The sequence below is a fragment of the Lissotriton helveticus genome, chromosome 4_1, assembly GCF_964261635.1.
Source record: "Lissotriton helveticus chromosome 4_1, aLisHel1.1, whole genome shotgun sequence".
NCBI lineage: Eukaryota > Metazoa > Chordata > Amphibia > Caudata > Salamandridae > Lissotriton > Lissotriton helveticus.
The window spans coordinates 1,192,086,518-1,192,158,606 of NC_136063.1; positions in this window are offsets into that span (position 1 = coordinate 1,192,086,518).

The window sequence follows — 72,089 nt, forward strand, 5'->3', positions numbered from 1 at the left end:
TCGGATTACGAATTGCCTTGTTACTTGAATAGACATCTGTTGTGAATCAGGAGCCAATGTAATTTATGTAAACGATCTGTGATGGATGTTCTTCAGCTAAGACCGAGCACCCGCTGAGCTGCAGCATTTTGGACTACTTGTAGCTTTTGAAAGATCAGTTTGGGCATGCTTACAAATAAGGAGTTGCTATGTTCCTGCCATTAGAATGATGATCCCAGAATTAGATGGAAGAAAAGATAAGAATTTGTGAATAATCTTCATTGACCACATGCATGTGCATACTAGTTTGTTGGTATTTGGATTAGAAATCATAGAGCAGCCAAACACGACCCCCATATTTCTTGCCATAGCAATGGGGTATGAAGAGGAGACTGCTTAGCTGACAATCAATGCTGTTATCAAAGAAACTGATTTTTTTAAATAATTCTTTTTATTAACAATCATCAACGTAGAACATACAGCACAGAGGATGTAGCATGTGTGTATACATGGAGGCAGACAGCAATCACAAATACAACATTACATTTCATTGGCTTTTACGGAGTAGGGGCATCATCGTACTTAATGCTACGGGGCGGGCTACATATATTCCCCCAATGAGAATTCCAGTGGTTCCAAATTTATGACCATTTTTGGGGGCAAACTCAGGCTATGTAGACTGTCTTTTCCCTGTACATGCACAAATTGAGGTCTTTTTTCCAGTCTACATTTGTGGGTGCATGTACTGCTCCCCAGAACTGTGCAAAATTCCTTTTGGCTACCATTAGCCAAAGTGTAACCCATTGCGTTTAATGATTATTTAGGTCTGTGGGCTCCCAGATGTTTAGGAGACATCTACGAGCCTCTGGATGGAGAGTGACTGTTAGTACTTCGCTGATTACATCATGTACCTTTCGCCAGTAGGATTGGATATGTTTGCAGTCCCAAATAATATGGATAAATGTGCCTAGCTGAGTGCACCCCCTTCTACAGTCCCCCCCGGATACTCCCATATGAAGTAGTTGAGGCCCTGTGACATAGACTCTGTGGAGGATTTTGAGCTGTATCAATCTAAGGCGTGCTGGGATGGCAACTATTCTCGGGGCGAACACTGCTTCCTGCAACTCCTCATTGTCCATTTCGATGCCGTACCTCACCCATTTTTCCCGTAGTGCGTGGAGGGGGTTTTCCATGTTGTTTATCAGTTTTTTATATATTAAAGATATGTTTTTTTTTGGTAAATACCCGTCAAGTATCCTGTCCTCCAGGGGGTAGGCTCCAGGAGGGGAGGATCCCTTTGGAAGAAGCGATTGAAGTGCATGATGGGCCTGTGCGTAGCAAAAACGTTCCAAATTTGCTACCTCGTGTTGTTGTTGAAGTGTGGTAAAGGGCTTCACCTCGCCCTTGTCCCAGAGGTCCCTGATACACGAGATCCCAATAAGTTCCCATTTGTCAAATCCCTTTGATCTCCATAAGTCACCCAGCATTTGGGAGTCCCACAACGGAGTTGCTGGTGTGGGTTTCTGCCACCATCCAAATGATCAGCTGGCTGCATGGCAGACGTCGGCCAAATGTTTAGTAGGGCCAGTAAGTGGATATCTACCTGGTTTTGAGTAGAGCACCCGATTGTAAGTCCCCCCGGGGAGGAGCCACCTATCCATGTTATATTCGGGGTCATCAGGTCGGCCATATATGCCGTGGTTAATAGCTACAAGATGTGCTGCCCAATAATATTTCTTGATGTCTGGTAGGCTGATGCCCCCATCATACCAATTGAGTGAGAGTTTGTGTAGTGCGATGCGTTATATTCCTTCCCACAATCGATCTTGCTGGAGCCTTTCAATTTCTCTAAAGTACAAGTTTGGGACAGGATCAGATGAGTTCTGCAACACATATAAAAATTGGGGTAGCAACATCATTTTAAAAAGAGCTGCTTTGCCCAACACCGAGAGAGGAAGTGTTTTCTAGATAGTTATATCTCGTTTGAACCTCTGCAGTGGTGGGACAAGGTTACGGTTATAACGGAGTGTCTGATCTAGGGAGATGAATATTCCCAAATATTTAAATTCTTCTGTAGTTATTTGTATTGGGCAATTTCGCGGTGGCGGGAGTGGGTCCCACCTGAGGAAATAAAGGAGGGATTTCTGCCAGTTGACACTGAACCCGGAGTACCTGCCAAAAATAGCCAGGATGTCAAGGACCGCAATCAGGGATTTCTTGGGGGAGGCAAGGTACAGCAGTATGTCATCTGCGTAAAGGGAAATACGATCTTCCCAATCAGGGGACTAGCGCAGTCCACGTACAACTGGATCTCTCCGGATCCATGCCACAAGGTGTTCCAGGGCCAATGCAAATAGTAGGGGAGAGAGAGGGCACTCCGGGCGGGTCCCACATCTGAGCTGAAATGTGTCCAATTTTTTGTTGTTGACTACAACTTGAGCCATAAGTTTGTGGTATATGAGGCTTATCCACTGTATAAGACCTGGACCAAATCCCATCTTCGCGAGTACTGCAAAGAGATATGACCACTCAATCATATTGAATGCCATGGTGGCATCCAGGGAGACAATTATAGCCTGTTCTTGGATAGTGGGCGATCTGCCCAAAACAACATGGACCCTGCTGTATTTTTGTGTGGCATGAAGCCAGATTCATCCAGGTGTATTAGGCCCCTGATTACTTTTACTAAACGATTAGCCAGTAGTTTGGCTAGAATTTTAGGTTCTGCATTGAGGAGCGAGATAGGGCGGTATGATGCACAGTCAGTTTTGGATTTACCTTCTTTGTGGATGGTAACAATAGTGCCTACCCTCTTATCCACTTGCAATAGTCCCCGCTCCCGGCTCCCCTTGTACATGGCCTTTAAATATGGAACTAGTTTATCTGGTCTAAGTTTGTAAAGTTCAATAGGAATGCCATTGGGACCCAATGCCTTACCGGAGTTTAATGATCGTATCACAAGTGCTATTTCATCTGTAGTCAGGGTGCTGTCAAGAAAGTTACAGTCATCAACCGGAAGTGTGGGGAGAGAAATGTCCCTCAGGAGTTTGGTAGAATCGTCTTCATTGTATGGGGCTATGGACGTATATACTGTGTGAAAGTGGCTGGCAAATTGGTTGACAATGGCCTGGGGGTCCGTTATGGGAGTCATCTCTGTATCTCTAAGCTCAGGGAACAGTCTGCTAGCCCACTCTTTTTTGTCAAGCCAGAATATTAGTTTCCCTGCCTTGTCGCCCAGATCATAGATTCTCCCCATATTGTCCCTCCCCAATGTTTTGGCTGTATTGGTCACTAGCTCCCTATAGTTATCTTGTTTAAGGCGGTGTGAGTGGAGTGCCTCAGGTGTAATGTCTGTTCCTAGTTTTTGTTCTAGTTGGTAAATCTCAGCCTCCGCATCTGAAATATATTTGTGTCTATCCTTCTTCATCCCAGATATTAATGAAAGGGCGTTACCCTGTATCACTAATCTAAAGGCATCCCATTATGTTTGAGGAGAATCCACCGTCCCTTCATTCTCTCGGGAATAGTCATCTATGGATTTGATCAGGTCTTTACGAATTTTTGGGTCCCGTGATGCCACGGGTTGATGGGGCAATTCTCCCCACCTGTGTTTGGTTGAGGACTACATGCACCCATAATGGGGAATGGTGGGAGATGCCCCTAGCTAAGTGTCTGATTTCTTGAATATACATGATTTGTGGTGCGGGGACTATAATGTAGTTGAGGCAGGAGAGACTATGGTGCACGCTGGAATGGAACGTATGTTGCACATTATCTGGGTTGTATGTTTTCCACCCATCAAACAAGTCCCAAGGCCTCCAGAAAATCCGGCAACCAGCGTGACAACAGTCATAGTACACGGGGAGGCGATCTAATGTGCCTGAAACTACGAAGTTGAAGTCACCCCCAAGCACTAGCAACCCATTCGGTAGTGCTAGTAAAATAGCGCTAAGGTCTTTAAATGTGGTGGACTGTAGACTCGGTGGTACATAGATTGACATAAGCGTAATGGTCTGTCCCTCCCATGAACCTGTGACTCCAATATACCTGCCCCGATCATCAGCCCAAGTGGAGTTTACTGTGAAAGGAAATTATTTTTTCATCATAATACCTACACCTCGCGAATTAGATGTGAAGCCAGCTTGTGTAATCATCGTGTAGCCCCATCTGTGCATCGCCTTACATGAGTTACCAACCAAGTGTGTTCCTGGAGCATGACAATATCGGGTGCATGTCTTCTAACATGTTGGAGAACAACACTACAATTAATCTTGTCCTCAAGTCCGTTAACATTCCAAGATCCAGACCAACATGACCAACACCAAGGATCTGTTCAACATCATATAGCAGTTCGCAAAACCCACCTGCGAAGCCACAGACATCACTCCTTCCCAGGAACTCTACGACAACCTCAGCTCCTACTTCCACCTCAAGATCAAGGCGCTCTACGACAACTTCAGTGAACCTATGTCAAGCACCAACCCCCTACCCACCACCGACGATAAGCCAACCATCACGGCCTGGAATCCCACTAGCATTGAAATCATCACAACGACCAAGAGGAAAACCCGAACAGGAGCTCCAACCGACCCCCCTGCACATCTTCCACAGAGCTGCCACCGTCATCGCAACCGAACTAGAACGGACAGTCAATGCCTCCTTCAGTTCAGGCATCTGCCCAGACAACTGGAAATGGGCAGAGGTAAAACCCCTCCTTAGGAAACCATGGGCCGACCCAACGGACCTGAAAAACTATCAGCCCATCTCTCTCCTCCCCTTTGTAGCCAAAGTCACAGAGCGACTCGTGAACACCCAGCTGACTGCCTTCGTAGAAGATAACTCCATCCTCGACCCCTCCCAATCCAGATTCTGCAGCAACCACAGCACAGAGACCACGCTCCTTGCCGCCAATGATGACATCCACACTCTACTCGACCAGGGACACACCGCGGCTCTCATCCTTCTAGACCTCTCCGCAGCTTTCGACACCATGTCTCATCGCACTCTCGCGGCCAGACTGCACGATGCAGGAATACAGGGAGCAGCCCTAGCCTGTATCCGGTTCTTCCTCTCCGGCAGAACACAGAGGATCCGACTCCCTCCCTTCATCTCCAAACTCATCAAAATCAACTGCGGAGTTCCACAGGGATCATCACTCAGCCCCACGCTCTTCAACATCTACATGGCCCCCCTCACCGCCATATTCAGACAACATGGGCTCAGCATCGTATCCTACTCAGACGATACCCAGCTCATACTCTCGCTCATGAAGAATCCCGATGACACCAGACTTTTTTCCAGGATGGTATGAAAGACATGGCAGCCTGGATGAAACACAGCTGCCTGAAGCTAAACTCAGAAAAGACTCAGGTCTTCATCCTCAGGCCCGCACCTCTGCCTGGAACAACACCTGGTGGACCTCCGCTCTCGGAAACCCACCCATCCCCACAGACCACGCTCGGACCCTCTACATCATTCTTGACTCCTCACTCTCCATGAACCGCCAGATCAATGCCATCGCCTACACTAGCTTTAACTGCCTTTGCGTCCTCCGAAAGACTTTCAAATGGATCCCCCCGACTGCATGAAGACCATCACCCACGCACCCTTCACGAGCAGGCTAGACTATGGCTACACCCTCTATGCTGAAATCAACATAACTATTCTACACAGGCTCCAGACCATCCAGAATGCCGCAGTCAGACTCGTCCTCGGGACACAGCGACATGAGCACATGACCCAAGAGCGTCGCCTTCAAACTCCTCACACATGCCTACAAATCCCTCCACAGCATCAGACCCAAGTACCTCACTGAGCGATTATACTTCCAAATACCCATTAAAAACCTCTGCTCCGCCGACCTCGCCCTGACACAGGTCTCCTGCATCCCCAGACACAGGACCGGCAGAAGAGCTTTTGCCTACATCGCAGCCAAGCCTGGAACAAGCTCCGGTGTAAATCAGATGCACCCCGACCCTGCACGTGTTTAGGCAGAAACTCAAGACCTGGCACTTCGACTGATCAGGAACCGCCTCCCCCTCAGCGCCTTGAGACCCTCACGGGTGAGTAGCGCGTTTTACAAACCCTGATTGTTTGATTGATTGAACTTAATATTTTAGCACTCTTGTCCCACTGCGCACACATTAGTTCTAAAATAGGTTCCTATGTTCTCTACAACGAGGTCAATATATACTTTTGATTCAAAAACCACAACATTAAACAAACAGTAACCCCCAACACATCAACCGCCCTCTCTGCTTCCCTGCACTTGGGCGTAGAACTGCCCAGTGACAACTTGCAGAGTGTCTGTCACCCTTGTGAGTAACTAAAGGTAGATGGATGTGGGGCGTATTGTCCCGTTCCCCTGCTTTCCCCTTCCAAATTGTTGTACTATTGTCCCCAAAAAAGAGTCATTCTCAAAGGTATCAGGTGACTGGCCCTAGAAGAGGTCTCCCGATGATCAGCAACCATGTGACGTCTTTGAGAGTCAATTTTGAACTTTCACCTGTTGGGTCGCTCATTGATTTACTCCTGGTGTGGGGCTCCTGTGGCGAGTCTCTGGGGAGGGTGTAACGGTCAAGTTTGTTGGTCTGGTTGGTCTTGGAACCCTTTGACTCTGTAGTTTTGGTCCTGTCCATGGCGGTGTCTGCCCGTGCCCAGGATAGCGCAATTCAGTTTCTATTCACCTCCGGGTTGCGGGAGCCGGTGTTTATGTAGCAGTTTCTGGATGCTGGAAGCCGGAAGCCAGTGGGCCCGCCGGGCAAAGGAGTTCTCAGGACGGTGGAGCGCTCTCCTTCACTCTGCACACGAGTAACTTCTGGGATTAGAGGGCAATACAGGCCTGCCCGCTCGGTGCACTGATGAGAAAGCGTGGCGCGCAGTCTTCGTGGCCCAGGGAGTCTTTTGAGTCTCGTCCCATTCCAGCTGATTACTGTGAGGTTCCTCAGGGCTGGTGCAGGGCTACTTCAGGCAAGGCGGGTCACCTCAACTTCATTTCATTACCCGGGTGATAGCGACCGGGAGGAGTGACCGGGGGAAGAAACGACAATCTCTGGTGGGTCCGCCCACAGTTATGTCCTATTCTCTTCACCGTCTCTTCAGGTGTGCTATGGTAGTGCCAGCGCCGCCTCGATGCTGTATAGGCCCCTTCATCCTGCCCTTCATCTCTGTTGATATTGGGCCCCTCCGCCTGCTGTTGCATCATCTGGGAGGGCCGCTGGTGGTCACTCCGTCTTGCGATGGATCTGTTGTGGGCCGCAAAGTCGACCCCGGGTCCGGCCGCGGCGGCGATCCGTCCTCCTCGGCCTCTTCGTTGGCCACACACAGTTACTTTAGGCCCCGGCTCCAATGTTGCTGCAGGCCCAATATGAACGGGGCTCGCAGCGACGGCAAACATGGATATTAGATCCCGGTAGCCCTCGATTGCAGTTCCACACACCTTCCTCTGCGGTTTGCTACTTTTGGGACTCGGATTTTGTTAGTGGATAGGCGTAGAGGAGATATGGGTTACGGAGCAAACGAGTTAGGCGGTAATCACGGTCCGCTGCTTGGCCACGCCCCGAAGAAACTAATTATTGAATGTTATTTCCACACTTTTTTCTCCATTAGGAGTGAGGGCAATATATTTTATCCAAGCAGACACTTCACCACAATATGTTGAAAAACTATTAGTAGGTAACCAATTTAAATCCATGTGTCACGATCAAATTTGCCAAGGAGGTGAAATACAAATTGAGCAAAGTCGGGCTCAGCACGGAGCCCTGCAGGACCTCTACCATATAATTTCTTTTGGCAAACTGAGGTTCTCCAAGCATATGAGTTTTGTGCAGTCAGACAAAAAGGAGGAGAACCATTCAAAATGCTGTTCCACCTATACCTAGACCTGCCAGCCATTTCAGCAAAATCAAGTGGGAAATGTTGTAAAAATGCGGCTGACAGGTCAAGCAAAGTGAGTGCTGCTACTCCCCCCATGTCTGAAATAGAACAGATATCAGCAGTGGCCCTAGCTAAAACAGTTTCTGTACTGGGGCCCTTCCTGGCTCCAGACTGAACAGGGTGAAGCAGACATTCACTCTCAAAATAAGTGCTCAGTTATGTGTTCACAATTGCCTCTACAATTTTTCCCATCATCTGGAGAAAATATATTGACCCCCATTATTTGAGGAGCTAATGAAGGCTTCTTGAAGAAGGGAGTAACAGAAGAAACCTACCATCTCTTTGGAACAATACTCGACCGTAGGGATGCACGACAAATCTACCAAATAACTGGCATGATAATTTTGAAGACATTTATTTAAATGAGCAATTGGACAGGAGTCAGTAGGAGATCAGCTTCTGAGCTTCACCTGGATATTATAAATATCTGTTTCATATTCTGTCCACAAAGCTGACCAAACTGGTTCAGGCTCATCAGTAATCTCTATTTGTAAGTTATCTTCTTCCTGGCCTAGCTTGTCTAGGGGTTTTGCAATGTTTTCTTGAAAATAGTCTGCTAGACTGTTACACATTTTCAGAAAGGGAGGGATCTGACGCAGTCGCTTCAGGTTTAGCCATACTGTTATAAATTTGAAACATATCTTTGGTGGAATTTTTAGCATTTGATATCTTTTCACTGTAATTTTCTGCTTTGTAAATTTACTAGCTTTTTACAATCCTTGAGATGGTGTTTATAGTCTTGTCTATTTATATCCGTACAAGACTTACACCCGATTCTTTCAGATTTCTTACATTGCTTCTAGGCTGCTCTGTATTTTTCATTATAGCAAGGGGCAGAAGGTCTACTCTTCACTTTGTATGAACCTTAATGGTTTAAAATGATCTAGTGATTACATAATCCAGTCATTCAAATCTGAGGAGCCTTGCATGGGTCTGCACAATTTACTACTGGTTTAGTTTTGTACAGATAGGAACTCCATTTGTCATCATCAAGCTTATGCAATGATCTAGCTCTTGGCAGTTTATTTTCATCTCCGTTAGCTTTCTTTGGAATTATCAGGTTCAATATACTGAGAATTGTATGGGCAGACCATACCAACAGAGTGAACTTTGCATTTTTGAGTGTGTTAGGGGTGACAAACATTTGTCTATTGGATATCCCGCAACATATATACTCTTGTGGTCTTCATTAAACTGCAGGAAGCTAAAAGGAAGTTGCTACGCCCACCAAAGGACTGTTGTTTTAGCAGTCCACCAGCCCTGTATATCAGAATACATTTAATTGCAGCATGCTCAGAAATTGTGATAGTTAATGTCATGTGTTCAGAATTTAGCAAGGCAAGACCTGATTAATCAATTTTTGAAATGGAATCTTTAGAAGTGCATGCTTCTCCTCCCCCTTTCTAAGAAAGCGGTCAGTAGGAGAAATACAATACCCTGTAGGAGTCGCCTGCCAAAGTGCAGCATCGAACAGTCATGGATTCATGTCTCTGTAAGAAACAGAGACATGGATCCATGGATCGAAGATCAAGTCATGTATTTTGATGATTATTGAACTGTCCTCTCTTTAGACCTGAAGTCATGGTCCAATCTTCAGGAGTATAGGCTAAGCAAAGTGTAATGCCAACTCACTGTAAATCTTTCTGAGAAGAAGATGTGCTGAAAAGGAGGCTTAAAGCACAATATACGACTGTGCATGTTTTATTCTTAAGGAGCTGTTTGATTGAACATTTTTATTTTTGCAGAGTTTTATATAGCGCGAACTTGATCCGCAACCGAATTGGGTATCAGAGCGCTTTACATAGCACCAGTTACGTTACATGAGGACACACATTCATTTTTGTTAGGCACAGGGAGATAAAGTGATTTGCCCAGAATCACAGGATGTTCAGCTTTGTTACCGAGACTCAAACCCAGTTCCCAAGGTCCGAGGTCAAACACCCTAGCGTTCCCTCAAACTGGAAATGAAGACTGCAGTTTTACAATTCATTCATTGATGGTTTTACTGATAAGGTCAACAGTGCTCAGTACATAGAGCTCAGTATATATCGGGCTACCCAATCAGCGCCATAGAGCTTGGATACATGAATATATACATATTAACGAGGAGGTCTCACCGAAAGTTTTTGGAAGTAACTAGAAAGTTACTTAAAAATACATGTGATTCAAAAAGAGTGTGATTTAACATTTGAGATCACTTGAACAATAGATAGGAATTGAAAGAAATTATACACATGCAAACACGTCAACAGCTCCAATTCAGGTGTGAGACTTCCGATTATTAAAGCTACAAATAGCTTCATTTTAGCTGTCTCCCACCTAAATTTGACTCTGTTTTAATGTTAGTCAATGTGGAAAATAAATTCTCCCAATATTTCTTTCTCTTTCTCTCTGTTGTGTATAGTACCTCTGGTTGTTCCTTCCTGGACACCATACTGGCTACTCCCTTTTGCCATTGTCATCAGCTGAGAATTCTGGAAAGTTGACAGATGCGCAGCTGATGACTGACCACAGAGGACGCATCATACTGCTGTTCTGCTTCACCACTTACCCATGTGTGCTGGAAGTTTAATAAAGACATTACTTCAACTTTGGTGTACGGAATTGTCTTTACAAAAGTGGTGACCAGTTCCAACACACCAAACCCATCAGCGTGCCCCCTTGGCCTTTGTACACAATGCCTTCCTCCTTCTGTCATAGGAAGCGGCCTACATTCTCCCAAACTTTAGAAGGATTGTCGGTGAAGTGCAAGTTAGTATTCAGCAAAACCTTTATTACTTTATGGGAATGATGGTTACTATTCTGAGGGCTCTGCATGACCGTTCTACTGCCCCAACCGCCCCTAAGCAACTGTCAAACTGCGTGTTTCCACATAGTGGAGCCATTTAGGAAGTATTACCATAAGCATAGAGCGTGGATCTCCCCTACAGATGCATGACGCAACTTGCAGCCTTCTTTGCTCGTTTATGCCTATCAAGTCATTCAGTGCACTGTCATGACACAGAGTGTGCTGTTTTCTTCAGTGCTGTGCACTCTTTAAGAGTGCTACACATATCAAATATTGTTGGCTCTCCTCTTTCATTACCTCTCGAGATGATCAGTTCTCCTCGTCATGCTGATAGGCACAGGTGTACCTCAATAGGAGCCTGTCACATGATTGTGCGCCCTGACAGACATAGCTTCTTAAATTCACCCAGCCCTTCATTAATACATCTTGTGTCAAGTGGCCCATAGGGTCATTGTCATTTTTCACCAACTTGGCATGAACATGTTGCAGCTTGCCTGCTGCTTTTGCACAGGTTCCAGTACGTCTTCATTTTTGCCATGATTTCAATGATTGCTTTCACATGAGAAATCAACACTTTATTTACTCTCTGCATGTTCCTGGGATTTTTGACTGAACATTATGTGCAAGGTCGAACAATAGTGCCCCTTGTTATCTTGTTCTGGCCAGGCTTTAGCCCTTAGACAAAACATACCTATGCAGCTGTTGTTTGAACAACCTACTTTGGTTTTTTAGTGGGGTACATGAATAGGTGGCACACACTTGGAGAGGGACCTTTCCAGGGAGAAGAGCAAGACAGCACCAATGATGTAGATTTACCACCTATAGGCTAAGGTATGGGGTCTGCTGATAAAGCCCAGAGATCTTCTATTATATAATGATACTTCTTCTTAGCATGGGGAGGGAGGTTAGGTACTATAATCTTTTCTCCATGTCTTTCTATGATGACATCCCCCTTCATGATATATGGACTAGCTGTTATGCTGACTATATTTGTTCTATACATTTTCTGGCTTCTTGTGGCACGTATAGTGCATATTAGGGCAAGTAAGTTAAAACAAATATTTTTAACTGTTTTGTGTCTCTGTCAGATCTTATTGTGGACAAGTGAAATAGTGCGAGTGAAAGGGGGTGTCTTTTTACCGCAATTTCAGAGAGATCAGGGAGTGTTGTGTTCTGGGGTGTCTAATCATTTGTTTCTGTTTGAGTGAGTAGGAGAACAAGTGAGACACTATAGCTAGTCGGTCCTGGGCTTGTGGGTACTAATGTGGTAGGAAGACAGTCCCTATACCCCAAGGTACCATATTCTTGTGCATAGTTCTGTATTTGTGCAGAATCCCTGCAACACTTGTCAAGTCTCGATCTATTGTCCATGAGGTGAGCTTGCTGTTCCCAGTTCTTGCTGGAATGTTCCACTGCTTTTGCAGGTAAAGAAGTCAAATTTGTCCAGGAAATTTAATAAAATATTGTGCCATACATATTGTATTTATATTATGTTCTTGTACAAGTACATTAGGGTGAGGCTGTTTATTACACTATTTTATGTGTTCCCTAATTAGAAGTGACTGTATCTTCATCAGAGTACTGTTTCCCTCTGTGCGCTTGCAAGCTTCTCCCTCCCTACATATTCTCGTCCAGCTGACAAAGTTGTGTGTGAGTTGTGAGAGATATTGTATACATGGCATTAAGAAATGTGTGGCATCCCTCACCATCACAGGCGTTTCTACCCGCTTCTGGTGACCCAGCACTTAAACGGGAGGAATGGAGACAATATTTCACCAACTATATCTATACATTTGATGACGAGGAAGATACCACTGCAGAAAAGAAACAAAATTATTTCACATTGATTAGGCCCAGGGGGGGTTGAAAGTATTAACTGAATAAACGAGAATCCAAGAGCAATGGACCAAAGTGATGTCTACACTAATGTTCTTGAGGATTTAAATACTTATAACAAGCCCACTGTTTGTGTCACTGTGGCTACAATCTTAATGCATAAAGCAGGGTAAAGAGGAACCTATAGAGTATTACGTACCTTCTCTGAAATATCTGGCTCCCACATGTCATTCTGGTAACCTACGCGACGATCTTATTAGAGATCAAAGAGTGATACAACCCTCTATTTTACCGATTTAGGACAATCTGTTGGCTAAAGGGGAAAGTCTATTGCATTGTCATTGACATTGTCAAAAGTGCTGAACTAAGGGGCAGGTGCGCTAAAGCTGTCCTATTGGAAAACAAAGAAAGTAAAGAAGAAATGGTGGTGGCAAAAAAAGGCGGAATCACAATGTCAGCAAAGCACAAAAGAAATATCTGGAGCATGCTGACATGAATAGCCAAAGCTTCAAAGGGTTCAACAGAAGACGATGTAACATATGTGGCAGCGCCAACCGTTTTTCAAATGATAAGAATGCCCAGCACGGAAAGAGAAACAGGACAATGATGGTTTCCCCAGTACATGGGAAGATGGAGAGTTGAATATGTGTGCGCTCAGTGTAGAGGATGTGCAAGTGTTGCAAATTGACAGTGGAGAAAAAGGGAAGATAAAATAATCTATAAGCAAAATGTCAATTGGAGGGGTTGGTATCCATTGGTGCAGATTTAAGTTCTCTGTAAACTATCGCTCACAAAAATGTGTGAGAAGAGAAATTTGTACAAGTTTTAGGATGTGAGCTAGAACAGTCAGACATCTGCATCAACACATTTAGAGGGGGACCCATAAATATAGTAGGGTTTAGATCCCAAATGTCCTGAACCTGTACTCATGGCACAAACTGAGGAAAAATTCAGTAAGTCAGTGTTAAAGAAGTTTCCCAATGTATTTTTATGATGCATAGGGAAGTTGAAAGGTTTCAGACATAACATTTGTGTGAAATGAGATGCTTAAACCCATGTACATAAGGTGAGAAACATTTTGTCTATACTCTCCCTCTTTCCTCTTTTGAAATGTTGGTATATATGCATGAAAAAAGTATAAACATTGAATTCTGACTTAATCAGGAAATATATTGTTCGAAATTGCATTAAAAATTCAAGTAAGGTTGGCCTTCTGATTTTTGGTACATACAGCTAGCACTGAGAAAAACGCAAGAAAGCAGTGCATTGAGGACTTGTGAGTTTCAATCGAAAGTTGACAAAATCTACTGGCAAACGTTTGTGGGCAAGAGATATGTGAGAATTGATGAGGTCTGAATTTGTCCATAGGCTTGACTAACACCTGGCTGTTTTTCTATCTGCACCACCAGCATTTTGATGTCTCACTGGTGCAAAATTGGGCAAAACCACTGAAAACTGGTATTTTTAACCTATATCTGTACCTACTTTAGACAACAAATTCAAATAAATAGCACTTTTTTTAATGTGTTCTAGAGCTGCCATAACGATCTGTGACTATTAATCAATGTAAACAAAACCAGTCATGATACCTACATACGATATAATTTAAAGTCCTATTTAATATCACTATGGCTCTTTTGTCGACTCTTAAAAACAATAACAAATGGCTGGTATTTTTCTCTTTGAAAGGTGGCAACTCTAGTTGCCTGGGTAGCTCCAGTGTAGTCACATCATGGTAATGTTGACAGCACTGCTGGACTTGCAGGGTGAGGGTTCAGCGCTGTTAGGTGGAAGCAATTAAAGCCTGGTAACTCTGGTACACCTCTCTGTTGTCGGCAGAATTCACTATCCGGCTTTCCAATCCAAGGTAAATAACGATAGCCATCTTTGAGTGGGATGATAACCAATAATACAAATAAATGTTGTGTTAATGGGCAGAGGCCTACAGCAGAGTGCAACTAAAGGAGGGTGCTGTTTGTGGAGGATAATGTGTTTCTGTTCTCAAGAGTGGTCCCAAGAGACTAGCAGAATCACTTGCTCTATTACGTGGCATCTAGATTTATTCTGGCTGTGCTCCGAGATAGACAGGAATGCACGTATCCATCAATTGGTCATGTAGCAAAGAAGAACACACGTTTTAACTTCCAGGATGAGGAAAAGGGGTGTCTAATGTCTGAACTGGGGAAGAAAGTTGGCAAGAATTCAAAGAAAATCTGACCTTTATCAAGATGCAGCAATAATATTTTCCCACAACAAGTGTTATTTTCTGGTGCACAAGTGAACCCAAGAGGAGTTGTAGCCCCAAGAAAAACAAGAGTTTCATGAAAACGATAGAGACGTGTACTTTTCTTGGTGTCGTCTTTCACTCCTAATATAGGTGAGAATATTTCTTGGCGGGCTCTATATATGTTAGATACCAAGCTGACATCAGCCTTAATGTGAATGATATTTTGATTAGTCTTGTTGGGGAAACAGGCTGAAAGTATTCAGGCAGACAACACAACGATTTAGCATCTGTGATCCACATTTAAGATGAAATCATTTTTTTGTGATTTGGTAAAGCTGTGATGTCCGATTTTCTCTGTTAAATTATAACAAAGTACATTGCCAGAGTGTGTTCGAAGTTTCAATGATTCTAATACTTTCTTTGGCCTTCAAATAGTACATTTTGTCAAATGTAATAAAAAATGTTTGAATAGAAAAAAGGAAAACCTTTGAAACTGCTCCTTGCTGTTAAGCTTCAACTCTCCACCAGGCCTCACAGTGAGACACTTTAGGGTCTTTATCTGTAATGTAAGCACAGTACAGAACTAATACATATATGTATGTGCTGCTCACTGAGTTGGCACATCACAAAAAATTCAACATCACTGTTACTGACATCCAAATTACCTGCAAAAGCCATTCATATAGAACTGCACTGCCACGAGGTAACATCTTCGTTCTGTGGCCACAATCTACATGTTCAAAATCTGGAAGAGAAATAAAAATGAATCTATAAAGCCAGAGCAGGCACATTTCGATTTGCATTTTCTTCTGGTCCGATCTCTCTCATGTATTTTAAAACTATATTGTTGAGTACTACATTTGCACCCAAGCCCATGTTTCACCATATTTACTTAAGGGGAATGCCCCAGGACGCAATCAATCGGAGGCCCAGATATTCATTTGTCGACATGATAGGGATAAAACATAAACGTGGGTCACATTGTCCCATAAGGCTATTAAATGTAGGCTGCAAAATATTGTGGAATACGGTCCAGGAAACGGAAAATAATAAAAATGTATTTTTGACTCCAAGGTGCACAGAGACACCTCTCTGTGACAGTTTCAGGGCTTCAAAATAATTGCTAATGTTTAGTAAGTTATTAAAACCCCACCTGTTCTTAGGTGAAATATTTAGATTGAACTAAAAGCGCTTACATCCCTAGGGGTGAAATACTGATATATAATTGTTTTGTTTGTAAATTGGTTGATTGATTGGTAAATTGATAAATTAATTGCAGACATGGACTCCTGCAAAGAGCAGCAGAACTCCATTCCTGCATTCACATTAGCAAAGTGTTACTATGGCAAGCTCAGCTCTTCAAAAGCAGAAGAAGTGTAACATCAAGACATATAGCCCGATGCAATTGAAACAGTGGGCGTGGTGCAGAGACAGGTCGCTGCTACCTCCAAAGCCAGCAGTTGCAAGTTACAAAGGGGACGCTGTCCTTTAATGACTGCCTGCCATTGGTTGTCTGTAATCTTTCAGTGCTTTGAAAAAGCAGGAATGTACGCAAATAATTGATACTTTTCTTGTAAGTCACAAGACAGCATGCTCCTTTATCAACCAATTTAAGTGTGACTTGCAGGGAGCAGCAACACTGGCAATGCAATTCACAATAAAATTAGAAATTCCAGTGCTGCATATGTGAATTGTAGTTTTGCAAACCGAATTCCTTCCATTGTATGCAGCACATGAGTCTTTATATGTCTAGCTAATATTACAAGTCTTTGTAAAAATAATGAAGATCCTTCATTTTAATGTTTTGAAACACAGCATTTTTTATACACCATCATCTTAGTTAGTTTTAAATATTCTTCAAGCTGAGGGGCATTTTTATCAATTCAATTGAATTGAATTGAATTGCCATTTTTATCAAATAAGGCGTTTTCCTCTTTCTATGTGTGCTGTAGAATTTAACTCACAAAGAGGAAGAAAGAGGAGAATACGCATAATTCTCCTTGTTACGCCCCCTCTGGGAAGGCCATTCATTTTGACACATACACTGGCCTACTACTAATATTAAATCTAGGAATGCGCCAAAATCCATGCCACTTTTGGTGCCTTGCATTACCCTACATTTACAATACATTGCAGGGTCATTTAAGGTGTCCTTGAGTGGCTTAAGAAAATGTAATTTTAGGTTTTGTGTCACCCTTGCATAGCACAAGGGCGGCGCAAAACCACGATAAATATGCCCCTAAGTTACCCAAAAAATCCCTACTGATATAGTCCTACATACATCTACAAAAATGTGTGACACAATGTGTTCTCAAAGGCAGATTTTACCAGAATATCATTTACAAAAGTGATTGCAAACTTTTTTATTTATAAATCATGTAGTAACTATTTGACCCTCTTCTCAAGTCAAATGGTTTACATAGATGGACAGGCACCATACTCAACTCAAGAGCCAGTATAAAAACATGCACTTCCTGTTCTATGCATTGTTAGGCCATTCCTGCATTTCACATCCTAGTGAGCATCTAAGAGCATTGTTTGTTCTGCAGTAAACCCTTTCGGATTCTTTCAAAACATAGGGCATGCTTTTTCAGTGTCAACATATTTTAATTTTATAGGATGATGGGGAGGTATAGTGACTGTGGCAGGATGGAGACACCATTGGGGCATATTTATTAAATATTCAGGCAACATAATGCTGCACTGCATGAAGGCGAGAGGGCCAGAATGCGCAGTATTTAACATTATACTGCGCATTCCTGCTTTCTGCCTGAGTTGGTGCACATACTATTGCCTAGCTGCAATGCAGGCACCCTTGCATCATGGTGCAAGGGTCTCTGCATTGTAGGCAGGCTTGTTTTTGTACAGGAAGGGACACCTTAAGTCCTAACTCTACCGCTAATGGTACATCTGGGAATGCGCAAAATGCATGGGTGGATGTGGGGGAACATCCATGGTCCAACCATTGAACGACTCCCTGGGCTGAGTAAAGCAGGGCGGTGACCTGCAGCTCCACCATTGTCTACAGATAGAAAAAAGCTATACAAATGCAGTGCATCTCTGCATCACAACTAATAGCTACTCAATGGAGTTTGAGTAATTCTGCCTATTTCTCAAAACGTATTGAGAATTATTAAACAAATTTATTAGCTGCTTTATTGTGCACATTGTACATAAACTTTTAATTTCGTCCAGCTTTCATAGAGAGGTCTCATTACATTCACCAGTCCAGAGTTGCAATATATAGTACAAACATGTCACACTACTCCCAATTTCACCTGCTCATTTCTCGATTCTAAAGCAATAACAACAAATCAAATACGTAGCACCATCTAGCATTTGGTGAACTGGTTTGCAGCAATTTATTACCAAATGACTGACTGTTGACTGTCCTGAAATGTTATGGTCTGGACTCTTCTCTTTTTCAGAAACATAACCCCAAAGTGGTGGCAACAAATTATTCCTTAGGTGGGCTGTGAGTATTCTCCAAACATGTGAGGTATATTTTTGTTTTTTGCTTAACCCTGGCCCATCACTTTTATTGACTACAAAGGGCCATTATGCTGAATTAGACAGATCTGCTCCTGATACGTTAGCATTATTTCCAAGAAGAGTAGTTGACCTGCCTTCTTTCTCTTACCAATAAATACCACATATTAAATATAATGCCTTCCTTTATTTAGCTAGTATCCTTTACCAGAGTCATGTATGTGCTAGATTTAAAATCTTTGGAAAAACACCTTGCGTATAAGTTCAGTTGAAGAATAGGCACGCAGTGTCACATATTGTGTAATTCTATAATAAGGCCTGTGGTTAGAAAGAAGTGCCGAGCACCGGAAAACACCTGCACAAATTAAGCACTGATTAACATGCAAAACCTCCTGCACCCCTGATACTCCAAGTGCCATAATCCAGCAGCACTACAGTACCATCCAGACCAGATCTAATCAAGTAGAACTAACTGTACAACTAAACATAACATGTTGAATTAAGGAAATAAAACTAAACTAATGTAGGAAACAGGGGATAGCCACATGACTGCATTACAATTTCTACAAGATAGACAAAACAAGTTGTCTGTTTCACCAAAAGATGAAAACAGACAGCTGCTGAGAAGCTAAGTAATTGGCGGATTAATTGATCTCATCTGCCTTCTTGATGTACTAACAGGTACAGTAAATATCAAATATTAACTCCCTTACTAACATTGGACAATTTCATATTGCCTATATTGCCTATACTGTAAAAAGTATGGGGCAGATTTCAAAGCACAGGGATGCAGCATATTTACAACAATATGTTGCATCGCTGTGTTTTCCCCTGCTCAAACTGCTGCCATGCGCAGGCACAGGCACCCTTGCACCATGGTGCAAAGATCCCTGCATCGTGGGGACATTGCTTATGTGCTAGAAGGATTCCCTTCATGCACATCAACAATCAAAAATGGCGTTTTTCAAATTCTATATGTGCTGCATTAACACATAGAACTTGCGAAACGTCATTGTTTTACTGATTGTTTACGTGCAGGAAGGGACAACTTTGTGTACATAAACAATCGCCAGACATGATTTCCTCTTTCTCTGTGTTCTGCAGAATGCAGCATGCATAGAAAGAGGAAAAATATACGAGGAGAAATGAAAACATTTCTCCTTGTTGCGCCTCCCAACGCCTCCCCTGGGGAAGCGTAGCATTCAGAAGCATTTCCAGATGTACAATTTCTCGTTAATCTGGATATGTGTCTGGTTCCATGGGTGTTGCATGGGAACACCCACAGCAATAGCCATCGAACACCCTTTTCACAGAAAGTGCTGCGTGTAAAGAGGCCATATTAACAAGAACAGGAAAAGTCACGCAGAGTGGCTCTTCCTGTCCTTGAAAATACGGGGCACTAAAATTCGTCACCGGTGCATCACAAAAAGTGATACAACGGTGGCGGATGGTGCTTGTACATCTATCCCCTGTGACCTCATTTATGAGGTTATGCCATAGGGCAGTACAGCCGGCATTTCTGCTGCGCTGCCGTACTGCAAAAGAAAATGGCAAGAATGCACCGTATCTGTCAGATACAGAACATTCCTGTCCTTTTCCCCAGCGCTGGGGCACAATGGGCTGCTGTGCGCCAACATGGTGCAAGGGTGCCTACGTTGCGGGATGATTATTTTGCACAGGAAGGAAAACCTTCCTGTACAAAAATAATCACAAGAGGATTTTTCCTCTTTCTATGTGTGCTGCAGAGAAAAAATGAGGAGAAATAAAGCTATTTCTCCTAGTGGTGCCTCCCTTACGCCTCTTCAGGGGAGGCGTACGTTTTTGGTGCTGCCTCAGATTTACAATTTTTCATATATCTGGGGCAGTATCAAAAAGCCATGAATGTTGCTGCGAACACCACAAGCAACACCCATTGTACGCCCCTTTACGCAGAAAACTACGCTAAGGAGACCGATATTTGTCAGGCAGCAATAAGCCAAAAAAAGTGATCCGGCGGCGCCAGGATCCTCATAAATGAGGCCCTAGGATTCTCTCGAGAAGTGACAACAAGATCGAATCCAACCTGCTCCAACACTCAAAACAAAAACGTTCTTGCTTCATTTCTTAGAAAAAAACAAAATGGTCTGTGATCCATGCTCTAAGTGACCTCAGCTCACACACACAACTTTCGCCCTGATTTGGATTGCGCGTGCCATTCCTTTTGCCTCATGGCTATGTTTGTTGCAGCATCCTTTTAGTTTATCTAGTGACAGATTCGTTTTGCTTTTAAACAAATCATCCTAATTTTGTTTGTTTTCAAAGCACTACTGAAAACAGATCACATTCACCCTCCGTTCCAGTTATCCAACTGCAGTTCTTGATAAAGCCAAAACATGTTGCCATGAAAGGTGCCTTAAAGAAATAACTCAAGTATTGAAAGCAAACACTATCAGAAAATATTACAAATCCTATATTAAAGCACACTCATAAACTATTAAAATAAGGTACAGATCTTTCTACGTATTTTTTTTAAAGTATAGCTGAACCACACTGAGCTGTATGTTCGCAAATATACATGTGCTATTTATGAAACTGTTAATACAAATGTGGTTTTAATTGTCACTTAAAATCACAACACTTCTCCTGGAAACTGCTAATGCTGTAAAAGAATGTAAAAATAAAACAAAACATGTTGAAATATATCAACACATGGACATCTCTTGGCGGATTATTGTGCCGAAAAGCTGCCTACTGTTTATAAAATAGCTAATGATTAACAATAATTATCTTTCCAGTACTGTTACTGAAACATGCTCCCCTGGTACAATTTTTAAATTAATTATTCATGTATTAAAATATGTAGAACAAATGTGCATCTTTTTCTTCACTTGTAAATGGTACTTTTCTCCTGAGAAGTGTTTTCTAAACCTGTGATAGTCTAACAGTGGAGCATAACACTTTCTCCGTGTTTAACTTTTATTAGGTGGATCCTAAGGCATTTCCGGGTTTTCGAATTCTGTCTTCAGATAAAAATTGGTGTTTTTTTTAGAAGTGTTTTTTAGTTATAGTGTTAGTGCGGGGATGGAAAAGTCCTGTACATGGTAATGGATGTGCATCTTGGCTTGGCGGTCCCCAGCTGCATGTAGCTCTGGAACCTTGGTTACAAAATTGGTCATGCAACATGCATGGATCATGCATATGTGCAGTGAACTAGCCCTCCCTTAATGGACTGTGGTCTACCATAGACCGGGACAGGTGCCCAAAGTGCTTCCCTCAGAATGGGTTAGGCTACTGCCCTCACCCAGAGTTGCAGAATATGAGTGCAGTGGTTGCAGCAGACCCGATTGGTGGACAGTAGAATGGATAAGCTGCTTCCTGTGTCATATGAGTGGAGCTTACTGGCCCTCTCCGTTAAAGTGCTGTGGCGCTATTCACAACTCGGTTGAACTACATGAGAGAAATGTAGAACTGTGGGGTGTTTGCGTGTACTAAAGACTGCCAGAGCACAGTGTTTTTGGCAGATGGTGGGACTGATAAGGTGCATACTGCAGGAACACAGAATCATAAAGGATGAAGGGCTTAATCGTTTGAACCTTTGTAAGGCATTTGTTGCTGGAGGTTGACACACAGTTGTATCATCTTTACTGAGTCCATGACCTGGGTTGCGGGTGTATCAGACATGGTGCCATCAAGCTCAAGGGGCCCGGGAGCGCCTTACATGCCGTTGACCTCCAGATCTGCACACTGAGAAGGATTCAACAGGATTGGGAGACATCGCCTTCCCGTCAGACCACTGGCTCCTGCTAAAGGGGTCCTCAACTGCCAGAGAAGGTTCCCACATTGCCAAAAGTACTCTGCTAGACTTCAGGTCCAAGTACTTCCGTTACAGTGCTGAAGTCTCCGGAACTTGTTCCAGAACATAGAAGGTAACTGTTACATTGCGGAAACGGCCTGGGTAAGAGACATCAAGCAGAGGCTTGTTAAGACTTGAGGACTAAGGCATGGTGCCCCACATGTGAGAACTGTGCAAGAGATTTGAGGGCACTTGTCACAAATAGAAACATAGGGCAGATGGGGCTGCACCTATGGTAGAGTCACCTTATATACAACCTAGACATTTCAGAACAGGGGAGTGGGACTAGCTGGGCGGGACTCGGGTGAACTCTTCTGAAGCACTAGACATGGCTCTGCAAAGGATTGTTTTGCTTATTTCACTGTGATACATTTGGACTTTTGTGTGTAATACATATTTTTTTCCATAAAAATCTGTATTGTACTGGACCTGATTTACTGTGATTGCTCGTTGGTGCATTTATATCTATAATTGTACTCTGCCTTTCCCCTGAAAAGCCTTAAACTGCTTGACCTGCGTTTCCACGGATAATCAATTGCTTACTGGGTAGTACTTAGCCCAGGGGCTCAGAGCTCATAGTATGGTGAGCCCCAGGACACCTCAAAACCAAAGGCGATGATGGACGGAGTGTTGAACACTACAAGCCCTCCCCCCAGTCAACTGATCTGGGTTTCATCCATCATCAATCTTTAGCTCACTCCGCCAGCCCAGTTCAGACATGGCCATATACAAATCAGACTGACCCGGTGCCTCATGGGAACAGTCCAGCCAGAACTGCCAAGCCATGTCTTCCCTGGACCAGAAACAAGCATCCTGGACCGGTTTCTCGCTAATCAGCCGTCAACAGCCAGGCTAGCTTGAATCCAGTGGTAAAGTGAGCAAGGGACCACCCCCAGTCAAATGATGAGGGTTTAATCCATCATCATTATTTAGCTCACTCCGCCACCCCAGTTTAGACATGGCCATATGCAAATCAGTCTGACCCTGTGCCTCATGGGAACAGTCCAGCCCGAATTGCCAAGCCATGTCTTCCCTGAACCGGAAACTAGCTTCCAGGGACTGGTTTCTGGCTAATCAGCTGTCATCAACCAGGCTAACTTAAATCCAATGGGAAAGTGAGCAAGGGACCCACGTCTGGGCATACCCTGCCAACTTAGGGCGAACAAAGCAAAATCAAAGGGGATAATGGACGGAGTGTTGAACATTGCAAGCACTCACCCCCAGTCAACTGATCTGGGTTTAATCCATCATCATTCTTTAGCTCACTTCGCCAGCCCAGTTCAGACATGGCCATATGCAAATCAGTCTGACCCTGTGCCTCACGGGAACAGTCCAGCCCGAACTGCCAAGCCATGTCTTCCCTGGACCAGAAACAAGCTTCCTGGGACCGGTTTCTGGCTAATCAACCATCAACAGCCAGGCTAGCTTGAATCCAGTGGTAAAGTGAACAAGGAACCCACTTCTGGCCATACCCTGCCAACTTGGGGTGAACAAAGCAAAACCAAAGGGGATGATGGATGGAGTGGTGAACATTGCAAGCACTCACCCCCAGTCAACTGATCAGGGTTTAATCCATCATCATTCTTTAGCTCACTCCGCCACCCCAGTTGAGACATGGCTGTATGCAAATCAGTCAGACCCTGTGCCTCATGGGAACAGTCCAGCCCGAACTGCCAAGCCATGTCTTCCCTCGACCGGAAACAAGCTTCCTGGGACTGGTTTCTGGTTAATTAGCCGTCATCAGCCAGGCTAGGTTAAATCCAATGGGAAAGTGAGCAAGGGACCCACGTCTGGGCATACCCTGCCAACTTAGGGTGAACAAAGCAAAACCAAAGGGGATGATGGATGGAGTGTTGAACATCGCAAGCAATCACCCCCAGTCAACTGATCTGGGTTTAATCCATCATCAGTCTTTAGCTCACTCCGCAAACCCAGTTCAGACATGGCCGTATGCAAATCAGTCAGACCCTGTGCCTCATGGGAACAGTCCAGCCCGAACTGCCAAGCCATGTCTTCCCTGGACTGGAAACAAGCATCCTGAGACCGGTTTCTGGCTAATCAGGCATCATCATCCAGGCTAGCTTGAATCCAGTGGCAAAGTGAGCAAGGGACCCACGTCTGGGCATACCCTGCCAACTTAGGACGAACACAGCAAAACAAAAGGGGATGATGGACGGAGTGTTGAAGATTGCAAGCACTCACCCCCAGTTTAACTGATCTGGGTTTAATCCATCGTCATTCTTTAGCTCACTCTGACACCCCAGTTCAGACATGGCCATATGCAAATCAGTCTGACCCTGTGCCTCATGGGAACAGTCCAGCCCAAACTGCCAAGCCATGTCTTCCCTGGACCAGAAACAAGCATCCTGGGACCGGCTTCTGGCTAATTAGCCGTCATCAGCCAGGCTAGCTTGAATCCAGTGGCAAAGTGAGCAAGGGACCCACGTCAGGGCATACCCTGCCAACGTAGGGCGAACAAAGCAAAACCAAAGGGGATGATGGATGGAGTGTTGAACATTGCAGGCACTCACCCCCAGTCAACTGATCTGGGTTTATTCCATCATCATTCTTTAGCTCACTCTGCCACCCCAGTTCAGACATGACCATATGCATGGCCTTCCGCAGAGGCACTTTACACTTTGCTGAGACCACTTTTTTATGATGGGTGGATAAATTGTTCCTTAGTTAATTTCTGTTACTTTTATGGGTGTAGGTCTGGCCAGTGTGTAACCTGTTTGACATACTCATGCGCAGAGAAGCACAGGCATATGGGGCCATATGTAGGTAATACCTGTTTTGCGATTCTCAAATTGCGATTTTTCGGGAATCGCAATTAGAGAATCGCAAAACTCAATGTAGGTAGGATTAGCAAAATATTTTGTGAATCCCACCTATTCCTTATTTGCGAATCGCAAATTGAGATTCGCAAATAAGGAATACCTTCCCATTCATTCCTATGGGCTAGAAGGCCCATAGGAATGAATGGGCAGACATTCTTAATTTGCGATTCTCAATTAGAGAATCGCAAATTGAGAATGCAATTTCAAGGTTGCAAGGGTGTCAATAGGACACCCTTTTGCACCCCTGAAATAAACATGTGTGCACACGTGACACACCTACATGCGTTAAGTGCATGTATGTGCGCCACATGGCACTTTGAAAAATGCAAAAAAGTGCATTTTTCAAACAAATCGCAAATTCCCACCGACCTGAAGTTGGTGGTAATTTGCGATTCCGTAAGCCAAAATCGCACAACTTGGGTGCTTCCTACATTGCATTTAAGGAATCGCAATTTGGGATTCCTTAAATGCATTTGCAAAATAAGGAATCGCAAATTTTGGGATTCCTTATTTTGCATGTGGGTTTTGATGTGTGCTACATAGCACACTGCCCAAATTGCGATCGCAAATGCTGAATTTTTGGGAATTTCTATATTTGCGATTGCAATTGGGCTACCTACATATGGCCCATTGTCTTCCTTCAGTTTTGAGAATGCTCCGGGACGTTTCTTCCAATTTTCTTTGGTCAATAAACCTTTTTAGGTGCCTGAGAGGAAAAGGGTTTAACAGCAATTTAAATCTTAAGGTACACTTTGACTATTAGGACCCCACAGTAAAAGTTAATGGGCCATATGTAGGTAGCCCAATTGCAATCGCAAATGCAGAAATGTGCAGAATTTCAGCGTTTGCAATCGCAATTTGGGCAGTGTGCTATGTAGCACACATCAAAACCCACCCGCAAAATAAGGAATCGCAAAATTTGCGATTCCTTATTTTGTGAATGCATTTAAGGCATCCCAAATAGCGAATCCTTATTTGCAATATAATAAGCACCAAAGTTGTGCGATTTTGGCTTAAGGGAAGTTCATGGTAATTTGCGATTTCTTTAATAAGTGCACTTTTATGCATTTTTCAAAGAGCCATGTGGCCCACATACATGCCCTTAGCGCATGCATATGTGCCACATGTGCACACATGTTTATTTCAGGGGTGCAAAAGGGTGTCCTACTGACACACTTGCAACCTTGAAATTGCATTCTCAATTTGCGATTCTCTATTTGAGAATCGCAAATTGAGAATGTCTTCCCATTCATTCCTTTGGGCCTTCTAGCCAATAGGAATGAATGGGAAGGTATTGCTTATTTGCGAATCTCAATTTGTGATTTGCAAATAAGGAATAGGTGGGATTCGCAAAATATTTTGCTAATCCAACCTACATTGCGTTTTGCGATTCTCTAATTGCGATTCCCTAAAAATCGCAATTTTAGAATCGTAAAACACGTATTACCTACATCTGGCCCCATGTCAGTAACTTGAAGTGAAAAGGTTTATTATAACCTCAAGAAAGGAAAGATATTAATGTGCACACACATATATGTCTCCTAAACACAATAAATACACTTTCTATACCTTTACGGCATTGTATCTCATTAGTATTATTGCATCACACGAGTACATAAGTCAAAAAGTAAATATAAATGTGGCCTAGTCAAATGTAACAGGATGGAGCCAAAATTATGCTACTCCAGTTCTAGAGGTTCTGTTGGTGACTTTCATTGGTCCAGGGCCGCCAACAGAGGGCACTTTTAGAAAAGTGGTGTGAAATTACACTGAACAGACAGGCTTTCTTAGAGTATCGTAGTCTGTATGAAAGAGGTGATTGAGTCAAGCAAAAAGAGCCCCCAAGGAGAAAAACGCAGGCAGGAGCGCACAACCAAGCAGGCCCCCAACCAAGTGGACAGAGCCCAGACCCCAAAACCAGCAGGGGACGACCAGAGAAAAAACACAGGAACCCCCCCCCCCAGGCAAGCAAGAAGGGGGCTACGCATGCAAGGCCAAGCCTCAAGTGAGCAGCCATAGAGGCCAAAATCAGGCCCTCTGCCCCATACGACCAAAGGAAGTCCAGGAGAAGCGGGCACGCCCGAATGGAGAAATAGAGCCACAAAGGGCAACCAACCAGGTAGAAACCCCCAAGGGTGAAGCCCACGGACCCAGCCACCACCAGGCAGCCACCCAACCAGGGGCCAAACATGCCAACCCAGCCCAACGGCCAAGAGCAGAGGAGAACAGACCACACAGGGTGGCAGGGTCGAAGGCCCAGGAAGGAATAAAGCAGAGGCAAGACGCAATCAACCACAGGCCCACCCCAACACACCAGGGGAAGCCACCAGCAGAGGTGCAAAGACAAAAGAGGGCAAAACCGGCCAAGCAAACAGGCACCCACCCAGAGGAATAGCCAGAAAGAGAAGGGGGAAGGGAACCCAAGCAAGTCCCCCCCCATAGCCAACACCAGCAGCAAAAGGGAACACGGAGGCCAGAAACCCACAGAAGGACCAGGCCACAGGGCAGGCCCGACCAACGGTCAACCCCAACCAAGACACCGAAGAGCCACAGGAACCAAAAGGCCACCCCACCGAGAGAAGAACCCGGGGCACAAGAAACGGCCAGGCCCGAGGCACACCCCAAAGCAGGAGTGTCAATGCCAAGACTAGAACCAGAGGAGTCGATGATGGACCCAATGCCCCTCCACCAGAACACCACCCGAAAAAACTAAGCTTGTCAGGACAGCGCACCAATAGGGGGGAAAGAGGAAGTGGATAACAAGAGAGACAGCCTGATGTTGATTGCAATAGTTGAGCACGCTGTTAGAACAGCTAAGTCGGTACAATTCAATGTGTAGCACCTGCAGTGAATGAAAGCATCATAAACATTCTACACATAACAGTTACATAGCTTATTATTTGTATTTTGAATTCTAATTACCAATTGATCACAGACTATTGCTTCTCTCTATTTATGTAGTTGTAGATGGAAGATGTCACTACACCTAAAATTAGTAAGGAGACATACATAAGCTAATTCTTTATCTACTATCTTTAGCTAATATTTTGTTTATATTGTGAGAAATTACCCTCAGTGCATCTGTAGATTATTTTAAAAGTAAACTCCACTATATGGCATCAACTTATATGACAAATAACAACTGACTAATAAGTCTTAGCCTTCTTTTTAACCTGACAATCTAAACTTCTCTCACAAGACGTGTAGAGAAATACTCCGAATTGAGAAAACTGTTGGCAGCCTTGAAATTGGTGTCTGACACCTCCTACCACCGCTACCATCGGAACCTATGAACAATTCTATTAATCTTGGTTGCATAATTTTCTTTTCAGCTGAGGAGACAATTTGCTTCGGTTCCCACGTTGCGCATGCAAGCTTGTTTTCACCCTTGAAGTCTTTAGTTGATTACAGGAACAACTGCCTAGTTTCATTTATCAAATATGCGGAAAAAATACTAGCCCAAAAAAACCACTGAGTGCCGACAAACAAAGCTACTTGCTCCGTCAAGCAGTCTGTTGAAGTGCGCAGTTCGTTTTTCGAACTCGCGCCTTACGCACCTGGGTAGTTGCGAGCCCTGAAAGTCTAGAGCGCTGACCTTTCACTCTGGAGGTGACAGCGTTCTCCATATTGGAAGTTTGCAAAACTAAAAGGCAACGTTTCAGGAATGAACAACAAAGAGTAACTGTGGGTCTAGACAACATAATCCATGACACAATGTCTGTGGTGTAGCTCTATTCTAAATTAAATTATACATTTTAACAAAACGTGACTTAAGTACAATCGGATACTCCCATGTTTTGAAAAGTACCCATCAGTTAACGTCCGGTAACGCCCTTGTCATCATCTAGGCCCCTCACACCAAGGAGAGTATTCTTCCAGCCACTTATGATGTATAAAGTGGGTGCCCCAGTGTGTGGATTGTTTTCAGGAAGGTAACCATGGACTGATAACTGCAAAGCAGTGCGTAAAAAAGCGTGAATGAAAATAATAGTGTGTGACTAAGTGCAAATTCTAAAATCGGAGAACCGGGAGGGAAGGTTATTTATTAGGTACCTCACGTGTTTCCAATGCTTAAAAAACAGTGCGGAAGAAAATAGTAGGTTTAACAAATAGCTACTATGTATATTCATATAAGGTCAACATGTTTCTGCAGTAAGTGGACCCATAATGGTGTCCGCTGCTTTCTTTTTATTTTTATTTTTTTTATACTTTACGTATTTACAGGTGTCACCTGGACGTCCTTGAGTAAATATGAGTCCTCCTAGTTATAACTGGAGATCCAGGTAATGAGAATTACACCAACAGGCAAAGACATAGACCACCCAAAAGTCAAATCAAGATAAATGTCAATATCGGTAACCACATTATAGTTTACCGCAAACAATGTCAAATGAGTACATTTTAGGCTCTCAATATCAGCCCTGATCCGCTTACCTTATAGGTAGGAGGCGAATGCTACGCCTCACCTGGCTGCGGCTCAGGTAGGTAGAGCACCGCTCTAATAAAAAGTGAAAAGCACAAACATAGGGAAAGTCATATACCTTCTAAAAAGCACATTCAGTGTTGTTTATATTGTCACCGATGTAGCTGGTGACCATTCGTTTCATAAATAGTTATTGGTTTCTATCAACTGGGTTTATTTCTCAATTGGACATTTGAAAACGGATCTCTCTGGGCCAGGATAGACCCTGATACAGTGAGACCTCGAGTATGACGTGCCTTATTCAAAACTCGCCCTGTGTCAAGTACGGGATATAAGCACTGACCAAGACAAATAGATAGGCTGTTTTGATATGTACAGGCACTCGTTAGTTCCATTTCTCATTCCATTCAAACAGACTTCATCTAGTGGTGTGACCATAGGTCGGGTCTTTATTCTGATTTCAATGACCAAGGGATACCATGAAATAAGTCGGATCTATTATGTTTTTGAGTATTCAAATTCAAGCGATCCCATGAACACAAGCTTCCCGGTCCCTCGCTGAACAGCCCCCGACTAGTCGAGTCACTGCCCACTAGCGCTAAAACGAGCCCAAAACAAATGGCCCAGTTCAAAGAAACTCTCAATCAAGCCCAATATCTCTTCGCATAAGCACTCACCTAAGCATCGGTACTCCAGGCGTCCCTCTGTGCCGACTTGGGGAGGGACCTGCTCGGTTTGTGGCGCCATCTTTTTAGCCAAACGTCAATGCTGTCATCAAGTCACGTCGCGTACCGGCTGGTTGGACGTGATACAGCTACGAGTCTTGGGAAATGTAGTCCTCGCGTAAGGAACCAAATACAGCGAGTATTTCCAGACCAATCCCAACAATAAAGCCCTTTGCATTTCTTAACTCATTAGCTTCAATCAATTTCCTTATTTCAGTTAAGAAACCTTTTAGAAGAAAAAAATGCTATAAAGCAATTCCGTACCAATAAAGTCTACGTGTTTGGTAAATAATTATTTCTCTCAAGGAACAATTATCTGGACATATAATCAGAGAGGAAGCAGTTAGCCAGTTGTATGCGTAGTTTCTCTGGTCGATTGCTGCTCCCGACATGAGCGCAACACGCCAGGAACTGTGGCCATGTAGGAGCACACCACACTGCCCTCTTCTGGACACCCATATCAGCAAACAAGATGTTACAGATGGTGCCATGTAATTAGTGCTGTAGGGGACACTAGCCCGTATATTCTGTTCTCATCAAAGTGACATAGGGTAATATCACGAGATCCACAATTATCGCTACAGATAGCGGATATATAGCAATATTGTTGTAGCTTATTTTCGGTATTACCATGCTTCTTTCATGCCATCACAATTGGTTGTATATATACACAGATGGACCATTGCGAGAGTTGTTCTGTAGAGAGGAATGTATATAGCTCCTAAGGCTCATGATGGTTATGGAGCCATATCAAGGGATACAAAGATGTGTATGTTGTTAGTATTTATTACTGCTCTCATCAAACCAATCTTAGTGTGCGCACTAGGACAAAAAAGAACCCTCAAGGAGCATGTTGTGTAGAGGGAAATGTCTCTGACTCATAAGGCTTATGATGGTTATGAGGCCATACACGAAGATATTGGTTGTTTGGAATATTGATATTCGCATGTGTAGGATACCTATGACAGCTATCTTCCCAAGAAAGACATATACACATGCGAATAGTCAGACTTGTCCTTAATTCATCCTTTTCACAAATCCAGCTGAGCATCAAATAGGACATTTGCTAGAGCCCCACTGTCGCCAGCAAGAACTGTTGTTCAGAACCATACTGTATAGGATAAGACCTCGGGAAAATCACAGAGACATCCATGGAATGTCTTCATTTAGACCTGAATTGAGTTTATATACCCATTTTTGTTCCTTGCTAAACAAGTATTTCCCTACATCGATGATGTGGTCAGGTATCAGGGGCTGCTCAATAACTGTCCACCTGAAGTCAGTAGGGCTGTGGCCAACCTCTAGGAAATGGTTTGTTAACCGGGTAGCTTGTTTTTTAACACCGTATGGTGCTTTTGTGTTCTGATATTCTTACTTTTACTCTCCTAGAGGTCATTCCCACGTATCTCAACCCACATGGGCAGGTGATCATGTAGATCAAGTTATGGCTATTACAATTGGTAAAGCGTCTCTGTTGCCATGGCCTACTACTACCAATGTCTATGCTGAGTGATTTAGACGTCTGTGGACATGCAACACTACTGCCACAGGGATGGTGTCCTTCGACAGCCGGCATGTCCCATAGTGTTCCAACTGGACGGGCAATTTTGGTCTTGGGTCTAGTATGCACCAGCTTATCCCTCAGATTAGGCCCTCGTTTGAAGGCAAAGAGTGGTAAGGGTAGTTTGTCTGACCCTGTATTTAGAATTGTCCAGTGTTTCTTGATTATTTTCTGTAAATTGTTAGATTTAGTATTGAAAGTGTTTACACATGTGATTCTTTCCTCTTTCACTTTTGGAAGAGGGGGTTCAAGTAAAGACTCTCTGTTGTTAACCGCTCTCTTCATGGATTGACGCACTAGCTTTTTGGGATATTTCTTTATGCACAGATGTTGCTCCAATACCTTAGCATGTTCATAAAAGTTCTCTTTAGTTGAGCAATTGCTATGAATCCGCAAAAACTGTCCATAAGGCAGATTTTGTCTCAAGGCCTTAGGATGGCAGCTGTCAAAACGCAAAACAGAGTTGCGTGCCATAGGTTTTTTATATAGCTCAGACCTCAAACCCATTGGTGTAACCTTTATCAGGAGATCTAAGAACGCCAGCTGTTCTTTGCTGTGTTCAATAGTAAAACGCAGGAAATTATTCCTAGTGTTCAACCATAAATGGAACTCCAGAAGTTCTTCACTTGTTCCACGCCACACTATCAGGATATCATCTATATATCTTTTCCATACTCGCAAAGATGCGAAGTATGGATTGGTAGGGATAAGAATGTGGTCTTGTTCAAATTTATGAACATAAAGGTTTGCCAGGCTAGGGGCAAAAACGCTGCCCATGCTGGTCCCGGAGATTTGCAAGATCATGCTGTCTTCAAAGCGAAAGAAATTCTCTTTCATAGCTAGGCCTGCCAAATTCATTATTAGGGACACCGGGGTAATAGAATCGAAATCCCTTTCCATCAATAAATTCTCAATCACTTCCAAGGTCTCCTCTTGGGGAATGGACGTGTATAGAGATTCAACGTCAAAGGACACAAGTAGGTCAGTCATGGCGTTGAATTCTATATCTGGTAAAATGTGAAGTACATCCTTAGTATCTTGCAAAAAAGTCGGCATCTCCCTGACAAAAGGTCGCAGAAAAATATCCACAAAGGTGGACAAAGTTTCCATCAAGGAACCAATACCTGAGATTATCGGGCGGCTGGAGGAGGTCTTTGCTGTTTATGTACTTTTTGAAGCACATGGAAGTAGGGCATGGTGGGATTCGTGGTACATAAATAGTGTGATTCGTTGGCAGTCACCCACCCTTCCGAGAGAGCCTCCTTCACTATGTGTCCTATTGTGTTCTTAAGTCTCTCCGTTGGGTCTTCTTTTAGGAGCCGATATGATCTAGTGTCCTGGAGTTGTCTTAAGTACTCGTCCCGATATGTGATGGTATCCAGCAAGACAATAGCACCACCCTTGTCCGCTGGTTTGATAGTAAGGGAGCTATCAGTCATGAGATTTTTGAGTGCTTTCTGTTCTTTTTTAGGCAAGTTAACAAAGGGACGGTGTTCTCGTTGGTACAGTTTCTTCAAGTCACTTTCCACAGCTTGTTCAAAAGTTAAAAACTTGGCGGGCAAACCCGCTATTGAAGGGTTGAAAGTTGATGGTTTTTTAAGACCAGTGTTCTTGTCAGGGATAATAGTAATTTCCTCATTGCATTTAGCAAAAAAGAAGTGAAGACAAATTTTTCTAAAGAATTTCGCCATTTCTATTTGTGTCAGAAATGGATCACCGGTATTCGTAGCCACGAACCCGAGTCCTCTATTCAAAACATTTTCTTCATCTTGTGTAATATGTCTAGAACTCAGATTGATTACGAGGCTGTCCTCCTGCTCGACCCCGCCTGTTCTTGTTGGATTTTTCTCCCGCTCCGCAGATTCATCGATGGTGGCGGCAGGTTCCAATGAACCTGTCCCTGTTGGGTCCGTCTTCTCCCCCTCGATCTGCCCCGGCCAAACCCTAAAAAAGGTTGCATATTGAAGTCAGGGTGGAAGGGAGGTGGACCATATGCCCCCATTTGTTGCGGAAATTGTGGTCCTCCTTGCATCCAAAGATTAGGTTGCCACCATTGCATGTACTGATTCTGTTGATAGTTTTGTCCTCTCCACCCTCGACGATTGCCTCTGCCCCGATTTTTGTTATTAGTTGTGTTTCCAGGATTAGATGAATCTGAATCACTGGAAACATCATCAGAGCTGGATAAGCCATAAGTTGAGCCACCTCTTTGCCCATTCCTGTTGAATGCCGCAGGGACATAGGTATCGCTCGTATAGGGATATATCTTTTTGGTGGAAAATCTGGCTAAATCCTTTTTAAATTTTTCTAGTTTGGTAAAGAGCACATAATCCTTAGATTCCTTATTATTTTTATTGCTTTCATCTTGGTTCTTAGTGAAGAGCTTGCCAGAGATCATAGTTTTGATTTGGCCTTCCAAGATTTGTATCTCAATTAAGATCTTATCTGCCCCTTTTTTGGCTGTCTTGATGATCAAGACAAGCCAATCTCGGGTGCACCTCCAAGCAATAAGAGACCAATCTTTCAGGAATTCCTTATCGTCTAAAAATAATCTGGGTGCATTGGTGACAATTAATCCGGTCGGGCACAATTGCCTCGTAAGTATTCCGCCATGGTAATGCCATGTATGCAAGTACGTGAATGACTCTTTTTCAAGACTAGAATTTTGGCCCAACTGTCTTCACTAGTACTAGTAGCTACAGGCTACAAGTATGCTAGGATTCTCTAACAGAATAGATTGAATATCTGTTTCGTCAAAAGCTAATCCCCAATTGGTAGCCATTCTAGAATGGATCAGAGGCTAATGAACAACAATAGAACCAAACACTAGATGACTGTAATGTGTAAAAAAAGTCGTGTGACCAAAAAACCATACGCTGATGCAGTGTACACTAATAGAGGAATAGAGGAATAACTTGGTGACTTTGAATTTCTTTTTTGCATGGAAGCATTTATCAATCGAAGACTTATCTTGTTTTTTACCTTGGCGGAACAGTTGTCAGACAGATCTTGACAAGGAGACACCGGGACCAGAAGCCCAGCAACCCGCCTAATGGATGCCAAGGAGAGCAAAGAAGACCAATCGAAGCAGACCGGGCAAAAACCAGGGCACAACCTAAGAAATATAAAAACAGAGGTCCAACACGGAACCAGGAAAACCAAACCCCAGAAACGGAAAGGAGGAAACAACACCAACCAAGAGCCGGCCAACTGCCAAGAGGAGAAAGGAGGACACCAAGGAACCATCTAAATCGAACCCCAAGAGGTAGAAGGGTAAACAGGAAAGACCAACAAAGAGGCCAACTACCCAAACCCGTGGGAGACCCACAAACACCCAAGAAGCCAGCCGGAGAACCGGCAGGCCAGCCAGTCAGCCAGGAGGCACACAAAACAGCGCCACCAGAACATGGAAGGAGAGACAAAAAGAACCCCCAACCAAGAAGGGGCACAGGGTAACGCCCACCAGCAAACCACAGGCAGGCCACCCCAAGAGCAGAGAAGCAGAGGGAGGAAGCCCATCAGCCCACACAACAGATCCTGTGCCACAGCCAAAAAGGAGCGGCACAGGAAAGGACAGAAGACCAGTCCAGGACTGCGGCAAGGCCCAAGAGAACAAGCGGCCAGGAAAGGACCAAAGCAGGTACCAAAAGAGGACCCCAAGCAAACAAGGGCACCACAGCACAAAGCCCGACATAACCAAGCTGAGAGGCGCACCAGCGACCCAAACACACAAGCAAAAAGGAGGCCAAACACAGGGACCGTAAGGGCAAACCCAACAGAGGCAGAGCCCAGGCCCTAAGAGCACACCGGGACAAATCAGGCACCAGAAACCAAAGGAGAGGAGCCTGGAGAAGCCAAAGACGCACCACCCAACAGGGGAGCGGAAACCGACTCAAACAAGGAGATAAGGAACACCCCAGAGCCAACAAGAGAGCAAGGGCCACAAACACCAGAGGCGCAAAACAGCCCACGCGGGAGAACAGGCCCAAAGATAGGCCCCAAAGGGAAAAAAGCAAGCCCCAGACATGAGGCAAAGCCAACCGCAACCCAAAAGCAGAAAGAGAGGAGCGGGAAGCAACAAAGTGGCCCACGCACCAGGGAAGGCCGACACCCAACACCCACAAGAAGGAAAACGGCACAGCAGACAGGGCAGGGAACAGGGGCCAGGCACCCTAAGAACAAGGGGCCACCCAAAGCAGAGGCCAAGGAAGACCAACGACACCCAGCCACCACAGAAAGCAAAAGGAGCGGCAGGTGAAAAGGCAAGCCCAAGAAGCCAACACCCAACACCAGCCAGAACCCACCAGGGCCCCAACCAGCACCGCCCTGGAGCCAACAGCCCAACAAGGCCAAGGGTCCACCATATTTATTTATTTATTTATTTTGTGCATTTATATGGCGCAACAGCTACCCAGAGGGTTTCCCGGCGCCTTGGATTTAATTGAAGGAACTGAAACTTAATAGAAGGAAGAGCTACTGATCAAAAAGCCAAGATTTCACTCCCCTACGAAATTTGAGGTAGTTCGATTCCAACCGCAAATTAAGGGGAAGGGCATTCCACAGGACAGGAGCCAGATAGGAAAATGAGGGTCCACCCATGCAAACAAATTTAGCTTGTGTCATGGATCGGAGAGCGCGTGATGGTGTATATTTCAAAGCCAATCTACAGAAATAGGAGGGGGCCTCATTCATACTGATCCTGAACATAAAACAGAGTGCTTTAAAATTCACTCTGTTGGTGAGTTTCAGCCAATGCAATTTCTTCAAATGCTCAGATATACTAGTATGCCCTGGAAGATGAAGAAGCACCCTCGCTGCGGTATTCTGTACAATCTGCAGACGGTTGATAGTGCCTTTATTGGCTCCTAGGAGGAGGATGTTTCCATAGTCCAATCGAGACCCTATTAAGGCCTGCATTACAGTCCGTTGTGCCCCATCAGGCAGTTGCCATAGGATTTTCCTTAACCATTTAAGGATGGCAAAGCAAGTAGCGGCCGTTTTTGTAACATGGGCACACATTGATAATTTGTTGTCAATAATTATGCCTAAATTACGGGCAGATTGGACCGCGACCGGAGACGGGTCCATTTCAACTGGCCAATGAATAGGGCCCCATAGATTCTTCTGATTGCCAAAGATAAGAAGTTCTGTTTTTTCAGCATTCAGTTTTAATTTATTATCATGGAGCCAATTAGCCATTTTCAAAAGTCCAGATCGAAGGGGAGAGGAATCAGATTTGTCTGTGGATGCTAGGGAGAACACTAATTGCGTGTCATCCGCATAGGAATAAATAGTAAGGCCCATTTCTTCCGCAACCTTAGCTAATGGGGTGACGTAAATATTAAATAAAAGTGGGCTCAGTATGGAACCCTGAGGTACCCCATACAGAGATTTATGAATGGCAGAGGAATTATTTTTAGAGAAGGCTTGGAAAGTACGGTGGAGCAAAAATTGTTCCAGCCATCTCAGGGCATTCCCTTGTATTCCTATATCCTCCAACGCGCGGATCAAGGTCTGGTGGGAGATGGTGTCAAAGGCGGCACTCAAATCTAGGAGAATGAGTGCCACCGTGCCCCCTCCATCTAGTTCATTTCGGATGGCCTCAGTGACCCCCAGTAAGGTTGACTCCGTAGAGTGTCCTTTCCTAAAGCCAGACTGTGAGAAATGCAGCCGATTATTGTCATTGACAAATTTAGATAGCTGGTTGTTGACATGCTTTTCCAAAACCTTCGAACAAATAGGTAGTAATGATATTGGTCGAAAGTTTGAGAGAATGAAGCATTTAGTAAAGATCTGATTACGTCCAGAATGAGAGGATCCAACTGCTTTAGAATGGACGCAGGAAAAGGGTCCTGCGGAGAGCCAGATCTAATGCTCTTAAGGATATTTACAAAAGTCACCATGTCCATGGATTGCCACTCTGTTAGTACGTTCTCCTTTGTGATTACCTTGTTAGTTTTCTCGCCATGGAGGGAGGTGTTATTTAGGAGCGCTGTGTCCTTTTCATTGTTACTACTAAACTGAGAATAAATATTGGTAATTTTCTCATTGAAATAGTTGGCTATATTATTGCATCGCAGAGTAGATAAAATCGGTGGGTCTGGTTGGGAGGCTGCTCCAGCCAAGTTTTTTAAAACTTTAAAAAGAGTACCAGAGTTACTCTGTGCCGCTAAAATGGTGGTTTTAATATGATTCCCCTTAGCTGTTTTACAAGATGAATGGTAGGCATTGAGCGCTTGCTTGTAAATCTCCTTGTTAGTGGAATTATAATCTTTCCTCCACAGCCTCTCTAATTTTTTGCAGTTACTCTTTTCATCACATAATTTTTGAGAGAACCATGGGGCTGGAGGATGACAAGAAGTGCGTTTGCTTAATGAAAGAGGAGCTACAGTCTGTGCAGCAGTCGCAAGCCAGGTATTGATGATTTTATAGTCACTAATTCTAAGATCACTTAAAGCAATGTTAGGGCTAGAATGAGTAAGCTGAGTATTCAGATCACCTATACTAACTCTTTGCCAATTCCAAAACCTTTCTTCCGATCTGACCAAATTTTTGGTACTGTGAGCCCAGATAGTGAAATGGGTGAGAAAATGGTCTGACCATAAGGTCGGAATGGCGGGTCTACAAATTATTCGATAAAAATCGGTGAAGATCGGATCTAATAAATGGCCCGCAGAATGCGTTGGACCATTATTCCTCAAATGGACATTAAGTGCTTCTAAGTCTGCGAGGAAGTTAAGAATCGTGGGGCAACTACTATCCTCCAGATGCAAATTCAAATCTCCAAGAATGGAGAACATAGCGGCCTCCATAGAGAGTGGGGCAAGCAGGTCAGGCAAGGCTGCCATCCAATCACCAGCCGCCCCAGGTGGTCGATAAACCAAAACACCCAAAAAAGTCATTTGGGGAGTTAAGGAGAGTTTAAAAAGGCCGGCTTCGCAGTTGGGCCAATCAAGATTTGACCATTTGCATTGATAGTATTTTTTAAATATTATCCCTATGCCACCTCCGACTTGATTTACTCTATCTCTCCTTACTATAGCATAATTAGGGGGAAGGGCTGAAGCAATATCTGGCCCTGAACTAGCATTCAGCCAAGTTTCAGTTAAGAAAAGTGCATCCGGCTGTACATCAGTTAAGAGATTAAAAAGATCCTCTTTGTGCTTAGGCAATAACCTACAATTAGTGGTAAGAAAATTGAACTGTTTGTCACAGACAGTGTCCACGACGGCAGTCATGTTCTGTGCTTTACCATTTTCCCCGGTAATGCCTAAGTGCATATGTGAGGGGGAATACATACACGTCGAGCAACAGGCTGTAATATTGTCTAGAAGGAATGGCTCATGGTTCAGACAGTGTTGAGGTCTGAATCTAAGTAGCTCCTCACTGGAATAACCATGAGCAATGTGGAGACGGGCAGGGGGCTAGCCCCTGGCCCCGTCCTGGCGCGGACCGGCGCAGACGGGCTTGCCTTTGGCGCGCCCGCTGCGCTCGTCCGCTGCGCGACCGACCTCTGCCCCGTGACTCGAGCCTAGTCCCGCCTACGCTCCCTCCACGTCAAGCGGGAGAACCCGTGGTGGAACGGGGAGCCGGCGGACTGGACGGTGGGCGTTAGAGAGGTGAGGTTGGACACATTACAAAATCAGTGACAATTTAAAAAGCATAAGCAGCGTTTTGTGATTTTAAAAGAAAGCAGTTTAAAAAGTAATTGTGCCTCCTTAAAGGTTTCAGTGCAATTCAGGTGTGCAAATAAGCAGATTATAGTAAATCATACCCGCCGCCTCGCACCCTTAACATACATTAAATCCGGAGAGTGCCTCCGAGATCCACTCCTAAGTAGTGTTTCTGCAGGGTAGTTCCCGCCCCCGACCTCTGCCCCGTGACTCGAGCCTAGTCCCGCCTACGCTCCCTCCACGTCAAGCGGGAGAACCCCGTGGTGGAACGGGGAGCCGGCGGACTGGACGGTGGGCGTTAGAGAGGTGAGGTTGGACACATTACAAAATCAATGACAATTTAAAAAGCATAATCAGCGTTTTGTGATTTTAAAAGAAAGCAGTTTAAAAAGTAATCGTGCCTCCTTAAAGGTTTCAGTGCAATTCAGGTGTGCAAATAAGCAGATTATAGTAAATCATACCCGCCGCCTCGCACCCTTAACATACATTAAATCCGGTGAGTGCCTCCGAGATCCACTCCTAAATAGTGTTTCTGCAGGGTAGTTCCCGCCCCCGACCTCTGCCCCGTGACTTGAGCCTAGTCCCGCCTACGCTCCCTCCACGTCAAGCGGGAGAACCCGTGGTGGAACGGGGAGCCGGCGGACTGGACGGTGGGCGTTAGAGAGGTGAGGTTGGACACATTACAAAATCAATGACAATTTAAAAAGCATAAGCAGCGTTTTGTGATTTTAAAAGAAAGCAGTTTAAAAAGTAATCGTGCCTCCTTAAAGGTTTCAGTGCAATTCAGGTGTGCAAATAAGCAGATTATAGTAAATCATACCCGCCGCCTCGCACCCTTAACATACATTAAATCCCATACCATAACCGAGGAAGGACACAACAGCCCCACCCCCCCCCCCATAGAAAACAAGGGGACGGACCCAACGAACCTGAGGAAGGAAGACACCCCAAGCATGGGGCAAGCAAAAGCACCTGGAAGGATGCAAGAAGTGCCCAAAAATGAAACTCATAGGCAGGCAGGCACCTAGACAGGCACGCACCAGGCCTGAACCCACAGAAGGGCAGGAACCAATGGGCAGAAGGGCCTCAGGCAGCCAAAGGAAGCCCAAGAACAGCAAGGCACCAGGACCCATAATAGGGCCAAACGCCTGACAAGCAGCCAGGGGCGACCAGAACAGGCCACAGCAACAGGCAAACACAGGTGCACCCCAAACGAGGCACCAACCAGGGCCAACCAGGGACAACAGGAGGATCTAGGACCGACCCGGCCAACCCACAGGGCGGGCAGCAGGTGCAACGGAATCAAGGCCGCAGTCCAGCACAAGCAAGCAAGAAACTGCCAGGGGGCATGCACCAAGGGGACAGGCCAACAGCAGACCCTTATGGAACGACCCCCAGTCCAGACGCCAACCAGTAAAAAGCACCGGGCAAGCGAAAAGCCAGAATGCCAAGGAACACACAACTCACAGAGGAAGTCCCGAAGGATCCCGCCCTACAGGCAGAACCCCTCCAAAAAAAGGGCAGCAACCAGGGGAAACCATGGCCCAAGGCAGGACAGCAAAGGCAGGGGAGCCAACGCCGCAGGCAGCCGAAGATGCCTAGGGACCACTAGGATCCCCGGAGCAGGTGGCAGCGGAGGCAGAGAACCAGGCTGGAGGCACCAAGGGCCCTGGACCAAGACAGCAAACTGACCCATATCTCATGCAACCAGCAAAGCACAGCGGGCCTGCACGCAGGAACAGGAGCCCACAAAGAGAAGCCCCAGCAGGAATCCACCAGCACCAGAAGAGACCTGAGGACGACGGGAACCAACAGCACTGGAAGAAAGCAAGGAACCCACCAAGCAAGGCAGCAGGGAGATCAGCCGAACTCAGCTCCATAGGACAGTGTAAGCAGTGCCAGCAGAAGGGCCCCGGGAACAAACCCCGACCACCCCCAGAGGTCCAGGCGCACAGGGTGGCAGCAACCAGAAGCAAGGGGGAAGACACACCATCCGAGGCAGCAAGCGAACCCCACAGAAAGCTCCACAGCCCAACAAACCAGGAACACCCAGGCAAACTCCCATCCAGGAAAGAACCAGACCTGAACCCCGCCCAAAAGGACACAAGACCAGGGGCACACAGGGAGGTAAGGCCAGAAGCCAAGACAGCCCGACAACGATGGAAGCACCCAGACACCCACAACATCAGGAACCCCAATGAGGTCAGGCAACACCCAGGCTGAAGCTCCACAACTTTAGAGACCAGACGAGACCACGTGCTGTCAGGCGAGGAAGGCTGTAGGCCGAACATGGAACCTGCAGAGGAAGAGGCAGAAACAGCAACCAGCAGGTCTCATCAAAATGGAGTTGCGTGCATGCGTGGGGGTAGGGGGATGTGCGGATCCAGGCAGCCCCCTAGAACTGGAAAACCACTGTTGAATTGAATTGAATTAAAATAACATTTGTATAGCGCATGGCTACCCGGAAGCATCCCAGGGCTAATAGTAGCAGCAATGAGGGGTTCACCTATTTAGGGAAAAGGCAATGTTTTTAGGGATCTGTGAAAGGAAAGGTGGTCGGGTTCTGCTCGCAAATGAGGGCAGAAGGAATTCCACAGTCTGGCATTGAAAGAGAATTGCCGGCCCCTACTTCTGACCTTCCTGATCCTAGGGATAATGGCCAGGATCATGAGCGAAGGCTTCTGTTGTGCTGATAAGACTGGATAATACTATGAAGAATGGGGGGGCTTATACTGAATAAAGATTTATGAATAATGCATAAGGACTTGAACTTAGTTCTCTCTTGGACTGGCAGCCAATGGAGGAACACCTAGCACAACTGGAGCACCACACAACACAAAATACAAAGGAAAAAATCACACATGAGAGAAGGGGATGCCACACATAACCCCAACAGGTTGTGGGATACCGGAGGAAAAAAAGAAAACCGCTACGAGGTACCCACCAAGGAGGCAGGAAGAGCGCACCACAAGCTCACTGCCCCCCCCCCCCAACAACCATGCCAGGCGCGCACCACGAAAACCAGCACCGGGTGGAGAAGCCACCCAGAAATTGGCCTCCGAGGCCACAGCAAGGTCAGCCCCATGACTGACCCAACCTAGCATCAGGGGTGCCAGGATGAAGAGGAGGCCGGCAGGACCTCTAGTCTGGAGAATCTCCGTCCCACAATGCATGCCTGGAGCATTCCACATGCAGGAGAAAGCCATACAGAACGCACGCTAAGGCCAGCAATGCAAGGAGCAAGAAAGAACAAACGCTGTGCGGTACTCACGCCCTGGCTGGCAACCAGCCATTGCACCGACACCAGCCACCTTGCAACCGAATGCCAGACATCCAACACCAAATCCCAGGAAGGTAGGCAACGAACAGGAACCAAACTCCAGGCAGGAGGACCAGGAGCAGCACCCAGCAGAGCCCCAGGACCCGCCAAACAGCCGCAGCAGCGTTTCCCCCAGACCGGCCAAGCCACAGGGAGACACGCACTGCAAAGAGACCGGGAGGAAATGCTCCCCAGCCGTAAAGGACCGGGGCGGCAACAACACGGCTCCTGGCAAGCCCGGCAGGCAAGGAGAATGCGGAAAGTGGACGGCGAGGACAGCCCAGCAGCCCTGAGGAGAAGTCCAGTGAAGAAACCATCAGGTAAGTCTAAACATGTCCCATTCTGTCGGAAGACTGAAAAAAGAACAGGCTGCATGCTGGCCTGGTACTGCCTATGTACTCCCAGTGGGAGGGATTGGGTTGGGTATCCGAGCATGCTCCTGTTCTTTTTTTTTCTGTTGCAGAGATGGTCATCACTACTTAGTTAAGGAATGGGACGAGGACATACTGTAGAAAAGCTGGCTTTACTAAATCTGAAGTTTTCGCTCAGCTTTGACAATTTAAAAACAAAGATGTGCTTTCTTGAACACCTAAATTAAATGTGCAGTATACAACACTGAAATACAAAATGGCCGTACATTTAAATTGTGGGTCAATCTGCAGTACTGCCAAGGATTTAGTGGTGCTTTATGCAATATAAAAAACAAATTCACACGTGTTATTAGTAGCAGATCTATCTATCTATCTATCTATCTATCTATCTATCTATCTATCTATCTATCTATCTATCTATCTATCTATCTATCTATCTATCTATCTATCTATCTATCTATTATTCAGGTACAGTTGCCACTGTAGTGTAAGAGTTAGGTCAGGCTCTCTATTTTCATTTGAAGAATTTTTTTGGTCTGCTAATAACTTTCGCATTGTTCGACAATTCTTCACAAAAGGTTCCAAAAAAAGATTATCCACCTCAGCTGCTTCCTGGAAAGCTTTGGGACCAAGAAAATGGAAGGATTCCAAAATGCATTTTCACCATAAAATCTCCATAAGGAAAATTAGATGGTGATACATAAAAACCGCTAAAGAACATTACATCAAATTTGGTAGAAATCTAGATTTTCACTCAGAATGCATGCTTTTTGTATTGTGGTGTAAGTGTAATTCTGTTCAGATATTTTAGAGAATAAAGGTTCACAATTTATAGATATGTGTTGCAGATAGACGCTCACAGGACTCCTGTAGGACACCCATAAGGAAAAAAAGAAAACAACAAAATTGAATTCTGGTTGGTCAAGCGCTCAGGTGTCTCATAAGACTGAAAAATCCGGTTGGCAGGCCGCAACATTAAATAAAGTGTTGCGACTTCCCTTTTAGGACTTTGGGACTCGGTCTGCGTGGTCTGAAAATTGAAATGAATGAATAGGTGTCTTATAATGCGCAGAACTTAACCCAGAAGGGCATCAAGGCGCAGGCAACAGACAGACATAGAACAACATAAGGGGGATACCATATAGCTTAATAAGCCAGGGAGAAGAGCCAGGTCTTCAAAAGTTTACGGAAAATCCCTAATGAGGGTTGGCTGGAAAGTTCAGATGGAAGCGAGTTCCATAATTTGGGAGCCAAGATGGAAAATGCTCTTCCTCCCCATCTCACCTTATTAAATCTGGGAACGATAAGCAGATTTCTGGAGGCAGAGCGAAGTGATCTGCTGGGGATATAAGGGCTAACAAGGGATCTGATCCCTTTGGATCCTGATCCAAAGATCTAGGGGTAATGCCTATGGAAGTAAAACACACACATTCGACTTTCAGCAGTGCTAGGACTAAAAACTAAAACAAGCACTGCATCACAATATGTTTCTATGTGAGAAGAGCACACGTCAGGAATGTGTGAGCGCCCAGACTTCAAAACAACTTTCACTGATGGCACACACGCACTGCAATTTGAGGTAATTTAACTACTTTTGTTTTGTGCCTCCTCCGTGCCCAGCTTCTCCATTACAGATGCATTTGTTCATGTGCACGTGATTCTGTACAATGATCAACATTATTCTTAGCCAAATGAATGGTTTTAGAGTTTAGACTATTTAGCAATAACTTAGCAAGGTGTGACCAGCTTTCTTCTGAGTTGAGTTACTTGGTTAAAAGAAACAATTCTTCGAATCCCACCTCAATGTTCTAGGACAGAATGGGAACTAGGAGGGAATTGTGTTTGAGAATTACTGTCACCATGCAAGTCAAAACACTCAAAATCAGATATGGTTTTCATATTACTGTCATAAAAAACACACCCAGAAGTACATATTTTCCTTTGAGTAAAATAGTAACAATCCTTTCCAATGTATGAGTGAACAGAATGAAATATGTGTGTTTTTAGCACTTTGAGGTGGCCAGGGGTAAAACCTGCTGGTACTGGCTAGTGAGAATGTGACCACTCCAAGATATAGTCATATCAATGGCACTTCAGCAGTGGTTATTGCGAGTAGCAGTGAAATACAACAGAGCCCAGGGAAAGCTCATAGAAGCCTAACACATGTTTAATGCAAAAATAACTTGCAAACATCCATGATATTGTAAGCGGCGGGTTTCTCAACACTATTGGACCAGCACTTCACAGTCTGAATCATTACAGAATATAGTGCTAAATTCTATACAATTCAATTCAATTCAAAGTGCTTTATTTCGAGTATTACTCATAAAAGCAGACAAACATACATGTATTAAAAAACAATTAAATTTACATCGTCATATTAGACTTAAGCACACAGTTAGTATTTAGAACACAGTACATAATTAAAAAATGTCAAAAGCAGGTTTAGTATAAAAAAGTGCCAGAATGATAATCACGAATAAACAATTTGTGAGAATATATCATAAAATTTCAAACCGATGATACATTAAAATTAAATATATTACAATGAAAAATAAAATAGATACGAGTCTAGCAGTCACTGACCAATTAATCAATTTTTCCAGAGAATAGACTATAGCCTAGCAGTCTCTGGATTTATCGTAAATTATTACAGAGAATAGACATGTATCTAGCAGTTCCTATAAACGACACAATAGATTGTTATCCTCTAATCGTTCTCTGTCTTATAATCCAAGCCCACCCCAGGTACTTTGCAGTAGCAATTATAATCCAATTAGCAGATGTAGTTCTTAAGATCCGCAATGCTACCATGCTGTTTTTTGTACCTAGGTTCCTGCACATGGGAGCCAACCAAACTCGCCTAGGAGCGGAATACATTGAACAAGAGAACAAAAAATGACCAAGAGTCTCATTACCTACCCCACAGACAGGACAAATTGACGCACCCCCTGCTTTCCATTTAGATGTTAAATTAGATAGAGGAAGAGAGCCTACCCTCAGTTGGAAAAGCAGTTTCCTGTCCATGGGCTTTAATATGTAATCCCAATACATTTCATAAATTGGGTACAACTTGGTCTCTAAGTAGCTAGTGGTCATAGACCCACTATTTAAACTAAGCATACTCTTTTTAACAACGTATTCCCAGTAAATGCTTTTTATGGTGGACTTGGAAGGGAATGAGGCCCCAGCTGGGTCGACCCATAGAGCATTAAGTCCTATATCAAACAAGGCAATCTTCAATGATTTAAACCATTTGATTTTGTTGTAGCAGTCACTTGTGACAACATCTTTAAACCCATTCGCATAGTGAGAGAGCTCTGGCGTGGTCCAAAGCCTACGCCAGTATAAAATCGGGCGTAGTTTGGCCTTATCAGAGATCGCTCTCCTATCTAATTCATATCTTAGGGGCAGTTGCGGGCTGCTCTGGGGGACGCCTATCAAATTCCTATAGAATTTGTTTTCAGAGGTTTGGAGCTCCTGAAGGTTTTCGTACCCCCATATCTCCGCACCATACAGGGCAGACCCTATTGCTTTTGCCTCATAGATTATCAGTGGTGGTTTAATGGGCTTAGTGAGCGATTTCCTTTGCTCCTTGATAATTGTGCCAGCTAGTTGCTTGTGCCTTAATGTAGCAATATTAAGGTGTGACTGCCACCTATTATCGTTAGAAATGTGGATCCCTAGGTAGGTGAAGGATTTTACAACCTCCAAGGTGCGACCACTCAACGAAATGTTAGATTTAAAATTTCTGTGGGGATTGAAGGCCATGAGTTTTGTCTTGGACCCATTTACCTCCAATCCGTGGGCTACGCAGAAATCATCGAATATTGCCAATGCTTTTTGCAACCCAGATGGTGTTTTTGATAAAATTAGGGTATCATCGGCGAACATTAAAATTGGAACTTTTTCACCTGCAAGAAAGGGAGCATCCACTGCCTGAGATTGCATAGAAGAAACCACACCATTAATAAAAAGGGTAAACAAAGTAGGCGCCATTGAACAACCCTGCCTAACCCCACGCTCAACTGGGAATTCAGCGGTGTCATTACCATACCCGCCCCAGCGAATTTTAGCATAATTGCCCTCATGCAAACGCATGATTAAGGACAACAATTCCCCGGGGACCCCAAGTGTCACAAGAACTTCCCACAGTTTTGACCTTGGTACCAGGTCGAAGGCAGCCCGCAAGTCAACAAATGCTGCATACAGGCTGCCTCCACCTAGCACCACGGTCCTCCACTGAATCAGCTGAAAACGGAAGACTTGGTCCACAGTGCTGGTTGCCCTGCGAAGAAAGCCGGCCTGAAAGGGGGATAAGATGTTATTATCCTCAGCCCAATCAAGCAGCCTATTGATGATTACTCGCCCCACTATTTTTTGAACAGTGTTGATCAAACTAATTGGGCGGTAATTACTAGGCAGAGCGCGGTCACCTTTCTTGTATATCGGGATGATAACAGCACCCCTCCATGTTACAGGAATATCTGCACCTCTGGCAATATGATTAATTAACAGATGAATGTATTTAGACCACCTTGCAGTATCGTTTAAAAAAACGTCTGCTGGTACACCATCAATGCCAGGGGCACGACCATGATGGACAGTTTTAAGTGCCATCGATATTTCGTGCTGCGTAAAGGTATCAGCTTCTGTCATGGAAAAGGGTTGACATACGCTATCTGTAGACAGGTCACTTGAAGCATATTGTTCGCTAAAAAATTTAACCCAGGCACCCTGGGGGACATTGTTTGTGGTGGCGTCTTCAATCCTGTCATGACCCCATTTGACTATGTGCCAAAATAACCTGGAATGATTTTGGTCACTGGCACTCTGTAACAAATTCCAGTGGGCTTCGTCCCAATCTTTTTTGCTTTAACTATGGAAGATTTATATTGTGTCCTAGCTGTCCTGATAGCCTCCTTGTTTTTATTCTTAATTGCTGCACATAAGCGAGCCCTGGCCCCCTTGCAATCTTGGTTATACCATTTGGCTGGCCTAGGATTCCCAGGCTTTTTATTATTAGCCGGTTTTAAGAAATGACATTTTATTTCTTTGAAAAGGTCATTGTGGACCTGAGTAACCATATTTTGGGTAGGAGATAGCCCAACCTCACCCTCAAGGGCCACTATGGCCTTATCAGTTGCCGTATTTATCCTTTCCAAAACCAGCGGGTCAGTTCTAACACTGCTCCACCTCAGCCTGCGCATATCATTTGTGGGTATAGTCAGTGGCGGAAGAGGTTCAGCACAGGTACTTGAAACGGCATCAGACATCCACCAATTATGAAGGACACATAAAGGGTTATGATCGCTCTCTAACTTTTCCAACACAACCATATCAATGACCTTTGGCCATAAGGGCATACTACATATAACGTAGTCAATACGGCTCTTATTTCTTCCATTGTTAAATGTCATGGCTGGTACTCTGTCAGACTTTGTCCGACCGTTCAAGGCCCTTAACTCATGTTCAAGACACATAGCGTTTAGGCCAAGAATATCCTCAGTCCAGCGAGTTATTGGAACTGTAATGAGAGCGGGAATATCCCATAGCGTGTCTTCCTCCATGCCCAGTTGTGCATCACCAATGTCTAGAGGTTCAAAAGTGCGATTTAGGTCGCCAGCTATTAGTATGTTATTCCCTGATGAGTGAGTTTCTAATAGTTTGTACAAAGACAAAAGGGCATCAGATTTTCTTACATTTCCCCCTCTGGCATATATGTTATAAATATCTATGGAGGTAGATGAGTTACCCTTTAATCGAATGAGCTGGATATCTTTTTGGTAAAGCTCAATGTTTCTCACATCAATCATAAGAGCCTGGCGCACCCATATAGTAAGTCCCCCCATCGGTCGCCCTTTTGGACCCTTGGTGGCCGGGAGATGAAAATTCAAGTAACCAAGTGCAAATACAGGGTCAACAGCCCAGGTTTCTTGGAAAATGCAGACATCGTATTGGCTGACAAAACCAAACCATTCACCACAATCCATTTTGGAACAAAGCCCCGCAATGTTCCAAGACAATAAATTCCCGGTGGCATTTGCTATTGTAGAGCGAGTGCAATGAGCTGACCCTGTTGGCAGTAGATCAACATTACCAGTTTCATTAGTATTTACAATAGCTAAACCAGCTCTAGGTACAATAGTATCTGTCACTTTTTGTAAAAGTATAGGACAACTCGACACCACTGTAAGGCTTGCAGCCATGGGAACTTGCAACAAGGTGGTAGAAATGGATGGTAGTCAATCACAAGCGTCTAGGTTGGAAAGTGCAGCAAATCTATTTTCCACTCCTAGGCCCCACTCGGCAAGATCAGAGTTCTTGCTGCCCCTCTTGGTTACAACGTTCCATTTTGTTCTAAGAGTGCTGCAATTAGGACCTCTACCTTTCCTGGGATAAAAGAAATCTAAAGTCAAAGGGACAATAGGGGTAAATCTTTTCTGAGGCGGGTGGAGATTGGGCAAGATATTTGGCAGGACCTCGGGGTCAGAGAAGTTAAGTACAACACAGTCCCCCTTGAATTTTTTTGCCCTGTTCCCAATCCACTCGACCCTTCTTGCATTCACCAGTTCTTCCGCTAGTTGCTCCTTGCCCCAGGGTGTTATGGCCATGTTATTAGTTAGCCATGATAACGATTTGTTTAATAATGACGCAGTTGACTCAGCATCACCGGGGGCTAGTTTAGGTACATTTGCAAGAACAAGAACTAATGGTGAGGCTTCCACGACGAGCTCTGATGATCCCTTCATGGTATTTGGTTCCCCGTGAGGTAAGGCAGATGGTACGTCTCCGGGAGGCCTATCAAATAAATTTGCCATTAAGGGCGACGGGGGATTTGGTGCAACAACAGGAGTCAGTCCATTGGAGTGGTTAGATTGAATTTCACTCATCAAAGGCTGGACACATGTTGTAATGACTTCTGGTAGTTTTCTCACTTCCCCCAGAGTTTTTCCCAATAGACCTTCCAGTTTGCTTACCTCAGCAGTTAATTTATCGATTTTACTAATCAGGGGTTTTACCATCCCTTTGATTTTTGTATCCATCAGACAGCAAAGTTTTTGTAATAGATCGTCGGAAAGAGTCACATAAGTTTCCCCAGTCAAATCCTCCTCCTCCTCATCGGTAGATTTTCTTGGTGGCGACGCAGCTTTATTTTTAGATGACCTTAAGCCTCCTCGCTTTTGAATGGCTTTCCTTTTGCCCCCGGAAACCCTAGGTGCGGGGATGGGGGGAGCGGTAGAAATGGTAGACTCGCTGTTTGCGGAAAGCACAGTCGGTGCGTCAGTGTCACTATTTTCTTCAATATTAGCTACAATGCCACTGGGCTGAATGCAATTTGAATCCTGGAGGGAGGCGTGTGCCCCGCCCAGGAGGCTGCTATTTAGCAAGGCGAATGAATCCTCATTCTCAATTTCTACCAATGGTGATTGTAAAGGTGATTCTAATCCCAGTGAGGTCCTTCTGTCGCTATTGATTTTTGTCACAACTTGAACAAGATAGTTCTCCATTGTATTAGAGACTGTGGGTAACTTTTTTACAGGCATTTGGCTGCAAGAATGCACTTGAGGCAAAAATATGTGTACACACAAGTAAAGGAGTTTATGATTACCTGGAGCTTGGTAGGCCTAGTATGCCTTGTGCGATAAAGAGGAATAGAAACAAAAGGCAAAATCCCTGGCCCAACCCAACCGTGGCCAACCTCGGACGGCCTCAGACGGCCCGCCCTTTGTCCGGGCTTCGTCCGGGCGTCCCGCGAAGCGGGTGTCTGCGGCGCTTTTGTGCGCCTCCTGGCGCCCTCGCGTCGTTAGAAAGCGCGCCGCCGCGTAGGCTGCCGGGAATTGAAGTCCCGGAGCGGCGGCGCGTGTGGTATGTTTGCAGATGACTCTCGGCGGTGGCGGCTTGTCTCCAGGTGCCCCCGCGACCCCAAAGAAATGCTCCTGGCAGTGGCGGCGTTGCGGCGTCAGCAGGTAGGTTTAGCAGAGTCTCCCCTGCTCCGCCGGTGTCTGCGGCGCTTTTGTGCGCCTCCTGGCGCCCTCGCGTCGTTAAAAAGCGCGCCGCCGCGTAGGCTGCCGGGAATTGAAGTCCCGGAGCGGCGGCGCGTGTGGTATGTTTGCAGATGACTCTCGGCGGTGGCGGCTTGTCTCCAGGTGCCCCCGCGACCCCAAAGAAATGCTCCTGGCAGTGGCGGCGTTGCGGCGTCAGCAGGTAGGTTTAGCAGAGTCTCCCCCGCTCCGCCGGTGTCTGCGGCGCTTTTGTGCGCCTCCTGGCGCCCTCGCGTCGTTAGAAAGCGCGCCGCCGCGTAGGCTGCCGGGAATTGAAGTCCCGGAGCGGCGGCGCGTGTGGTATGTTTGCAGATGACTCTCGGCGGTGGCGGCTTGTCTCCAGGTGCCCCCGCGACCCCAAAGAAATGCTCCTGGCAGTGGCGGCGTTGCGGCGTCAGCAGGTAGGTTTAGCAGAGTCTCCCCACTATTTTTATATTTTTCTTAATGAAGGGAAGAACGTGAGAAGACCTTGAGACATAGATGCAGTGGGATACTGTAGAAAAGCTGGCTTTACTAAATCTGAAGTTTTCGCTCAGCTTTGACAATTTAAAAACAAAGATGTGCTTTCTTGAACACCTAAATTAAATGTGCAGTATACAACACTGAAATACAAAATGGCAGCACATTTAAATTGTGGGTCAATCTGCAGTACTGCCAAGGATTTAGTGGTGCTTTATGCAATATAAAAAACAAATTCACACGTGTTATTAGTAGCAGATCTATCTATCTATCTATCTATCTATCTATCTATCTATCTATCTATCTATCTATCTATCTATCTATCTATCTATCTATCTATCTATCTATCTATCTATCTATCTATCTATCTATCTATCTATCTATCTATCTATTATACAGGTACAGTTGCCACTGTAGTGTAAGAGTTAGGTCAGGCTCTCCATTTTCATTTGAAGAATGTTTTTTTGATCTGCTAATAACTTTCGCATTGTTCGACAATTCTTCACAAAAGGTTCCAAAAAAAAGATTATCCACCTCAGCTCATTCCTGGAAAGCTTTGGGACCAAGAAAAAGGAAGGATTCCAAAATGCATTTTCACCATAAAATCTCCATAAGGAAAATTAGATGGTGATACATAAAAAACTGCTAAAGAACATTACATCAAATTTGGTTGAAATCTAGATTTTCACTCAGAATGCATGCTTTTTGTATTGTGGTGTAAGTCTGTAATACTGTTCAGACATTTTAGAGAATAAAGGTTCACAATTTATAGATATGTGTTGCAGATAGACGTTCACAGGACTCCTGTAGGACTCCCATAAGGAAAAAAAGAAAACAACAAAATTGAATTCTGGTTGGTCAAGCGCTCAGGTGTCTCATAAGACTGAAAAATCCGGTTGGCAGGCCGCAACATTAAATAAAGTGTTGCGACTTCCCTTTTAGGACTTTGGGACTCGGTCTGCGTGGTCTGAAAATTGAAATGAATGAATAGGTGTCTTATAATGCGCAGAACTTAACCCAGAAGGGCATCAAGGCGCAGGCAACAGACAGACATAGAACAACATAAGGGGAATACCATATAGCTTAATAAGCCAGGGAGAAGAGCCAGGTCTTCAAAAGTTTACGGAAAATCCCTAATGAGGGTTGGCTGGAAAGTTCAGATGGAAGCGAGTTCCATAATTTGGGAGCCAAGATGGAAAATGCTCTTCCTCCCCATCTCACCTTATTAAATCTGGGAACGATGAGCAGATTTCTGGAGGCAGAGCGAAGGGATCTGCTGGGGATATAAGGGCTAACAAGGGATCTGATCCCTTCGGATCCTGATCCAAAGATCGCCCTATGGGCCAGGCAGAGAATTTTAAAAGAGATCCTGGCCTGAATTGGTAGCCAATGGAGATCTTTCCTAGCCCTGGTAGCAGATGTACGCCTAGGCAGGTCAAGAACCATTCTGGCAGCGACATTCTGGACTACCAGGAGGCGCTGAAGAGATTTCTTGTTAATGCCTCCATATAGCGCATTACAGTAATCGAGCCTGGAGGAGACCAGGGCGACCGTTGCCTTTTTGCGCGCATCAGGTGACAGATATGGGGCAATCTTTTTTAGTGTCCGAATGATAGTGCAGCAAGTGGCCACTGTTCTGTTGACCTGGCGGTCAAATGAGAGGGCAGGATCTATAAGTATGCCCAGATTCCTGGCCGAATGAGTAGGCTGGGGACAGACCCCTAGGGAGGCCGGCCACCAGTCCCCCATCCACAGCTCTTGGCTCCCTCCAAAGACCAAGACGTCCGTCTTTTCTCCATTCAGATTAAGATGGTTACGTATCATCCAGTGCGATACTGCCTCCATGCAAGCTCTAAATTTGAGGGCAGAGTCATTTATCGGCAGGGTGATGGAGACGATAATTTGAGTATCATCAGCATACGACAGCACCTGGTACCCAAAAGATCTTACAATCTTAACAAGTGGGTTCACGTAGATGTTGAACAGTACAGGGCTCAAAGCAGAGCCCTGTGGGACCCCACATTGCACCGCCTGGGAGGGGGACAAAAATGTGCCCAATTTTACTCTCTGCCGTCTCTGATGAAGAAAAGAGGAGAGGAGATTCAAGGCACTGCCCTCCACCCCTATCCCCTTTAGCCTGTCGACTAGGATTGAAGGGGACAGGGTGTCAAACGCTGCTGTCAAGTCCAACAGAACCAACAACGTGGTCTGTCCTCTATCAAATACAACAACATGTGAGGGGGCAAGGAAGATATACCCTTACCCCTAGCATTTTTTTCAGGGTCCCAGAGGGCCAGCAGGGGACAACGTTTACAAAAGATTATGGGTTTGTCACAGTCACGTACAACCCAGCACAACCCCCTGTGTGGTCTCTGGGCATTCCCTCAGGATTTCTTTGGGAGTTCCACAGAACTTAAAAAATTAACTTTAAAATTTGGGTTGGGGCAGAAGTCCATACACGGTGGGATGTGGGGGGGGTGGCTGCCTGCATGGGGTTAGCTGCAGGGCCTAGCTTTAAGCAAGGGCTATTAGGTGACTCACCCCTACTATGCACAGTCAGTGTGTAGAACCCACTCCCTCCAAAGACCTAAGCCGCATTAGGTGGGCAAGTCCCTACTATAAACTGTCTGTGCTCAGTGAGCAGAGTGTGCATAGATCCCACTCCCCTTCACACATGCAAGCTCTATTAGGTGGGAAAGACCCTACTATGCAAGGTCAGAGCTCAGTACACATACTGTGCATAGAGCCCACTCCCTCATAGATGGCAGGCCGCAACATTAAATAAAGTGTTGCGGCTTCCCTTTTAGGACTTTGGGGCTCGGTCTGCCTGGTCTGAAAATTGAAATACAACAAAATGTGAGGGGGCAGGGAAGATATACCCTTACCCCCTAGCAATTTTTTCAGGGTAGCAGAGGGTCAGCAGGGGACAACCTTTACAAAAGATTATGGGTTTGTCACAGTCACGTACAACCCAGGACAACCCCCTGTGTGGTCTCTGGGCATTCCCTCAGGATTTCTTTAGGAGTTCCACAGAACCTTAAAAAATAATTTAAAAATTTGGGTTGGGGCAGAAGGCCATGCACGGTGGGATGTGGAGGGGGGGTGGTGGCTGCCTGCATGGGGTTAGCTGCAGGGCCTAGCTTTAAGCAAGGACTAATAGGTCACTCACCCCTACTATGCACAGTCAGTGTGTAGAACCCACTCCCTCCAAAGACCTAAGCCGCATTAGGTGGGCAAGTCCCTACTATAAACTGTGTGTGCTCAGTGCGCAGAGTGTGCATAGATCCCACTCCCCTTCAGACATGCAAGCTCTATTAGGTGGGCACGACCCTACTATGCAAGGTCAGAGCTCAGAACACAGACTGTGCATAGAGCCCACTCCCTCAGAGATTCAAGCCCTTTTGGGTGGGTACATCCCTATTATGCTCTCTGTGCAGCTCTTCATGGTGAACTCCCTTCCTCCACATATTTAAGTCTCCTCACTTAGTCGAAGGCCTACTATGTACAGTTGGGTATGGTAATACTATTTTACTTTATGTTAAAAAAAAAGTAGTACTTATTGGAAGAACCAAAGATTAAAGTGGGGTTAGAGTTAGAGTTAGTAAATATTTGTTGGTTTACATAAAAAACACCAACACATTCACTGAAAAAAACCAACAGTAAAATTGACATTATAGTTAGATCTAATTTTATATTTACATTGAAAAACAAAACCTTTCAATTCACTAAAAATCAAAGGTTGAAGTGAGGTTAAAATGAAGTGAAACTGTCAGTTAAAAAATGTAATTTTAAATTAAAAAACACTGACATTCATCCGTTATAGTTTACTGAGCTAACAATAACTTTCACCCCACCATACATTGATTTTGATCACACATTTTATATCACTCATGACATGTTCAATAGTCTCATTGATGAGATCACTAATGACATCTCATATGACATCGTTCATGACATCACTGATGACATTATCTAATAAGTGTGACGATTTAGTATGCGCAGCTGACACTGAAAGGTTTTAGTGAGGTAGAGGACAGTTTCCATAGCTTCTATACTGCTAATGAGTGGAAACATGTGTCAGGTCCATGCCAGGTTCCTTCAGGAGGCCCCCATTAGTCCCCATTGTCAAAGTAAGAGTTAACGCATTGCAGCAGTTTACCATCTGGGGCTCCATTCAGAAACTAGTTCATGTCCGCAGTCAGAGGGAGGGTTAGTTTACGCTTCCTGATTGTGCCACTGAGGTGTAGGGTTAGCGTTCTAGTCTTTTCCAGTTCAGCCGCCATTTCCTTATCCTGCGCGTTCTATGTGGCGCACTTCAACTGTTCCATTCCGGCAGTTTGACGTCCCGATTTTGGCTCCCGTCAAGTCACGTAGTAATTCCTAGTTTTCAGCCCGTTTTCTGTCAGAAACTTAAAGACATCATTTGCTGGCTTCGAGAGCAAGTTTCTTCTCAGTCCTTATCCGTTTTCTGCATTCTGTATCCAGCCTTTAGCTCCGCTTCTTCGAAGGTTCCGTGGAGTAGGTTGGAATCTTGAGAGCAGCATTTATCAGCGAACATTCAGATTGGCAAGTAATTCTTCCGCTTCATCTCAATTTTCAAGCGGTAAGAATATTCTTTCCTCATATAAGACTTCTTGTTGCGCTTATTCAGTCCAGCGCTATTCACAAATATTTCCTGAGGCTGTGACATCATTGTCAGGGAGTGTAAGTTAAGCTTATCGGACACTGCTGGCTATGACAAGTTCGAGCAAAATAGTTTAAAGACATTTGGTAAAGGAGAAACCAGTAAAGACTCTCCAGTGATCCAGTCCTTCTAGAGTACTGTGAGTCTTGTGTAATTATTCAACTAGACCAGCATCTACATACTTCAACTAGTAGATGAGAGTATTCATTATATGCATATGGTAATACTGTTGTCTACCACCTCTACTTCTCTGCAATCAAAAAGACACTAACATCAACAAGAGTCCAACTACTCTACAAATTTAGAACCTTTGTTCTGGACTCTATAGAGAGAGGCTCATTCCACACTGTAACATGTATTGAGAGGTGAAATGAGAGAGAGAGAGTAGAATTCCCAAATGTTGTTTGAATGTTAGTAATGATCTGTTAACTGTTTCAGGTGTTCCCAGCTACTCGAATTCAAGAAGTAGTGACGAAGACACCGGTGTGGAAGTCTCTCTTTGTTGTTTGTTATCCACTTCCCGTTTCCCCTTCATTTCTGGGCTTTGGAGAAATCCGGGTGCAGGGGTGATTGGGAATTGGGAAATATTCATCATAGAAGCCTTGGTTCCTCGCTCCCACGGAAATCAGGATAATTCAGGTACTGCTTCTGACAGATTGAAGTGCCTTAAATTACCTTCCGTCTGGGCGAGATGGCAGAAGGGTTGGATGTCAAAGCCTTGGCTTCGGTGTTAGAAGGATTACAGAAACAGTTGAGTGAAACCAGGGAGGAGGTTAGGAAATCTAATCAGGAGGCTAGCTATTTGCGTCAGAGAATTGAAGAGCTTTCTGTGAGTCCTCGTCCAAATTTTGGGAGTATTAAGTCACCAGCTTTTGGTTCCACTACCTCCTCCTCATCTTCTACAGAGTTAACTACACAGGTTGTGCACGCAATGTCCCCTACCATTCCATTGGCCCCCCCTGAGAGATTTCAGGGAGATCCCCATAAGGCCCAAATTTTTCTTACCCAGTGTTCGTTGCATTTCCTTTGCAAGCCCATTTTGTTTAAGGAGGATCAGTCTAAAGTGGCGTTTGTGCTGTCCTACCTGAGTGGCGATGCAGCAGCGTGGTCATTGCCCCTGGTGGCCTGTAATGATCCAGTGTTGTATAAATTTGAAGAATTCAAGGCTGAATTTTTGCGAATCTTTGATCGAAGAAATGTTTCACAAACTACTGACAATGAATTATTGGAATTGAAGCAAGGAAATCGAGACCTGGTGGCATATTTAGCACAATTTAATAAATTAATTGTTGAAACTAGTTGGCCTGAATCCAAGAGGGCGGCAATTTTTTACAGAGGGCTAAAGGATGAACTGAAGGATGGTTTGGCTCAGATTCCAAAGAGACCCACCGATGTATCTGAACTTATTGATTTAGTTCTGCAGATTGATCAACGGCAGGCTGAAAGACGAAATGAACGTCGGAGGGATGTTCACTCTCTCCCACCGCGATTTGATCGGGCCAGGTCCGAGTTGGTCAAGAACCAAGAAGGCCAAAGTCATTCTAATGAAGAGCCTATGCAGGTGGGAACTATTCGAGGTCCTCTTACCATGGAGGAAAGAGAAAAGTGGCGTCAAGGCAAGCTGTGCATGTATTGTGGTCAGTCGGGCCATTTTGTCAAGGAATGTCCGAAGAAACCCAGGACCAGCTCGTGGGTAAAAGACCGGCTCCACCAGTAGATGGAGTTGCACTGGTGGGAGCGAGTGAGGAGACAACTCCAAAGCCACAGCTTTTAGCAAATACTCTACAGTCTGCAGCCCCGCATTTGATCTTGCCAAGTAAAATTGGGTTTGGAAAAACTCATTTAGAAGAAGTTTCAGTAATGGTTGATTCGGGGGCTACAGGGAATTTTTGCGACATCCAATTTGCCAAATCTTTAGGAATTCAATTTGAAAAGAAGTTACGACCAGAACCAGTTCGAGCTGTTGACGGCACAAATTTGTCCTCTGGGCCAATAGCCTATGATACAGAATTGATAATGGTAGTGGGTCCCGGAGAACATCGGAGTTATATCCGATTTAACCTTATTGATGCCCCCCAGTTCCAGCTCATACTGGGTTTGCCATGGCTTACTGAGCATAATCCTCGGATTGATTGGTCCCGTCGTACTGTAGAAATGTGTTCAAATTTTTGTTGTGAGCATTGTTATCAGTCAATGCCAGAAACTACCAGTTCCACCTTGTCATTAAATTTGGCCAATCAAATTCAGATGATTTGTGCCTTGGAAGCTCCTGAGATTCCAGAAGAATATCAAGATCTGAAGGAAGTTTTCAATGAGAAAGAAGCTCGAAAACTACCACCTCATCGAGAGTACGATTGTAGGATTGAATTAGAGCCGGGAGCTTCATTGCCGTGCAGTCGAATCTATGCTTTATCTGAACCAGAGAATATCCATTTGAAGGATTACATAGAACAAAATTTAGCCAACGGTTTCATTCGACCTTCACAATCTCCTGTGTCTTCGCCCCTATTTTTCATCCCTAAAAAGGATGGAACCTTGAGAACCTGCATCGATTATCGGGCCCTGAACTTAGTCACTAAAAAGAATCGTTATCCACTACCTCTCATTTCTGAACTTCTTGACCAGGTCAAGGATGCCTGCGTGTATACCAAGTTGGATTTACGAGGGGCATACCATTTGGTGCGCATGGCTGAGGGTGAGGAGTGGAAAACGGCTTTTCGAACTAGACTAGGGTTGTTCGAATACCAAGTGATGCCTTTTGGGTTATGTAACACCCCAGCAGCCTTTCAGCATTTTGTGAACGATGTGCTTTGGGAGTACTTGGACCGCTTTGCTGTGGTTTACATTGATGATATCCTCATTTATTCAAACAGTTTGGAGGAACATGTTGACCATGTACGTGTAATTCTGGAACGACTGCTGGAGAATCATCTGTTCGTCAAGTTGGAAAAGTGTGTTTTTCATTCTTCCAGTGTGGAGTTCTTGGGCTTCATTTTATCTCCAGAAGGTGTATCCATGGATGATTCCAAGCTGCAGGCAATCAAGTCTTGGCCTGCGCCTAGGTCAGTGAAAGAGATACAGAGTTTCTTGGGATTCGCCAATTTTTACCGGCGATTCATTCAGAATTTTTCTGAAAAAGTGAGCCCAATTACCCGTCTTCTCAAAAAGAATGTACGATTCATTTGGGAACGTGAATCAGAAGAGGCGTTTCAGTTGTTAAAGGAGGCTTTTGTCTCCGCTCCTGTTTTGCAACACCCTAATTTAAAAGAACCATTCTTCATTGAAGCTGATGCGTCCAATTTGGCTATAGGTGGAATCTTATCCCAACGTCAGAAAGACACTGGTCAGCTTCATCCTGTGGCCTACCATTCTCGCAAACTTTCCCCTGCTGAGATCAACTACTCCATCGCGGATAAAGAACTTTTGGCGGTAAAAGAGGCTTTCAAGGTGTGGAGACATTATTTGTTGGGTGCGAGACATGTGATCACTGTCTTTACAGATCATCGAAATTTACAATTTTTAAAATCTGCCCGAACTTTAACGCCAAGGCAACTGCCGTGGTCACTCTTTTTTGCAGACTATGATTTTGTCTTGACCTACAAACCAGGTTCAGCTAATGGAAAAGCTGACGCCCTTTTGCGTTTGAGCATGGGAGAAGAAGTTGATGCCAAGGTGGAGGGATTTATCATTCCAGGAGAAAAAATTGTAGCTGTTGCAGTCGAGGATAAATTTGAGAGTCGAATTAGAGAAGAATTCACTAAAATCGAATTTTCCAATTGGGTTTTGGAAGGTCCAGATCGCATTGTGAGGGATGGGAAACCATTCATACAAGGAACAATGTTTGTTCCCAGCGATAAGTTACAAGAAGAAGTCATTCAGCAATTCCATGATCATCAGTTAGCGGGCCATAGAGAAGCCAAGAAGACTTTAGAATTGATCAAGAGAACCTTCATTTGGCCAGGCATGGACGCTCAGGTGAGACAGTACATCGCCACTTGTGAACCATGTGTTAAGGGCAAGAGTTTGAGACAATCCCCACAGGGTCTCCTTATGCCTATACCTGTTGCCCCATCCCCCTGGCACACTATATCGATGGATTTCATTGTAGATCTGCCCACTAGTTTGGGGTATTCAGTGATCTGGGTGGTGGTGGATCAGTTTACAAAGATGAGTCATTTCTTTCCTCTGAAGGCTCTCCCCACAGCATCCCAATTGGCCACACTATTCATTGAAAACATTGTTAAATTGCATGGGATCCCTAAAGTGGTCATTTCAGATCGTGGACCCCAATTTGTCTCCCGATTTTGGAAGTCCTTCCTTAATGGTTTAGGAGTTGACTCTCGTTTGTCCACCAGTTTTCATCCAGAAACTGATGGACAGAGTGAAAGAGTGAATCAGGATTTGGAGCAATATCTTCGGCTGTATTTGATGGATCAGGAAGGGGAATGGCCTTCGTTGTTGAGCACTGCTGAGTTTGCCTACAATAATTCAGTCCATTCCGCTACAGGTTTTTCCCCCTTCTTTTTGAATTCTGGTCGTCATCCCAATATGCTGGTAGGGCGGGTGGAGGTTGAGGTCCCTGCAGCTGAGGAGGTGATAAAGGAATTACAGAAATCCTATCAAATAGCTTCTTCAAATCTTGAAAAGCCAAAGGGGTCATATAAGGTGCAGGCTGACAAGAAGCGCAGAGCAAGTCCCATTTATGAGACAGGGGAAAAGGTTTGGATTTCCACTCGACATATGCGGTTGAGGGGGAATCGGAAGTTCCAACCGAGGTTTGTGGGTCCTTACCCTGTGATTCGAATGGTGAATCCAGTGAGTGTTAAAGTAGCTCTTCCAAAGTCTCTGAAAATCCACCCAACTTTCCATGTCTCATTGATTAAAAGAAACCCTCCGAATTTTAGACGTGTCCGGCCACCAGCCCCAATCCAAGTGCAGAGTTCAGAAGAATTTGAGGTCAAGAGAATCTTGGACTCAAAATTGAGAAGAGGGAAAATCTTTTATTTAGTGGATTGGAAGGGTTATGGTCCTGAGGAAAGGTCTTGGGAACCCAGTTGCAATGTTCATGCTCCCCGATTGGTCACAGAGTTTCATAAGACTCATCCTCTGAAGCCCAGGGAGGGGGCTTTGGTGGGGGGTACTGTCAGGTCCATGCCAGGTTCCTTCAGGAGGCCCCCATTAGTCCCCATTGTCAAAGTAAGAGTTAACGCATTGCAGCAGTTTCCCATCTGGGGCTCCATTCAGAAACTAGTTCATGTCTGCAGTCAGAGGGAGGGTTAGTTTACGCTTCCTGATTGTGCCACTGAGGTGTAGGGTTAGCGTTCTAGTCTTTTCCAGTTCAGCCGCCATTTCCTTATCCTGCGCGTTCTATGTGGCACACTTCAACTGTTCCATTCCGGCAGTTTGACGTCCCGATTTTGGCTCCCGTCAAGTCACGTAGTAATTCCTAGTTTTCAGCCCGTTTTCTGTCAGAAACTTAAAGACATCATTTGCTGGCTTCGAGAGCAAGTTTCTTCTCAGTCCTTATCCATTTTCTGCATTCTGTATCCAGCCTTTAGCTCCGCTTCTTCGAAGGTTCCGTGGAGTAGGTTGGAATCTTGAGAGCAGCATTTATCAGCGAACATTCAGATTGGCAAGTAATTCTTCTGCTTCATCCCAACTTTCAAGCGGTAAGAATATTCTTTCCTCATATAAGACTTCTTGTTGCGCTTATTCAGTCCAGCGCTATTCACGAATATTTCCTGAGGCTGTGACATCATTGTCAGGGAGTGTAAGTTAAGCTTATCGGACACTGCTGGCTATGACAAGTTCGAGCAAAATAGTTTAAAGACATTTGGTAAAGGAGAAACCAGTAAAGACTCTCCAGTGATCCAGTCCTTCTAGAGTACTGTGAGTCTTGTGTAATTATTCAACTAGACCAGCATCTACATACTTCAACTAATAGATGAGAGTATTCATTATATGCATATGGTAATACTGTTGTCTACCACCTCTACTTCTCTGCAATCAAAAAGACACTAACATCAACAAGAGTCCAACTACTCTACAAATTTAGAACCTTTGTTCTGGACTCTATAGAGAGGTTCATTCCACACTGTAACAGGTATTGAGAGGTCAAATGAGAGAGAGAGAGAGTAGAATTCCCAAATGTTGTTTGAATGTTAGTAATGATCTGTTAACTGTTTCAGGTGTTCCCAGCTACTCGAATTCAAGAAGTAGTGACGAAGACACCGGTGTGGAAGTCTCTCTTTTTTGTTTGTTATCCACTTCCCCTTTCCCCTTCATTTCTGGGCTTGGAGAAATCCGGGTGCAGGGGTGATTGGGAATTGGGAAATATTCATCATAGAAGCCTTGGTTCCTCGATCCCACGGAAATCAGGATAATTCAGGTACTGCTTCTGACAACATGTGCACAATGCCAGGACTCTTAAGATGGCTTCAGTGTGTGAAGGGTGTGGGGTCTCCGTGATGTCATCCAGGTGACGTTCAGTTGCCATTGGTCTACTGGTCTCCAGTCACAACAAAACCAGCTGCTTGCTTTTACTGTGGCTAGTCCATCTTAGGCAATCAAACTGCTCTTTGAAGACTCTTCCAGGTCCAGCATACTTGGGTGCAACTTTTGAGTGCTCAGGTTCTGTCTCCCGGGCTGCGCTCTGATGGTCAGCGTTAAACCAGGGATTATGGATACCAACTTGCCAAGGCAGCTTCTCCTTTTTTGGTCCTAGAGCAGTAACAGGAAGTCAGTCCAGCTATAATTGTAGTTTACCTCTTCTGTCTTGGGCTCCAGGATGACTCTTTCTTGAGCAAGGCACCACAGACACAGTTCTCTCTTTACTCACCTTGGAACACCAGGTGCAGTCCTGTTTTTAGTGAATCCCATATTTGACAGGTCCAAAGAATAGCAGGGTAGTCCTTCTATGGTCCTCTCTCTGGAACGGATGTGATCTGAGGTTTGATTAAAGATGTGCCACTTTCATGCCAACAACTTGCCTTCTGGGAAGTGATGACTACTAGCCAATGGGCTATCAGGTCCCCTCCTGCCTGATGATGATTTCCCTGCAATGTGTAGCATTTATATATCCTAGGATGCAATATTCTTTCCACTCCCAAGATGACAGAACCAACTATCTGTGTGTGAAGCTTGGTAGAAAACCTTAGAGGTGCATCTAATAGAGGGCTACATGCCCTGGGGTAAACAAGTTTAGCAACAGTTTTTCCCTCTCCGTCCCTGATGCCAACCTGTCCACCATTACAAAAGAGAAGCCCCTCTCTGGTGTGCCCACCATTTGCCCTTCAAAGGCGGCTTCCCATGTGAAGTTCACCTTTTGGGCTTCTTGCTAGGGAGAGGTAACACCTCTTTCAACCTCTAATCCTTCATCTACTGGGCGTCATTCACACATCACCTAAGGAGGGCAAAAGACTGTCTTGTGGCCAACATCATGGAACAACTACTGGAAACTGTGGGCAATAAAATGACCACTTTGTAAAGTTGACTTCTACTCACAAGTTACATTAAACTTCACCTGGGCATCAAGTTGGGTTTAATGTAATGATTCTTTTGATAGCTTGAAGTACCAACTTTATTAGTCCATTCAGGAGTCAGTACAGCTGAATTATCAGGGCGTAACCCTCTACTTGCCAATGGGGCTACTCGCCTTTCCAAAGCAAAACAACAATTTGGTGTTTTTACTGTTAGCACAAATAAAACAACATGTTCAACCTTTTAATATACAACACCCTGCCTTAAGGCTAGACAGCCTACTTTAGGGGTGACATATATATATTGAAAAGGGTCTGGACTTTGTCAGAAAAGAATGCAAAAAGAGCGTTTCCTTGTTGTAAACGAATCTAGGACTCTAGTTAAATATTCCCGATTCATGCCCTTATGTGGTTCTATCAAATCATATCCTTATATAGGCATAATAATCATACCCATATTAAGACATAGCCAATGCAGTTCAAATACGGCAAGGCTACTCCCACAGACTCCTAGAAAGCACAACGTATTCTTAAACAAACCAAGCCTCCAGCAGCATCTGCCCTAGCAAAACAAACGGTGGTTTAGAGCAGATCGACTATCTACTTGCCCAACGCCCTGCTGTAGCAAGTGCCGAAGGAAGCCGACCCTCCCGCTGATGCACTGAGAGAGACGCTGTCTTTTCTCCTGCCGAGAAATCCAGCTCCAGTGTTTCCCTGTCACCCTTGCGGGTTGCTGGGATATTGAGTCCTGAGAGAGAGATACAAGACCTCCTTCATTCTATAACCAAGGTACGGAGCTGATTAGACCCTTAGAGAATTCTTGATTTAGATTCTTGGCAGAAACTATCTTAACTCAAACTACATCTCACTTACTCCTTCCCTGTACTAGGATTAGGTTAGGTACACTGGGGTAGGCATATCTTAGAAGCACCAGTTGAGTATGTTTAGTCATTATTTTATCATTGTATGTATTTTATCCATTTAAACATCGTATGGCTTAGAAACCATACTATGCTTTTACAGTATTATTTTATAATACTCCTTTTACTGTACGCACTTTACTTCATGACAAGTATTGCGATTGTAGCAATTCACTTCTCTTGCATGAGAAAGAACACTGTTCAATAAATAACCTCTTTTATTGAAAACACCCGTCTCTCTGTTTCTCTGCACTTCTGGTGAAACTAGGCATGCACGATTGACTGAGTAAAATAGCTATCTATTGTTTCCGCGACTCTGGAGATATACTCCTTGTTCTAGGGGAGCAAAGTTGTCATGTTTATGCGGTTGTCAGAAACTAATCCCTTCTTGTGAATTCGAGAAAGTTTCTAGTGACCTCTGAGCTAGCTGGCATTCATAATTAAGTCTAACATATTCAATAGAGACCTAGTCGACCTAAGTAATACGTCTAAACTATCGTTTATGTTATTCCAATGCGCAGAGCCTATTGGGAATATAGGAACTACACTACATCCTTACACTATGGCATTATGTTTCAACTGCTTGCACCTCTACCTGAACCAATCTCCTGTGCCCTAGCAATATTCAAATACAGTCCAAGAATGCTGGTTTATCAGTCTTGCAAAACATAAACTCAAAACGATGGGTCTTTGATTTGATGGCAGAATGTCAGTAAATCTTTAGGCAAATCCAAACATTGTATCCATTAATTGTCATCCGCAACTGCTTCAGAGGACACGTCTGCCCTTAAATGAAACTGATTATTTGAAACCTGCCACAACAATCATTGATTATTACAATGGTTTGTTGGTGGGATCTTGTAAACAAAGTTTCAGTAATATACATGTCACAAAGAATGTGTTAGTTAAAGGTGTAGCAAAAGTGTCTGTGCATGAGCATGACTTTCTTTGTGGTTATGCACTGGTTACTGGTAGGATGCAGAACTGAGTTTAAGTCTTTGACAGGAATACATAAAAGCAGGATTGTCAGACCAAATTTTGGCTTAAAATCAGGCATCCATATTAGGGCCCATTGCACAACATACTGTTCAACTGAGAAAGGTCTGATCATGCCTCCTAAGATTGAATGGACAAGAATGGGCGGCAACTGTTCCCTGTATAGGTTAAGTCTACTGGAATAAGTTATACAACCACATGAAAGATATGGATTATTATATAGCCCAGAAGGTCATACAGGGTAATAGAAATTGTTCGAACTGTGGGTCTCTACTGGCAGAGGTAGGTACCACTGCCCAAATAGGGACCCTTGCTTCTAGTCATGGTAAGGAGGAAACACTTTCTAGATAACCTCTGGTCACCCCCTTGGTAGCTTGGCACAAGCAGTCAGGCTTATCCAAAAGCAATGCGTAAAGTATTTGTACCAACACTCACAGTAACACAGTGAAAACACCACAAACTGACTCCTTAACAGTTTAGAAAAATAAAGGTATTTAATCTAAACTACACAAGACCAAAACGACAAAAATTCAACATATACAGTTCAAGAATATGGCTGTGAAAGAGTTCTTAAAGTTGCGGTAAAATAATCCAAATCATGAAAAGTTCACAGTTGTGTCACCTTTAGCCAATAGTACCTTTAAATGAGACAAAGTTCCAAAGCAGAAGCTGGTACGGTGGAAAACAAGCGATGCGTTGCTCCTGAGACCATGGGGAGGCGTTGGCGACAGTCCTGCTGCAGCAGCAGGTGTGTTGCGACGAATCCGGTCTTTATGGGGAGGAAGGCGATGACTTGCATGGATTCCGGTGCGTAGGTTCCGTAGGAAGTTTGTTCTTGCAAAGGCACGATGCGATGATCTCTAGGGGCTGCGACGATCTCCGGAGCGACAATGCGTGATCTAGCAGCGATCTTCCTCTCGCAGCTCCTCGATGCGATGGCTCTGTGACGATGTTCGCAGCGACGTGATGCGGTCCGCAAGCAGGCGGTGCAGTAATCTCACCCAGCAATGACAGGCTCTGCGATGATGCTCGCAGCGATGGTGATCGTCCCGCAAACAAAGGATACGACGTCTCCGGCCGCGGCAGCAGGCGCTGCGACGATCTTGGCCTTTGTAGCGGCGGTAATTTCCTCGAAATGTCGGGGATGTGCTCCGCAAGCAAAAGCGATGCGACAACTTTTTTGTAGAAAAGTCTCTCAAATCTTGGGTTCCAGCTTCCCAGCACAGGTACAACTTCAAGAGGCACCACAAATGGCCCAAGCACTCTAGGAAGGACAGAGCTATCTCATCAGAGCTCAGGGAAGCTGGGGGTGAAGTCCTTTTGTTCCTGGGACTTCAAAACAGGGAGCCACCTCACAACAGGCCCTTGGAGATTCCTTCAAGTAAGGGGACAAAGCAACAACAAAGTTCTTCCCCTCTCCTAGGCAGAAAACAACTGCAGGTCAGTCCAGCATCACACAGCAGGGCAGTCCTTCTTCTTCAGTCTTCCAGCTTTCTCCTTGGCAGAGGTTCCTTCTTGCTTCCAGGATGATCTAATTTTCTGTAGTCAGGCATCTTGTACTTAAACCCCTAAAGGTTTTTGTTCCCTTTGTGCAGGAGGGCTCTGAGCCCGGTCTGAACCAGTTCTGGGTGTTCCTTGAGCACTTTGTTTTCCTGGCCTCTCCTTTCCTTTCAGAGAGAGGGGCAGGGTCATCAGCCGCACAGCAGGAGGTGGAGCAGCATTGTGGAAGGCAGGCATCGCCCTATTTAGGCCCAGGTACTTCCCCCTCCCACTACTCTAGATGCAGATGGAGCTATTCAGCCCAGGGATGGCCCACTCAGACTCTGGGAGCCACCCAGATGCTGTCACTCACAAACCAGAAAGTCAATTCACAAACAGGCCAAGGCACACAGAAAGGTCAGACAAGAGAACAGCAACTTTCTAAAAGTGCTGTTCTCAAACACAGGATTTAAAACAACCTTTCCTAAAAGATGAGTTATTAAATTCTGAGTTCAGGGATACCAGACTTTTATGTCCCATCTTGCTCCTATGGGAAGATATGCTGGTAGCCACTGTAGCCAGCAGCCCCCATGATAGCCTATGGGGCAAGATAGCCTTACAATAGTGAAAAACGAAAATGGCTGTAATTCACTACCAGAGCATGCACCCTGCCCAAGGAGTTACCCTGGGCCTTCGATAGGGGTGACCAATGTGTACAGAAAGGGAAGGGTTAGGCCTGGCCCGTGGGGACACTGACCAGGAGGACATGGCAGTTCACAGACTGCACACAGGCACTGCGGTGGCAGGCCGGAGAAACCATTTTAGGGCTACTCATGTGGGTTGCACAATCAGTGCTGCAGGCCCACTAGTAGCATTTGTTATCACCAGCCCTGGCACACTCAGTGCACTTTACTAGGGACTTCTTGGTGACACAAATATGCCAATCATGGATAACCAATCATAATAACAATTTACACAGGGAGCACTTTCACTTTGACACTGAACAGCAGTGGCAAAGTGCCCAAAGCATCTAAACCAGCAAAAACGTAATCCAGCACAGCATCAAGAATACAGGAGGTAGAGGCAAAAAGATAGGGGGAAACCACGCCAAAGATGCCAGGTCTAGCAGAAATCATAATGATGTGGATGATAATGTTGCTCTTTGGGGTCCTAATAAAGTTACTAAATGTCCCCCTTTATTTTGTTAAGGATCACAGGAACAACATGTGACAAGACACCAGACTTTCTTACGATATTCCAGATTCGTCAAATTGCTCCCAAGTAAGTTATACTATGACTCTTTCCAGGGCCTTTAGTATGGTCCTTGCTGTTTATAATGCAGCTTCTTGAGGCTTTATTATAGATTATAGGCCACCGTAGAGGGCTATACCAGCAATTAAAGGACTGCTCCAACGTTAAAGGCCCGAGCCAGAGTCAAGGGCCTTTAACAAGGGAGTGGGACTTTAATTAGCAGTATAGCCTAGCTACAAAGGTCTATAGGCTATTAGAACATTTTGCCACTAGAGGGCAGAATGTTCTAACAAATACAACAAAGGCCTCTCGAAGCCCGAGGGAATTGAAATCCCCAAGGGCTCCAAGGGACCTTTGTTCAAACAACATTGGAATGTTGCTCTGCAGGCTTTTACCGGCCTGTAGAAGCACGGATCATTCAATTGTATTTAATGGAGTGCTCCACATTCCAATGTTCTAATATATTGTATTGTATGGCAACATTCATATAGTGCCTACTACCCCTGTATGGGGCACTGAAACACTTGCCTACATGGATAGCATGGTACAATATGTAGGGTGTGGGGTTGAAAGGGTATGGTATTTGTGTTGGAATCCTCTGTGGGAAGTGTTTCCATGTCATGGGTGATGATCACTGAGGTGCAGTTATTGTCTTATGAGATGCAAAGCTTAGAAGTATGAGGGATGAAGAAGTATGAGGGATAGCCGTGCAGTTTATGGTTTTCAGTAGGCTGGCAGCCTTGTAAAGCCCCATAGGTACCTTATTTCATGTATTTCTGATCATCATAATCCACTTAGCTGGTTGTTGCACTGTTTTTTCCAATCTAACATATTTTGTTTAAAGGTTGTGGTCCTGAGCAGTGAGAGGATGAAGGGAGTCATGGTGGAAGATCTGCAGAAATGGACTTTGTTTGTAAATATCATCCCATATCTGATTGCCATTGTTAGTTATAAAAGCGGTCATAATATGTAGTTAGTTGGGACCTGCAGTGGTGGACTAAGTTGGAATCCTTCATTGGCCAGAAGTGTATGGCAGATCTCCTCAGTTGTTCCATGCCTGTTCAGTTGGTGATGATTTTTTGTTATTGCTATTGACTGATACAGTACTGGTTGAAGGACAGGACTCATAGTAGATCTGTCATTTGTGCATGCAAGAGGGTCAAGCAGTATAAGGGACTCATTATGCAGCCTGTTGAACTATATTCAGCTGCCAGATTGCTAGATGTTATGTTACTAGTATTAGTACAGTGTTATATATGAACTGACATTAGTATAAAATACCCTGGCTAAACAGAGGACACGCCTTTGTAACCTGACTATAGATAGAAGTTGTGCCTGGTTGGACTTTTCCACATCTGTGAACTTTATATTGCTTTTAAAGGTTTGATTATTGATTTGAGTTTTAATCCAGGCGTTTGGGATGATATAGTTATCTTCATTAGCCTCCATTTAAAACCTAATGACACAGCCAGGCACTGCTGGCAGCTAATGCACAGATATGCACCTGAAATCAGTTGGACATTTTAACTCTCAAACTCACCAACCACACTACAACCTAACAATATAACATTGCAGTAATGCAGCACAAACACATCAGATCAAAATACCACCACAACAAAATGTTACACAACGAATATGTACAGGCAATCTTACTTCCTCCAGCAGTAGCGGCTCCTGGAGGGAGTGGTGCGGAGCGGTGTGGCGGGGTTTGGGAGGGGCAGGGAGGGGGGTAGTAAACTATGGCACATGCCCGAACCGAGTTAAGAACATAAATAAATAAATAAAACGAATTACATTGCACACACCGCAACGCCAAATGGTGATGCCGCGTGTGCAATGTCATTAATTTTATTTATTTATTTTTGTACCTACCTCTGTTCGGCCGTGTGCCGTAGTTTATTACCCCCCACCCTACTCCTCCCCCGCCTCACCTCACCGCCCGCACCACTCCCTCCAGGAGCCGCTACTGTCCTCCAGAAATCTTCTTTAATTGTACGGTGATAAGAAATATTTGCACCAAGAACCATTTTAGTCTATGACCAAAGACATGAAAAAGTGCTACTCAAAAGATTTTTGTCATCTGAGTCTAATCCCGGGCTGCTGGTGCCTCAGTAAGTTGAAATAAGAGGTAAGATGAATTGGAGTGGTAAGATAACTACATCATAGAACATCAAAAAGAGGTTTTCAGCACACACTCTCTTGTGTATTTTACAGTATAAATCAGCTTTGGTAGTTGTTTTTTTGTCTGGTCTCTGAGTACACATTGAAGTTAGCAATTTTGTGACAGACCGCCGCTTAAATGGCAGATTTATTTTCTATTTGGAAGATGTCTGGATGAAAAATAAACTTTTTATGAATATTATAAAAACTATGGAGGTCATTCTCCGGATAACGCAAGACAAAAAGTCTGCGTCAGAACACCACAAACCAAGCCTGTGACATGCATGTTGCAAATACAAGCCTCTAAGCATGCACATTAACCTACTGAGCTTGATAGGTATTGTATTGCAATTGTAATTGCATTTATATAGCTTTTACTACCCTTGGTAAGGTGTTGAATTGCTTTAGTCCAAGTAGCACTCTGCTCCAGAATCCATAATTAGGGGCTAATCTGTGGTTATTGTTGGATATTGGGACTAGTCATGTGCTCTCAAGGAAACCCTTCTATGAGTTTCCTCCAGTTCTTTGTGGTAGATTATATTAATAGGATGTAGGTGAGATTATTTGTTGGGGGTATACAAATTCATGCAAATGCTTGGTGGGACTAATAGATGAGCTAGCAGGGATTAGACATTATTAGGTTGCAGGGGTATACGTTGCCAGGACAGCCAGACTGGGATTTCCAAAAGATTGGGCCTAGAAAATTTGCAACAATACAAAACAGATATTAAGCCAAGCATGCATGTGACTTAAAGTAGGCTTTGCTAGGAGAGAGGAATCATGCAGAAAATGGAAAGTAAAGAAATGATAATGTCAAAGAATTACAATCATGTGTCATGGTCATTTTTTTCATTCAGCGTTTTATGAATTTAGGGCCATATGTATCAACACCCTTATTTGCGATTCTCAAATAGCGATTTTTTAGAAATCGCTATTTGAGAATTGCAAAAAGGGATGTATGTAAAAAATCGCGATTTTTTAGCAATTTCCTAATATTCCTTAATTGCGATTAGCAAATTGCGAAATCGCAATTAAGGACTACTTTCCCATTCATTTCTAAGGGCCAGGAGGCCCATAGGAATGAATGAGAAGTTATTCTGAATTTGCGATTCACAATTTGAGAATCGCAAATTGAGAATAATTTCAAGGGTGCAAGAGTGTCATAAGGACACCCTGATGCACCCCTGAAATTTACATGTGTGCGCATATGGCGCACATACATGCCCTAGGGCATGCATGTGCGCCACATGGCACCTTCACAAATGGCAAAAAGTGCACTTGTGAAAGAAACTGCAAATTACCACCAACTTGAAGTTGGTTGTAATTTGCGATTTCTTAAGGAGAAATTGCAAAACTTCAGGGGTTGCTGCATAGCATTTAAGGATTTGAAATTTGCGATTCCTTAAATGCTTACGCAAAGTTAAGGAATCACAAATTTTGTGATTCCTTAAATTTGCATTGCGAATATCCTCATACATACCGTTTTCCACATTTTGATTCGCAAATGCTGCTTTTTTGCGATTCGCAGCGTTTGTGAATCAAAATTCGGTTGATACATATGGCCCTAAGAGAAGGTTTTTTGAGATTGCATGCATCTAAGATTGTACAACTGTAAAAAA